The sequence below is a fragment of the Tachyglossus aculeatus genome, chromosome 23, assembly GCF_015852505.1.
Source record: "Tachyglossus aculeatus isolate mTacAcu1 chromosome 23, mTacAcu1.pri, whole genome shotgun sequence".
Lineage (NCBI taxonomy): Eukaryota > Metazoa > Chordata > Mammalia > Monotremata > Tachyglossidae > Tachyglossus > Tachyglossus aculeatus.
In genome coordinates this window covers 20109115-20181203 of record NC_052088.1, presented here as the reverse complement: position 1 = coordinate 20181203, position 72089 = coordinate 20109115, and positions in this window count along the sequence as shown.

Sequence of the window (72089 nt, the reverse complement as noted above, 5' to 3'; positions counted from 1 at the left end):
GGAGTCAGAGGTCATGGGTTCAAATCCCAGCTCTGTCAATTGTCAGCTGTGTGACTTTGGGCAAGTCACTTAACTTCTCTGGGCCTCAGTGACCTCATCTGTAAAAGGGGGATTAAGATTGTGAGCCCCCCATGGGACAACCTGATCACCTTGTAACCTCCACAGCGCTTAGAACAGTGTTTTACACATAGTAAGCACTTAAATGCCATTATGGTTATTATGATTATTATTTTGAATTTAATAAAATTCATTGAATCATATTTATTGAGCACTTACTGTGTGCAGAGCACTGTACTAAGCGCTTCGGAAGTACTAGTTGGCAACATATAGAAACGGTCCCTACCCAACAGCGGGCTCACAGTCTAGAAGGAAAAAAGTCCCTATAACTAGAAATCAGTGTTTCCAAGGCAGTCTGTTTTCCTCTTTTTTATGGCTTAAATTTCCATAATTAAAAAAGTGACAGAAAATTTAGTTATGAATACTGTACGGTTGTTTAATTTTGTTTTGCTTTGCCTGGGTGATTATTTGGGTTTCAAATTTTATTGTCGGAGTTATGGATAGTTGACCTGCAGAATGAATGTGCTTTCTCTTTTTTTTTATGATAGGACATAATCTCTGAGCTCTAACAGGCAGAACCAGTTGGCCTGCTGTGAGTTTTCAGTTACAGTGGCATATCATGTTTAATAAGTTTATTGAATTTAAAATGTTTATAGTTTTAGGGGTTGACATTTGCCTTACTTTATAATAAAGTAGAAAATCGGTTTCAGAGAGAGGATGTACATGAAGTTGATTTGAAACAATGAACTGGGGGAAAAGCAACATCTTTAACTGCTCCTCACTGCTGCAATACTCTAAAAGACAATGTCAATTAGGTGAAGAGTCTAGCATAATAGAGCCCTTCCCTTCTTCCTCTGGTCCCCATCATGGGTTTAGGAAGCCAATATATATTCCCAAACCTTTTCCATTTCCTTTCCTGACACAATTGCCGTGATAGCCATTACCAGAATAACAAGTAAACTGTCACTACTGGATCAGATCAATGCTCCGTCCAGTTAAATATTTTTGTCTCCAACAGTGGAAAGAACAATGTGATGGGTGGCCTTCCTTGACCTCATCCTCATGGCTAGGAAGTTAATATGGATGTTCTACATAATATCTCTAACTTTTTCTTCTACAATTCTAAGGTGATATCTGGTAATATATAATGCATGGGTTGTAAGCTTGTTATGGGCAGGGAATGTGCCGACCAACTCTGTTGCATTGTGCTCCCCCAACGCTTAGTGCAGTGCTCAGCACATAGTAAGCACTCAATAAATAAATTGATGACGATGTTCTATTAATCAAGGATTTAGTCTTAACCCCTCCTGAAACTACTGACACTTGTGTTCTGCATTATATCCCCTAATAACGAATTACATATGTCTAACACTCCCTTGATGAAAAATGTTTCCTTTGAATCTCTTGCTTTCAAATTTCAATAAGACCCCCCATTTTCTGGGATTGTGGGTTGGAGTGGGCACCATTTTGGGATTCAACTTTCAATCATTTCAGTCCTTTCCACTTCACCTTTCTAGGCCAGTGTCCTAATCTTTTTACTCTACCCTTTGTTTGTAACCTAGATTTCCTCACTTTGTAGCCTCCTTCAGATATTTTGTGCCCTTTCTGGGGGATTCATTCATTCATTCATTCAATCGTATTTATTGAGCACTTACTGTCTGCAGAGCACTGTACTAAGCACTTGGGAAGTACAAGTTGGAAACACAGAGACGGTCCCTACCCAACAGTGGGCTCACAGTCTAGAAGGAGGAGACAGAGAATAAAACAAAAGGGAAGGAGGTAAGGTGGGGGGATGGAGAGGAGGAGGAGGGGGAGAGGAAGGAGGGGGCTCAGTCTGGGAAGGCCTCCTGGAGGAGGTGAGCTCTCAGTAGGGCTTTGAAGGGAGGAAGAGAGCTAGCTTGGCGGATGGGTAGAGGGAGGGCATTCCAGGCCAGGGGAAGGTCGTGGGCTGGGGGTCGATGGCGGGACAGGCAAGAACGAGGCACGGTGAGGAGATTAGCAGCAGAGGAGTGGAGGGTGCAGGCTGGGCTGGAGAAGGAGAGACGGGAGGTGAGGTAGGAGGGGGCGAGGTGATGGACAGCCTTGAAGCCGAGGGTGAAGTGAAGTGTCTATCCACTCTGCTGTATTATACTCTCTCAAGTGCTTAGTACAGCATTTGGCTCACATAAGCGTTCAATAAATACTATTGATTGATTGACTTTTACCTGTATAATGCAAAATACACCCTAGGTATTACAGTATGCGTTCCCACAAATACTGCCTCCCTGCCCCCTTGCTCATTTGTTCAACCCATGATTCATAGAGTTTTAATACAGTTGTAAGGGCAACAATGAAGGACTACTATTTTGCTTGCTGTAATAACTAAACATTTGAGCATAACTTAGCCATATATGAGTAGGAGATTTTCATACTTGCAGCAGAAAATGACCCACAAAATATCCATTTGAATGGAACCTTCAGCTTTTTCACAGTGCAACACATGCAATAGTAGGAAACAAATCAATTCTCAAGTCAACCTTAAAGTCTCTTTTTATAGCCTAATTAACCCAACCGTAGCAATTTGTGTAGTGATTGATTACCTTAAGGGGATTTGTTACCATAGAAGACTCTTAGTCAAGATGGGTTTTGAGAATGATGTCTTCTGATTGTACAAATAATGTTACCCTCTTTGATAGAGGCGTCCAATCTATGCTCCACTAGATAGGGGATGTTCATTGTAGTCAAGCAAATTTAGCTATTTTATTTGAAGAATTGTATTGGGATTGGAAAATATTGCAACACACATCCGCTTAGGTGACAGTCGTTATAATAAGAATGATAATAATACAAACATATTTCAAACTCACTAGGGGGACATTATAATTACCATGTCAAAACAGTCCAATTATCCATTTTTGTGCATTCATTCCAACAAGTCATTGCCAGATATTTTATGGAAAGGTGAAAATCCTGTACAACATACTTCATTATGCAATATTGTCCTGGAGAGTAAAAGGTTTTCCTGACTTTAGTGAGTGATCAGAAACTCCAAAACCGGCCACCTCTGTAATGTTTTATCCTCCTATGACATACAAGATGATCTTTTTTGTTATATCCATGTCATAGATTTTAAAACTTGAATTTGCTTTGTAGGTGAAATGACTATCTTATGTTTGGGTTTGGGTTCTTTGGTGGTGTTTTGTTTTTCTCATGGTTTTGCTTTGTTTAGAACACCTGAAAATTATTTTAATTTTGAGCTAAAATATGTCTATGCATTGAAGGAACCTCAGCAGACGTGGCTAAGATCAGGAAGGATTTTTTTTTTTTTTTGCTGGGGATGGTGGTTTGCGTTTTGTTTTTTTTTGGTTGTAATGATGCACAGTACCCAAATTTCATACTTTTAACATCACTTTTTCCTTTTACTGATACAAAATTTTTTTGGACTCTGGTGATTTGATTGATAGGTGAAAGTCACCTATATTGTTTTTCAGTTCTTAGGGGGAATCAGAAATGATATTGATGGCATGGACTGTTATCTTTAGCATATTCTGTGGGTAGGTGCAATTGATTTGGGACTTCATTTTATGGAGAGAAAAGTGGGTGATCATTTAGACAAAGTGGTAAATTGAAAATGATCCACTGTGGGATAGGGCATTCTGTTATGCATCAACATATAAAACTAACTTCCAAATAGATCTGTATCACAATTTAATCATCTTGGCAAATGTTGTGTCCAATTACTTAGTGATATTTCCCCCTAACATCATCAGGAGTAACGGAAAATGAATTGGGGCCTTCAAGTAGAAAATCCAAAAATAATTCTATTTATCCTTTAATTAGCTTCCCATATTCATAGCTTGTTGAATTCCTGAATAGGTTGCATTTGACAATGGGATGCAAAAGAAACAAAGAGATATTCATAGGAAAAATGGAAACCTCTTGTCAATTTTCTTTGCAAAGAATATTGAACGACCGACTAGAGTGATATCCTTGCTTAATCTTGAGAGAATGGGAAAAAAGAGGGCTTTAATACCATTACAATTCAAACTGGGATCAACAATGCTTTGAATGTATTTTAAATTAAAAACAAAGTGTGAAAGCAATTCTAAACTGATTTGGTAAATTACAGTTGCTTCACCAAATGACTGTTAAAGTATGCAAGCATTCTCTGTTATTAATTTCACTTTTGAGAAACAGGTTGAATTGTGCTTCGAGTTATTTAAGTATATAATTTCCCTCCTGCAAATTATATGCAATAAATAGTATTTGAAATTGTGGACATTATAAAGGTTGTGGTTGTCCAGTTCCAACTTGCCAAGTTCTAATCAATCTTAGGATGAGAGGAGAGACCTGTGGATGATGACCAGATCTCCTTTAATGGAAAAAAGTGGAGAATTGGAACAATTTACTGGATAATTTAGGTAAAATTCTTGCTTTTGCCTTATTTGCCCTCATTTTCCATTCCTAAGATAACTGTTACAAATTTTTCTCTCCATTATGGTGATCTGATTAGTTTATAAGGTCCGGACCTGGGGGTCCAAGTCACTCATCTACAGGGGTCGAGTTTGACCCAGAAGGAAAGCCAATAGATCCATGGCATAGATCCACCTGTCCTCAAAGTGGCCCCAAGCTGGATTGGTTTGTCCAGGGATCCTTGATTTTTTTTTTTTTATGGTATTTGTTGTTAAGTGCGTACTATATCCCAGGCACTGTACTAAACACTGGGATGAATACAAGATTATCTGGGAGGATAGAGTCCCTGTCTCACATAGAGCTCACAACCTTAATCCCCATTTTAGAAATGAGGTAACAAAGGCACAGAGAAGTTAAATGACTTACCTTGGTTACACAGCAGTGAAGTGGCCGAGCCGGAATTAGAACCCAGGTCCTCTGGCTCCCAGCCCCTGGCTCTTAATAATGACGGCATTTATTAAGCGCTTACTATGTGCAAAGCAGTGTTCAAAGTGCTGGGGAGGTTACAAGGTGATCAGGTGGTCCCACATGGGGCTCACAGCTTTAATCCCCATTTTACAGATGAGGTAACTGAGGCACAGAGAAGCAAAGTGATTTGCCCAAAGTCACACAGCTGACAAGTAGCAGAGCCGGGATTTGAGCCCATGACCTTTGACTCCAAAGTCCTGGCTCTTGCCACTGAGCCACGCTGCTTCTCTTTCCACTTGTCCTTGCTGCATCCCTATTGCTTTTATGCAAAAGTTTCACTTTGTTCATTATTTTTTTAATAGTATTTGTGTAGTGCTTAGTATATGCAGGTACTTTACCTAGAGCTGGGGTAGATATAATATCAATTAATCCATCATTTTTATGGACTGCTTACTGTGTATAGAGCACTGTACTATGAGCTTGGAAGAATACAGTGTTACAGAGTTTGCAGAAACATTCCCTGCCCACAACAAGCTTACAGCCTAGAGGGGGAGATGGACAGTAATATAAATAAACTATGGTTATGTACATTAGAGTGGTGGGGCTGAGGGAGGGGTGAAGAAAGGGAGTAAATCCAAGTGCACATGTGATGCAGAAGGGAGTAGAAGAAGAAGAAATGAAGGACAGTCTCTTGGAGGAGACGTGCCTTCGATAAGGCTTTGAAGGTGGGGAGAGCAATTATCTGTCAGATATGAAGAGGGAGTGTGTTCCAGGCCAGTGAAAGGATTTGGGCCAGAGGTTGGTGGTGAGATAGATGAAATTCAGTGCTTTGAACAGTGCTTTGCACATAGTAAGCGTTTAACAAATACCATCATCATCAAGGTCCACTGTGTAAGGTTAGCGTTAGAGTAGTGAAGTGTTCAGACTGGGCTGGGTTGTAGTGGGATAATCAGGTTGGACACGACCATGTCCCATATGGGCCCTACAGCTTTATTCCCCGTTTCACAGAAGAGGTATCTGAGACACAGAGAAGTGAAGTGACACGCCCAAGGCTACACAGCAGACAAGCGGTGGGTTCAGGATTAGAACGCAGGTCCTCTGACTCCCAAGCCCAGGCTCTTTCCCCACACTGCTTCTCTATTTCACCCCGAATGCAAAGTTGTTTCTCTGTTGTCCTCTGGAAAATTTCACTGCTGCTAAGGAACTACTCTTCCACTCCAGTCATATTCCACTCCACTAGTAGATTAGGGACCGGGAAAGAGAGGGTAGTCTACTTTGACCATTTTGCCACTCTCATACACATCACTAGGAAGTTCTTTTCTAAATAAGCACCTGTCTTCATTTAAAACTGAAGAGTGATGCAATTTCATAGCAAAAAGATTGCAGATGAATCATTTTGCAGAACAGTCCTTGTTGTTGACAGTCTGTGATTTGCATGTAACAACCCTCCTCTGTGCTGAAAGGAGGGAGTCTCAAGATCTATTGCCTCAACACCGAAACGAATCTTGTTCAGCACTCACAGTTGTGATAGTAGAGCATTTTTCCTCAAGGACACATTTTGTCGGGAGTTTTGCAGCTAGCAAACCTTTACACCTTCTTCAAATAAGAACAGAGTCTGTAAACTTTCTTCCCGCAAGTCAGCAGTAAGCAATCAATCTCTCAGCCAATCAGTAGCCCAGGAAAATTTCCTGGGATACCAAATAATTTCTTCCAAACCTTTATCTCTGGCTCAGACATGTCAGAAATTCTCCAGCCTGAAAAATATTCAATCTCTCAATACCCCCTAGTGAGAACTCGCTGAGCATCTCACAGAGCTGGGGAGTATATAGCTGTCTGCATCTGTAGAACTGGTTAATTTTAAGTCCATCAAAGCTGACCTTTTAATTGTCAATGACCTTCTAAGTGCCTGACGTGGAAACTGTGGTCAACTCAATAAAATGTGTCTGTCTGATTAAGTCTCCTGCTCGGGAGGGAAATAGTTTCAGCGTAACTCTGAATTACTAACTCGTCCCTGAGGTTGGATTGATGATAGATGGAGAAAGCTGGATATCATCTCTGAGAATGCCAGTCTTACATAACTGTAGTTACCCAATCGAAGGATCATCTAGGAAATGGACCAAGAGTCAGGGATTTAGAAATGAAAAGCCAAAGACATCAAAGTAATTCCCTTCTACTTCTCCAGGCTGTTTGAGTGACACCTGATTTGTATTAAGACATCTGAATCATTTGAATGGGGCCTTACATTATATCTAGAGAGTTCCACACCTTCGATGAAAATCTGACCTCTTTTTGAACTGGGACACATCCTCAGTTATCCAGCTTTAGCTCAAATATTTATTTCCCTACACAAATTATATATCCACTTGAGTTACACAAGTAAGGGATGAAATGTCAGCCACTGTGGCCATTAAATATGAAAAGCATTACTTGAGTAAATAGGATGAGACTCTATTACCGATTGACTCCATGGTATACAGTCTGATTTCGTGTCGGATGGAGCAATCTTGTAGATGGAATTAAGGAATTGTATTCTTGTTCTGCTATACTTATGAAGAAAAAAAAAGGTAACAGCTCTTAAAAGAGTCAAGGCACTGCTATAATTCCATAATGCTTTCAAGCTGGAAATATCTATTCTCAAAAGGGTTAAGAGTTAACCTCCTTCTGAAGGAGAAATCTGTTTGGAGCGGTAAATGAGTTTAGAGTATTTTACACAGAGAACACACATAAAGCCCTGTATTTATTTTAAGAGAAAATCAAATGTCTAAATACATTTTAGATATTGATATACTACTTCAGCAAAACATTATGGCTGCATAATTGGTTTATAATTGATTCAGTCATCCCACCTTAATCCAACTAAATCCTCTAAAAAAAGACTAAAACATTGAAGAGAATCTTCATTAAGGAAGACCATTTCAATCTTCTAAGTAGTGATTTTAACCTACGCTAATGGCTATAAGAGAGGTCATGAAACACTGCACTCTAAATGGCCATTTCAATTAGTTACGTAGAATGATATGTATGAACTTCTATATTGTTTGGATTCTTATACTCTCCTGTTCCCCTGTCAGTAATCTATTTTAAGATCTGCTCTCCCTCTAGACTGTGAATTCCTTTTGGGCAGGGATCATGTCTACCAACTCTACTGTAATGTTCAGTCAATCAATTAATCAATGCAATTTATTGAGCACTTACTCTGTGCAGAGCCTTATACGTTATGCTTGGGACAGTACAATACAACTGTTTGTAGACATGTTCCCTGCTCACAGTGAGCTTACAGTCTAGAGGGGGGAAAAGATGTTAGTATAATTAAATAATTTTAAATATATAACCTATCTGTGTACGCAAGTGCTGTGGGGCTGAGAGTGTTCTCTCCCAATCACCCAGTAAATAACAATGATTGATTTTCAGTAATTATTTTTTTATTTGAGAAGCATAGATTTAAATTGATATGGCTGCATAGTTTATGTATTCAAAAGCTAACCTAATGTTTAGTTCTCATCTCCTAAGTAAGAGTATCCAGGGAATGGATATTAATTTATCTAAGACAGTTTTGCTTAGATTTGCATAACATTTGTCTCCCTTAACATCCATCAATCAATAGTATTTACTGTGCTCCCATTATGTGCAGAGCCCTCTATTAAGCACTTGGGAGAGTCCAATATGATTAGTAACCATAATCTCTTCCCTTAAGGAACTTTCAATCTAGTGGGGGAGGCTGACACTGATATAAGGAAAGTGAGTCAGTGCATAGGTAGTAGAATATGTAAAATGGGAGGTAAATAAAATGTGTTCATAATTGCTCTGGGTCACTGTGAGTACACAATTATTTAAAAAAAATGAAACAGCTAAACAGAGGATCAGTGTGGCCTTGTTAATTCATTCAGTCGTATTTATTGAACACTTACTGTGAGCAGAGCTCTGTGCTAAGTACTTGAGAGAGTACAACAATAATAATAATGGCATCTGTTAAGCACCTACTATGTGCAAAGCACTGTTCTAAGTGCTGGGGGGAAATACAAGGTGATCAGGTTGTCCCAGGGGGGCTCACAGTCTTAATCCCCATTTTACAGATGAGGTAACTGAGGCTCAGAGAAATTGTGACTTGCCCAAGGTCACACAGCAGATATGTGGCAGAGTCGGGATTAGAATCCATGACCTCTGACTCCCAAGCCCATGATCTTTCCACTTGAGCCACACTGCTTCCCAATATAACAGTAAACAGACATGTTGCCTGCCCACAACGAGCTAACTTGTTGAAAGAGTTTGGATGCAGGAAGGAGAAAACCTTGGTTTTAATCCCAAGCACTTAGTACAGTGCTCTGCACATAGTAAGCGCTCAATAAATACGATTGATGATGATGAATCCCGGATCCACCTCTGGCCTGTGGTGCAACCTCGAGCAAATCACTTAACTTCCTTGTGCCTCAGTTTCTTCAACTGCAAAATGGGGATTCAGTACCTGTTCTCCCTCCTATTTAGACTGTGAACCCCATTTGTGACTAATTATCTTTTATCTGCCCCAATGCTTAGTACAGTGCTTGGTACATAGTACGTGCTTCACACATACCACAGTTATTAAAACAAGCACAAGGTTAGATCTACAGTAGAATGAAGTGGACATTTGAGCTCTTTATTCACAATTTTCAATTCCAAAACTTTGGTGTTGCCCCTGATAACTCAGCTTTCTAAAGCAGCACAAATGCATTGGATAATTAATCAAAACAACTCATTTAGCTTGCATATATCTGATCTTAGTGTCTTCAGGTGAAAATATAATGGCCACCCCCTTAGGAAAATGGGTTGCCAGCATTTGGGTATTTGAAAGTTTTTTTAATTATTAACTATTCACTCTGCCACATAGTCATTACTCTCTTCCTTAAGTGGAGGTTCACTAGCCTTCGGGTGTTGATGTTCTCAACAGGCTCGGTGTGTCCACTGGAAAGCGTTTTTTTAGAGGTCCGTTTTTTCAAACTCCTCCTCCAAAACCTCCTGGGTGGCAGGTCAGTGTGAATAATCCCATTTGATCATGAAGCCTGGGGAGGTTAAATGATCTGCTGCGGTTCAAAGTGAAAATCCAAAGCCAAATCTGGATTAAAAATCTTAATCCTTCTGTTCCCTGCTCATTTCTGAATGCTCTAGGGCAGTATATGACTACAGCCACATTCGACGAGTGTCATATGCAGCATTCTAGGAAGAGTTTTTTTAATGTTATAGTGTGTGGAAAATAAACATGGGATTTTACAGTACCTAAAGAGAAGGAATTTTCCATTTTAAGAGCAATTGGCTTTCCCAAGCAGGGGCTATTAGGTGTAAATGTTCAACCATTTGATTTTAGGTCAGTAACGTTGGCCAGATAGTTTTCTGGATGCTGCTCTAAACCTCCCATTCACTGTGGCTTTCTCTGAAAAAAAAAGAGAGAAATGCTTCTATGGGAAAAGCGGGCTAGAGGATTATGAATTGCAGCTCGTTTTTGTAGCACTGATCCTCCCTTCTGCCTCCAGGAAGAACTGTCTTGGAAGTAAGAGGGGCTTGTCCCTTAGAACAAGAAAATTTGGACCTGAGGAGTTTCATAACAATAATAATAATAATGATGGCATTTATTAAGTGTTTACTATGTACAAAGCACTGTTCTAAGCACTGGGGAGGTTACAAGGTGATCAGGTTGTCCCTCGAGGGGCTCACAGTCTTAATCCCCATTTTACAGATGAGGTAACTGAGGCACAGAGAAGTTAACTGATTTGCCCAAAGCCACACAGCTGACAATTGGTGGATTTGGGATTTGAACCCGTGACTTCTGACTCCAAAGCCCGTGCTCTTTCCACTGAGCCATGCTGCTTCTCTTCTTCATCCCCTGGAACTCAAGCTCGGAGTTTGGCATGCAATCCTGCAGGATGGGGACACTCAGGACTCCGCTCAGAGTGAGGCCATCCTGTTCCCTTGGACCCCAGAATGGTTCTTCAACTTTTCTGCCACTACTTCTCAAAGTAATAATAATAATCATGATGGCATTTAAGCACTTACTGTGTGCAAATCACTGTTCTAAGCACTGGGGAGGATACAAGGTGATCAGGTTGTCCCACGTGGGGCTCACAGTCTTCATCCCCATTTTACAGATGAGGTAACTGAGGCCCAGAGAAGTTAAGTGACTTGCCCAAAGTCACACAGCTGACAAGCGGCAGAGCCGGGATTTGAACCCACAATCTCTGGCTCCCAAGCCCATGATCTTCTCATGTCATCACTGTCTCCACTGTGGCCCACGGGAGAAAGGCACTCAGTAGTCCTTCAACAGAGAAGCAGCATGGCTTAGCGGATAGAACACAGGGCTGGGAGTCAGAAGGTCATGGGTTCTAGTCCCACCCCTCCACTTGTCTGCTGTGTGACCTTGGGCAAGTCACTTAACCTCTCTGGGCCTCGATTTCCTCATCTGATTGTGGCTGTGAGACTTACGTTGGACAGGGACAGTGTCCAATTTGATTATGTTGTATCAACCCCAATGCTTAGAACAGTGTCTGCAACATAGTCAGCACTTAACAAATTCCATAATTAAATACCATAATTAGTAGTAGGAAAATATTCATTTATGTATTTATTTAGTTATATTAATGCCTGTCTCCCTCTCTGGACTGCAAGCTCATTGTGGGCAGGAATGTGCGTTTGTTGTTATATTGTGCTCTCTCAAGTGCTTAGTACAGTGCTTTGCACACGGTAAGTGCTCAATAAATGCAATTGAATGAATGAAAAGAGAAGAGGGTAAATGGATGATAACTGTTGTCACGTGTGCAGAAATTGCTAATCCCATGCTCGGGTAGGATTTGTATCATCTGCATTGACTCACCGGTAGTTTAGATGTGTAATGTGATTTCTAAAGGCTCATGCCAGAGCTTAGAACAGTGCTTGACACAAAGTACCTAACAAATACCGTCATTTTTATTGTTATTATACTACAAATGTTTTTGTGACCAATTTTACACTGCAGTGAGCACTCTCTTAAAACTAAAAGACCATGATCAACAACATTATTTGGCGGGGGGTGGGGGGGGCGGGAGAGAGAGAGAGAGCTCCTTGAGGCAGGCATAAGCTTTTCAACACTCCTCCTTCATATCATTACCTTGGGATTTGGGCAGATGTGTATGGGTTTCACACAGGAGCCATGGGGACATTTCCAAAGCTGCAATAAAAGGGGGAAAGTTTAAAGATGGCAGAGAGGACAGACTAGGGGAAGCAGGGGAGAGGAGGGGAGGGTAACCTGATCATCAGGCTAAAACACTGGGGTTAAGTTGACATGCCCATTTTATTTCCTTCTCAAGGGACCTATTTGGGCCCATGGGGAGAAATCTTACTTGCTGGTCTTGGAAGGGGAAGCATAAATTAGCAGTGTAAATTACAACTAGGAGAAATGTATATGTTTAAATTACATCAAATTATCCTAGTTTCCCATGTTTCTCATGTTATCTCCCATCAAGCCCAAACTCATTTTCTTTTTCTTTTTTTCCCCCTCATTTTGGCCATCTACCTTCAGCCTTTCTTTTAAAAAAACTAGCATGACTCGAGTGGGCGGGAGTCATTGGCAGAATTTATTAATGAAAAACATAATTAAGTGGAATAACCTTGCATAGAACTTGTTTAAATTTGTAAAATCCCTAAAATCCTGGAAAAAGGATTTACCAGAGTGATATGTAAACTGATGTTTCAACACTAGCCATTTACTTAAACTCCCTACCATTAAAGGCACAGACAACAGAAAAGATAATGAGAGCCAAGAACAAATGTTTGAACAGTAGAATAGGTAATTAACCTGACCCCAAATACATGAGGAGATTAAATCAGTCTTGAGTCTTAAAGGGACCTTGAAGAGCCATGTAACTCTCTCTTTCAGGTAGGATTACAAACAAGCTTCATTATGACACATTAAGTGCTCATTAAATACAATTAATTGATTATTGGGCAGGGATTGTGTCTGATCTGATTGTGTCTTATCTACTCTGACATTTAGTATGGTCCGTGGCATGGAGTAAGCACTTAAAAAATGCTATTATTATTGCAACAGATAAAAACCAAGCCTGCTTTCAGAGGCCTTCATCAAATGAGTCTGCCTAATCCCTTCTCTTTAGGTAGTGCTAATATTGAACTGCCCTCACTCTTGGGAAGGTCTCCAGTTCTCCATCTTATACTCACTCGCTTGGTGAACTCATTCGCTCCCACAGTTTCAACTATCATCTCTACGCAGATGATACCCAAATCTACATCTCCTCCCCTGTCATCTCTCCTTCCCTCCAGGCTCCCATCTTCTCCTGCCTTCAGGACATCTCCACCTGGATGTCCTCCTGCCACCTAAAACTCATGTCCAATACCGAGCTCAACCCCCCTCCCTGCCCCACAGTACCTGTGTATATATGTACATATCTATCATTCTATTTATTCTATTAATGATGTGTATATATCTATAATTCTATATATTTATATTGATGCTATTGATGTCTGTCTACTTGTTTTGTTGTCTGATTCCCCCACCACCACCTTCTAGTCTGTGAGCCCGTTGTTGGGTAGGGATTGTCTCTGTCGCCGAATTGAATATTTCAGTTGCTGAGTTCAGTGCTCTGCACACAGTAAGCACTCAATAAATACAACTGAATGAATGAAGAAGGAGAGTAGTAATGATAATGATGATGCTAATAATAATAATATCAATCAATCAATCGTATTTATTGAGCGCTTACTATGTGCAGAGCACTGTACTAAGCGCTTGGGAAGTACAAGTTGGCAACCTACAGAGACAGTCCCTACCCAACAGTGGGCTCACAGTCTAAAAGGGGGAGACAGAGAACAAAACCAAACATACTAACAAAATAAAATAAATAGAATAGATATGTACATACATCGAACAATAGTGTGGCTGCTGATTGCCCAACACTGCATTAAGCTCTGAGGTAGATATAGTATAAACTGCCCCTCATGGGACACACAGTATAAAGGTTAGGGAGAACATATTTCTCATTTCATTTTTACAAATGAGGAAAGTGAGATGCAGAGAAAATGAATGACTTGCCTGTGGTGGGGCAGAGATGAGGACCCAGGTCTCCTGATTCCCAGTTCGGCACCCTTGTTCCCTTTAAAACTACTCTAGACCCGTATTGCTGCAGTGTAATCCTATTTTCTCACATTTTGTCTTCAGTAGACATATAAGAAGCTAGTCACCATCCTCTGAGTGATAGCTCTTCACGGTTCATAAAGACACCCATTATACCCCTCCACAGTGGCATCTCCTAGTTCAGCAATGACTGCTTCTTTAAGGTTTCCTCTGAAATCTGGATTTCCATCCCTTAAATCATTATTCTGGAATCACCATTTTTCATTTTAAGGGCTTTTTTTCCTCATATAAAATACCTTATTTTTAATACTTTCAGATACTTTATTCCAGTACATCTTTTATCCCTTGAAATTCAACAGTGATGCCTTAAGCTATTTTTGTTCATAAATATAATAAATATAAATACATTTTAATGAATCTTCAAGGACATAATAGGATGAGTGCTCTCATTGGGTAAAAAAAAAATGACTCTTTTCTAAAGTAGCCAGGAAAAGAAGGCTAGTTCATTTTGGCTTTTTATTGCAAGAATTCTTTAAAAACAGAATCCTACAGTCGAGTAGCATTTTGTTCTTTAACTGTCTGTCTTAATTCCCTGTCAATTATGAACTATCCAAAATATGACTGGGATATTACTGAAGAAACAAGACATGGAGAAACTGATTTAAGAAGCAGCATGACCTAGCGGAAGAAGCAGTGTGGCCCGGTGGCTACAGCATGAGCCTGGAAGTCAGACTGACCTGAGTTCTAATCCTGACTCCACTACTTGTCTGCCTTGTGACCTTGGGCAAATCACTTCACTTCTCTGGGCCTCAGTTCCCTCACTTGAAAAAGGGGCACTCAATCAGCTCTCTCCTTCCTACCTACTGTCATTCCTCTCCCACTACAACTCAGAATATTTTTTTTGTAATGTTATTTTCTCAGTTCTTACTATGTGCCAAGCACTATTCTTCGTGCTGGGTTAGATACAAGTTAATCTGACTGGAGACAGTCCCTGTGCCACATGGGACTCGCAGTCTAATTTTTCTATTCTGACACCAAAATACCTATTTGCCTCAATCTCATTCAATCATACTTATTCAGTGCTTACTGTGTGCAGAGCACTAGATTAAGCGCTTGCATTGAACCCTTGTTCACCACCCCTTCAAGCCTAGAATCCCCTCCCACTTCTTGTCCGTCAGACCACCACTCCCTGCCATCTTCAAAGCCCTACGAAAATCACATTTCCTCCAAAAAACCTTTCCTGACTAAACTCTATTTTATCCACCCTCTTTGCCCTCCTTTCTGCACCATCTTTACCACTTAAGCATCTTGTCACCCTTATCTCCATCCTCACAACACGTACGTACATATCCTTTTACATTGCTGTTTCCCCTATCTGTAATTTATTTCAATGTCTGTCTCCCCTTCTAGACTGTAAACTCCTTGAAAGCAGTGATTGTGTATCTCAACTCTTTGACTCTCTCAAGAGTTTAGAAGAGTGCTCAGTGATTACCATTAATTGAATAAGTGCAGAGCCCTGTTTTGTGATCACTGCTTCAATTCTGGTGAGCTTAACTGAGTCATCTGTCCTGCCCAACCAATTCTATGCTATTACATTGGCAGATGCAACAAGAGGTTCTGCTCAGGGGCAGTTTATGGACACAGTTCATAATATTCAAGTAGAATATTAAACTAGATTCTCATAATCCAAGTTTCCATTATTTCCAGATTTTTCTTTAAATGGTTCCCCAGCAATAGGAAAGTGTTTCACTATTTACTTCTCTATAGGATATTTTTTCCTCATTTACTCTTTGACTTTTTTCCTGTGACTTCATAGGAAAAAGAATCCCCCTCTCATTTATCAAACACAATCCGAAATATGTACATATAGCATGTTCCCAAGGATCATTTCTTTTGCTGGAGAAGAAATGTTAAAAGGAAAATGTAGTGTGGAAAATAACAATGTTTAATGTAATATCTCTGGCATATTTGCCCATGTAAAAAATGAATCTGTACTTGTTGAATCATGGTTATCCCAGGAGAGAGAACAAATTCTACCACATTTTCTTTTGAGAAAATGAATGGTAGGATTTTTTTATGGTATTTGTTAAGTGCTTACAATGTGTCAAGCTGGGGTAGATAAAGACAGTCCCTATCCCACATGGGGTTCACAGTCCAACTTGGAGGGAGGAGGATTTACTTCTCATTTTACAGATGAGGCACCTAAGACACAGAGAAGTTAAGTGACTTGCCCAGAGTCTAAGAGCAAGCATTTGGCAGACTCATGATCAGAACCCAGGTTTTCTGACTCTCAGGCCTGTGCTCTTCCCACCAAGCCATGCTGCATCGCTATTTAAACTAATACATACACAAATTAGACCTGGCTTTCCAGGAACACAAATTTATAGCAAATGCAGTGGGTAGAAAGCGTGAAATTTGTCATCACCAAAGTCATGGAGATAGAAAATGCTAAATAATTGTCAGGAAGGGTGTAAAAAAAAATTGGTGGTTGGTTTGTAATGAGATATTAGTGGGAAAAACTAGGAGTGTTCAAAGGCAAATTATTGATTATGAGGATGGACATTAATAGTAATAGTAGCTACCTAGGCCCTACTGTGTGCAGAGCACTGCACTACAGTGGGCTATCTTCACACTGTTCCTTGGAGTATCCTTTAGGAGCACTGTTGAAGATGAAACCTTGAACTGGATAGACCCTTATTCTGACCAGTGAGGCGTTTAATTTTTTAGGCTCTTATTCTATGAAATAGCCAGGTACATTCATTGGGCTAATTGTGTCCTGCTATGGAAATTACCCTTTAATCATTCACATGTTCAGAGTGTGGGCTGGGACGCGCACTGAGCACTTTTTTAAAAATTGTATTTGTTAAGCACTTACTACGTGTCAAGCACTGTTCTAAGTGCTAAATAATAATGATGGCATTTGTTAAGTGCTTACTATGTGCCAAACACTGTTCTAAGTTGTGGGGTAGATGCAAGGTAATCAGGTTGTCCCACGTGGGCCTCACATGCTTAATTCCCATTTTACAGATGAGGTAACTGAGGCTCAGAGAAGTGAAGTGACTTGCTCAAAGTCACGCAGCTGACAAGTGGCAGAGCCGGGATTAGAACCCATGACTTCTGACTTCTAAGCCCAGGCTCTTTCCACTGAGCTATGCTGCTCAGTGCTTTAGGTAAGCCTAAAGCACTTGAGAGGGTACAGTAGAAGTTAAAATGTGGTCTCTGGTCTGGATGTATTTACAATCTGGGCCTGGTTAGGTATGGTTGGAGGGAAACCTCATGGCCTCATAGAGGAGAAGCATGGGGAGGGGAGTCAGAGGACCTGGGTTCTAATTCTATCTCTGATACAGGTGTCTGCTGTATGACCTGGAGTAAGTCACTTCACTTCTCTAAGCCTCAGTTACCTCTTCTGTAAAATGGATAGACCCTTATTCTGACCAGTGAGGTGTTTAATTTTTGAGGCTCTTATTCTATGAAATAGCTAGGTACATTCATGGGGCTAATTCCTGCTGTGGAAATTATGCTTTAATCATTCACTCGTTTTGAATGTAGGTTGGGAAGTGCCCTAAGCACTGTTTTTTTAAATGGTTAAAGCTGTGAGCCCCATTTGGGTGCACTGTGTCCAACCTCATTATGTTGTATCTACCCCAGCACTTAGTAAAGTGCCTGCCACTTTACTAAGGAGGCCTTCCCAGACTGAGCCCCCTCCTTCCTCTCCCCCTCCTCCCCATCCCCCCGCCTTACCTCCTTCCCCTCCCCACAGCACCTGTATATATGTTTGTATAGATTTATTACTCTATTTTACTTGTACATATTTACTATTCTATTTATTTTATTTTGTTAATATGTTTTGTTTTGTTGTCTGTCTCCCCCTTCTAGACTGTGAGCCCGCTGTTGGGTAGGGACCGTCTCTATATGTTGCCAACTTGTACTTCCCAAGTGCTTAGTACAGTGCTCTGCACACAGTAAGCGCCCAATAAATACAATTGAATGAATGAATGAATGAATGCCACATAGCAAGCGCTTAACAAATTCCTTTAATTAAAAAAAAAACACATGCCGGGAAATATACTGAAAATTAATTTCCAAACTATAACAGGATTGCAACTGAAAATTACAACTCTTCTTGCTAAACTTCTGACCGTTGATCAATCTCCTTGACAAACAAGTGTGCTGGAGGACAAGTACTTAAGAGGCCCAAAGTTAGGAGAATTGGTAAGTTTTTCTTTCAGTATACCTTCCTAGATACTATTTGGAGCCATCACAAGCAATGAGAGACTTTAGGGTTTGCAGCAGAGAGCCAGAGCGGGAGAATCATGGGTTCAGCACTATCAAATTCTTTAGAGACTCACTTGGTAAAAATATATTTCAAGGGTAACGGGTACATTAAATGCTTTATCATGCTATAAAATTACAAGAAGTCTAATTTTGACCTCTGCCATAGGAGGAAATGTATGTAATCGTCACTTGCTATTACTATATGACACTTGTATGTAGCTAACAATCAGTCCCCCACAGACTGTATTTCTAATATGGGACTTTAATAGGCATTACATGTGAGGATCAGAGCGCAAAATTGACCTCTGAAGGTTTACAGTAATTTCAAATGGAAAAGATGGGAAATCCTGAATGAATTTTCTTTGACTGGCTCTATCTCAAACCCATTCAGATGTCCTGGATGGTTTTGAACTCTGTCCAGTGAGTTCCTAAAATCCCAAATATATTTTAGAGCTCTATAGGATCTCTGGTAGAGAAGCCAAAAGACTGACATCAATTCAGAAGCCACTTGAAAAGTTTTTTTCAGCTCTGGGTCATAAGTAAGAGTGAAAATAATCCATTAGGGGCTTTTGTTCTGCCTGATTCTATGTCAGTGTGCCCATCAATTAATAGGGTAACAATGGTATTGTTGTCAGGTGGAGACAGTTCTGGGAGAAATGTTCTCAGTCAATAGCCCTCAGAGAATTAATGCCATCCTGTGAATTGTAGGGAAAAAACGTGGACTAGTTAGTGGATGAAAGCACAGGACTGGGTTCTTATCCCAACTCTGTCCCTTGTCTGCTGTTTGACTTTGGACAAGTCACCTAACTTGCCTTGTTGGGCAAATCACTTCTTTTCTTAGTGCCTCAGTTCTCTCAACTGTAAATTGGGGATTCAATACCTAGTCTCCCTCCTATTTGACTGTGAGCCCTATGTGGTCCTGGGACTGTGTCCCCTGATGATCTTGTACCTATCCCAGTGCTTAGAACAATGCTTTACACACAGTAAACCCTTAACAAATACCATGAAAAAAATACTGGAGATCATTCCATTGTCATCACTGACCTGAAAAAATGACTAGAGGATCGTCTCACTCTCTGCAGCCAATATCCAGCTGGGAGTAAATTTGGCCAATCGTGTGCTTGCCCTTCCTCTCTAAAGCAGGGGTAAGTATCAAGCTCACTGTCGGTTTTTGAAAATATATATATCATGGGCTTACTCCCCGTAGAGCCTAAGAGCCAAATAAATGTAAAACCATTTCAATTTAAAAGAATAATTCTTGAACCAACATGGGCCGCCAAGTGTTTAACCCCTCAGGACATTTCATAGCTGAATTATAAACCATGAAAATAGCCATTTTAAATGGAAACTATTAGGAACCTTAGCCTACAGTGGCACTAGTAAATCCTGTTTTTGTATTTAGCATCTTTCACTGGCCTGCCAGAGCACATTCATACAGTATCCTTCTTTGAACTTCTTAGCACATTAGATGAAAATTCTTTTATAGCACAACTCCCAAGACCTTAGAACAGAAAATCGGTTTCTCTCTAGGAGATGTACCATTTGATAATGTAAGATGTGTAGCATGAAGATTTTTTTTTATGTAGACTCTCTGAGCACAGACACTGAGCACAGTGCAGTCAACTGGGAAAGTTTTTGTCTTCCCCCACATGTATGTTTTGTGGTACAATAAACTTTTCAGACATATATTTGTTGTTACCATAGGATGAGAGCAAAATCCATTACCATTTTTGAATTATGTGTGTCTGAAAAATAGCCTAAAAGTCAAAAAGCCTTTTAGAACTATCACGGGAGAGGGAAGATAATGCTCAAAATGACTCACCATTTTGATCAATGACTTTAGCAAAACTCTGAAGCAAATATTTACTAGTTGGATCAGTTGATTTGTGGCTAGTTAGAAGGATCAATACTATCAGATCTTCCTTTCTTAAATTTAAATCCTTGAAAAAAGTGCAAAAACATCCGATTTTTAGCACTGACTGTGCTTCAGCTGCCAGTTAGTAAGGTGATCTGAGTAAGGCCCTTTAAGCTAAAGGAAAGTGAATGAGATTTAAGACGATCACCCAGCTATCTCCAAATAAAAATTTAAAAATCCTGTCTTGCAATTAAGAAAAAAAATCTTATTATCATACTGAATGATTCCAATATGGTATTTATATTTGTTAGCTACCCAGTTCAAGAATACTCAATTTACCCATCCATTTTTGTAAATAACATTATCTAAAAAAACTGATGCTGCATCTCCAGGAGACAAACAGGAAGTGAGGCCTACCCTGTTGGATCAATCCTTGCTGTTGTGAGTAAATGCTTTCCTTAAGACTCCTTGAGTGTTTTTATTCCTTGACGCTCACTTCATTTGAGGGTATCGGCCAACCAGGACAGAGATGGAGACATTGCTCTCGGAAGTCTCCTTTAGTTCCCTTGGAAGTATACATTTGTTGTAGAGGAGGGTGGACAATCATTTTAGTTGGAGAGTTACTTTGGGAGAACCTCCCATAGAGTTCTCTCAACCACAGTCAATCAGTCAGTAAACTCATTATGGGCGGTGAGCAGTGAGCATGTCCTCTAATTTTGTTGTATTGCACTCTCCCAAGTGCTTAGTACAGTGCTCTGCACATAGTAAGCACTCAGTAAATACCGTTAATGGATTTATTGAGCACCTAATGTATGCAGGGCACAGTACTAAGTGCTTGAGAGAAAAATCACCAGAAACAAATTACATGTACCCTCTCCTCAAGATTCTTTTAGTCTAAGGGAAGAGCTTAGACTCTTCAGTTTGTGCATGAAAACTCAAGTGGGGGAAGTGGGAGGGGTCAGCCGGGGCAGATCGGATTCTTCTGTATGCCAGCAGTGGGTACAGTTAGTTTGACACTGAGACCCAGTGCCTAAAACAGTGAATGGCACATAGTAAGTGCTTAACAAATACCATTATTATGATTATGTAGCATTGGTCAATGTCTATCTGCTCCCCAGTTGGACACAGTTGTCACGCCTAAAAGGCCATCTTTTTGCCCACTTTGATGAAGAAAGAAGAAAAAATGATGAGCTCCAAACTGAAGGATCTGTTAGAATAGGTCCCCTGATTTTGATTCACTTTTTTTCAGAAGTGGCAACTCCCTGGCTACCTTCCAACACTCAACTGTGGGGGTAAGGATCCTCTGGCATCCAAAATACAAACCCCATGAATATTCACATTACTTATTCTCATCTTCTGAGGAGATCTTCAACTAAACTCTTATGAAACTGTAAAGAGCAATTTGGTGTCAAATCTGCCCCTCATACGGCTTGCTGATTATACAAAACTTTCTTTTGCTGACCAAGCTGAGTAGCTGCCATTCATACAAGATTGAAATGAAAAGCTAGAATCCAAGAAAATAGATTATCCTGATGAATAATGTTCTAAATGTCAGTCTAAGAGTTATGAGTAATTATAATAGAAGATTTCTCTGGTGTGTGACAGCTTTTCAATGGATTATGAATGATTAAATTTGTTGGGTTGTCTGAGAGAGGAAGATCAACATGTTTTCAATCCTCGAAAAGAGCAGGACTATTTCTCAATAATATCTAGAAATGTATACTCAATTTCTGGGATGCAAGAAAAATAATAAATTGACAATGTGAGTTCAAAGTAATTAGCATGATTTAAGGGGGAATGGAAGCATGCTAACCAGGAAGGTTGAAACCCATCTTGGTTTTTCAGTAAGCCAGAAAAATAGATTCTACCCTCTTTCTTGGTAACTCATTCTAAGAAAGTTTATCATTGATGTGAATTCTTCCTATAGTTGCACTAAATTTAAATCCATACTCTCTTATTCTAACTTCAGAGAAGTTCAAGAACTGCTAATCTTCATCCTTAGAGAAGATATTTTCCAGAACTGAAAGGAAAGGCGACGCAGAAATAGCAAAGTTACAGAAGCAGCATAGTGTAGTAGATGAAGCATGGGCCCAGGAGTTAGAAGGTGGTGGGTTCTAATCCCTGCTCTGCCACTTGTCTGCAGTGTGATCTTGGGCAAGTCACTTCACTTCCCTGTGCCTCAGTTCTCTCATCTGTAAAATGGAAATTGAGACTGTTAGCTCCTTGTGGGACAGGGACTGTGCCCAACCCAATTGGCTTGTATCCAGCCCAATGCTTAGTACAGTGCCTGGCATACAGTAAGCACTTAACAAATACCACAATTATTCTAATTATTATGTTTCCAATCTGCAAGGACTCTCATAGAAAAGGCAAACATAAAAATAAATTTTCCTCACAACCAAGATTGAAATAATGTGGGTCCAATCGTCCATCTGTAAGTGCCATAGGTAGCAACCTCATTTCAAACTGTATTTTCCAAGCACTTAGTACAGTGCTCTGTGCACAGTAAGTGCTCAAAAAATATGATTGAATGAATGAATGAATGAATTTCTGGTTTTATATCTCTTTTATGTCATTGGGTCACCACCTTCTATCTAAAAAATATTGACTCAAGAGTTCAAAAATAAATCTTAGTTCTCTCAGCTTGCAGCAGTTATGTGGACTAGAATGTAATCAGGTGACTTCTTTGAAAATGTTACACTCTTTGAGCTGAGTCTCTTGGCAAATTCATTTAGGTTTTAAAGTAAATGAGGACTCAATCACATTTGTCTTCTATTATTCATTTATTCATTCATTCAGTTGTGTTTATTGAGCCCTCACTATGTTGAGAGCACTGCATTGCTCTGTACTAAGCATTTGGAAAGTACAGTTCATCAATAGAGACAATCCCTGCCCACAGTGGGCTTACAATCTAGAAGGGGGGAGACAGACCTTAAAACATGTAAACAGGCATCAATATAAATAATTATAGATATGTACATATATACGTAAGTGCTGTGGGGTGTTGGGGTAGAGCAAAGGGAGTGAGTTGAGGTGATGCGGAAGAGAGGGGGAGCTGAGGAAAAAGGAGGGCTTAGTCTGGGAACTTATTATTGGAACTTGCCTTCTATAATTGGTATTTGGAAATTGCTGTGACTCTAGTCACGGCCCCCTGAAGTTCTCATTTCTATTTTGTGTGTTTGTCCTTGTGTTTTAGGTTTTTTAGTGTTTTATTGTTTCATCACTTCTGATGTGATGAAACACTTGGCTTTAAAGCACTCAAAGCACTGTGGTTTTTTATTCTATTTTGTGTATTTGTCCTTGTGTTGTAGGTTTTTTTAGTGTTTTATTGTTTTATCACTTCTAATGTGATGAAACAATTGGTTTGAAAACCTTCAGTCACCTTGCCCCCTCCTACTCACCTCCCTACTCTCTTATAACAACCCATTCCTCACAATTCACTCCTCTAATGATAATCTTCTCCCTGTACCTCCATCTCCTCTACCTTGCTACTGAACTCTCGGCCACATCCTCCATCTGGCCTGGAATGCCCTCCCTCCTCAAATCTGACAGACAATTACTCTCCCCCATTTCAAAGGCTTATCTAAGGCACATCTCCTTTAAGAGACCTTCTCCCTTTTCTCTTCTCCCAATCCCTTCTGCATTGCCCTGAATTGCTCCCTTTATTCATCCCTCCTCCCAGCCCCACAGCACTTATGTCCATATCTGTAATTCATTTATTCATTCATTCAATCGTATTTATTGTGCGCTTACAGTGTGCAGAGCACTGTACTAAGCACTTGGGAAGTACAAGTCGGCATCATATAAAGACAGTCCCTACCCAACAATGGGCTCATAGTTTAGAAACTGTCTCCCCCATAAACTGTGAGCTCACTGTGATCAGGGAATGTGTCTGTTTATTGTTATATTATACACTCCAGACACTAACTGTAGTACTCAGCACACAATAAGTGCTCAATAAATACTACTGAAAGAATGAATTGAAGTATATGTCTCCAATCCCTTCTTTCTCACTTCTATTCTAAGATTGTAAAGTCTCTCAAGGGATAGGGACCATGTATACATCCCCACCTGGTTATTCTTTCCCAGTGCTCTGTACAGTACAGTGTTCTCCACACAGTAAGCACTTAAAAACTATTACTGCTACTGAAGTAGACTATTTAGGTGCATTAAGAGAACCATTAATGTTCTGAAGCTCTTGCTTTTAAGCATGCAGGTAATTTTTCCTTAGAAAAGAAAGTGAATTCCTAATTATTTGGGATATATGCCCCATATCAATATGCCTGCTTCATTTTCCTCTAAGAAATATCAAATTGGCACATCAGTTCCCAGTGCACCTCCATCCTGAATTCATGAGTGTTGCCATTTTACTTAATTGGTAGGAAATTATCTGTGATAAGCAGCAAACTATGAGGTTTATTTATATTACAATCTGCAGGGGACTCTTTGTAAAGGAAAGACAGGAATTGGGATGCCGTGTTTCCCTCTTGGACAAAAACTTTTTTTCCTATTTTAACTCTCTAATAAAGTTAGGTTCAGACTTCTGTAGTCAATTCTATTTGGGAAGTGTGGTTTTCTGTAGCAGATCAGTTTGGTATCCTAATTCTGCTCTCTTATGGAAACTTAAGTTGGAGTCCTTTTGGTAGGCGATCTTGTGCCATTCCCCAGCATACTGACTTTGACTCAGAAATGCCATGCAGCGCTTACCATTACTTCCACAGTCAATCAGTATTAGATCCAAGTGGAATTGACATCAGCAAAAGAGCCTCTGTGTGAGAGGAGATGCTCCTGTAGGGAGCAGACAAGCATGAAACCTGAAGATTTTTAACTTACTACCTACAGAGAGACGGTCCCTGACAATTGAAAAGTTTGTTTATTGTTAGATTTCAATCTTACCAGGATCTAATGCCTCAAATCCCAGTTGTCCCCATGAGAACTTAGTGTATAATGTTCATTTAGATCTGTTTTCCTTTGACTTTGATGTCCTAATGAATCTGGGCATTGCTGCATTGTTTTACCAGAGAGGACTGTTTTGGCGTCCAGATGAGTAGATCCCACATCATATTCTTGCCATGTTTTTTTTTTATACCATATCCCATAGTTGAAATGCTTGGTGACCATGGTTGGACTATGCTGCTGAAAGTGGCATTCCTATGTGCTAAGCTGTCCTATTTAGAAACTGTATGAAGTCCAGGGCTGGGTCAGCCTTGATTTCTGCACACTTTGTCAAAGCTCTGTAGTAGGATGCTCAATCAATCAGTGGGTTTTTATCGAGTGTGAAGATCACTGTGCTAAGCACTCAGGAAAGTACAATGCAATCGAGTAGGTAGATATGATCCCTGCCCATGAGGACCATAATGCTCTGTATTAAGTTGATACTAAGCGAATCTGATTTTCCTCTGAAAATTGGAGAATGTTCATCCTGAGCTTTTCTGGGAGTTAGCCTCAGTCCTCGTTCCCAAAGGAAAAAAGAGAATAATAATAATAATAATAATAATAATAATAATAGTAATAAGGTTGGTATTTGTTAAGTGCTTACTATGTGCCAAGCACATTCTAAGCACTGGGAAGGTTACAAGGTGATCTGGTTGTCCCAATTTTAATCCCCATTTTACAGATGAGGTAACTGAGGCCCAGAGAAGGTAAGTGACTTGCCCAAAGTCACACAGCTGACAGTTGGTGGAGCAGGGATTTGAACCCATGACCTCTGACTCCAACGTGCGTGCTCTTTCCACTGAGCCATGCTGCTTCTCTAAGATGTTTCATATATTCTATGCAAAGACAAACCTGAAACCTTCAACTGAGCTTCAATCATTGAGAAAAGGTAACCGACACCAGAGCCAAAAGTAGACCATCAATTATTGACAATTGCAGTCCTCATCATATCCACAGTATATTGCATTTTACTCTCGCAAGCACTTGGTACAGTGCACTGCACATAGTAAGTGCTCAATAAATATGATTGATTGAATGAATGAATGCCCCACACAGTAAATGCTCAATAAATACCTTTAATTTCCTCAGAGGAAGGGGAAGGTAAAGGATCTCTAACCATCTGCCCAGAAGCAGAATACGCAGTGATCTGACCTGCTGAGCCAGCTCTTTCCCAGTCCCATTGCATCTTCCACAAGTCTTAGTCATTTGTAAAGTGGCCAGATGAACCAGAATGCTGTCAACTATTGTTTTTTCCAATCAATCACTGTTATTTATTGAGCACGTATTATATTCAGAGCACTCTACTAAGTGCTTGGGAAAGTACAATATTACTATGCTGTAGACAGCTCATCATTAGGTGATGGCTTAATGACAATCTTCAGATATTTGACTTTTGAAAATGTTATATTGCCAAGATTCTCTAGAGTCTTACACAATATTAGTGTCTAATGAATGGGAAATATTCATGAGGATAATCATTAACAGGGCCCCGTGGCTGGTTCAGACCTCCAGATAGAAGGTAACTTTAGTTTTTGCTGGCTCTGAAACAGTTCTGACAAGAACAACAATTTTGGCTTCCTCTCCATTTCTGATCAGTACTATGGAGAATAGAAACTATTACATGATCCGAAATAGAAGAGCCTTCATCAGTTTGACCATTTAACCACTCATATTTACTGAGCACTTACTGGGTGTGGAGCACTATACTGAGCTCTTGGGAGAATACAGTATCACATGAGTTGGTAGTCATGTGTCCTGCCCAAAATGACTTTACAGTCCAGAGGGGGAGACAGATATTAAATAGATTACTGATATGTACATAAGTACAGAAGGCAGGGTGAAAAAAGGGTACAAATCCAGGTGCAAGAGTGATGTTGAAGGAAAAAGAGTAGGGAAAATGAGGGCTTAGTTGGAGAAGGCCTCCAGGAGAAGTTACAATCTTATTGATTTTAATGAATCCACTGATCTTTCTGACCATACTCCTATTTCTCATATTTAGTGTACCAGAGAGATACACTTGTCTTTAATATTAATGCCACCCCTTTGCATGGGGTATACCATAAGTTCTCTTAACAATAATTTTTTGTACCTAAAGCAAAGAACTCCACCGAGAAAAGGAGTAAGAAGGTAAAAAAGAGTTTATGACATACTGGATGATACTGATGAGAGCTCAGATTTCCTGCATCCTAATCTTCTGGAGGTTACTCGCCAGATCAGTCAATCAGAGGTATTTATTAAACTCAGACCCAACCCCTGTCCTCAAGGAGTTTACAACCTGGGGGTGAGTTGAGGTGGGGCAGGGGGAGACTGACCTAAAAATAAATGAAAAGAAAGACAAGCAGTAGAATATAATAGTATGTATATACACTGTCCTATTTTTGTCTCCATGCTAAACAGAAAGAAGTTCATATACTTTGCTGATTAATGCTAACTCCTTTCCCAACACATGATAATACCTCTTCCTTCTAATAGAGAGATAGTGATCAACTATGTTGGATTGAGATATTATATGTCCATAAATCAATTGATGGTACTTATTGAATACTTACCATGTGCAGAGCACTATAGTAAAGCACTTGGAAGAGTACAATGAAATAAGAGTTGGTAGAAATTATCAGTGCTTAACAAATACTATATGATCCCTGCTAACAAGTAGCTAAAATGTGTGGGCAGTTGGCACATAATCATCATTATTTTGATGGGGATTTCCCTTAGACTTTGAAAGAAATGATTTTTGAGGCTAAGCATTCACATGGGATAATAATAATAATATTAATAATGCATTAATTAAGTGCTTACTAGGTACAAAGCACTGTTCTAAGCACTGGGGAGGTTACAAGGTGATCAGGTTGTCCCACAGTGGGCTCACAGTCTTAATCCCCATTTTAAAGATGAGGTAACTGAGGCCCAGAGAAGTTAAGTGACTTGCCCAAAGTCACACAGCTGACAATTGGCAGAGCCGGGATTTGAACCCATGACCTCTGACTCCAAAGCTCGTGCTCTCTCCACTGAGCCACGAACTTGACATTTTGTATTTACTGTAAGCCCATCATGGGCAGGGAATGTGTCTGCTAATTCTGTTGTCTCTACTCTTCCAAGTGCTTAGCACAGTGCTCTGCACATAGTAAATGCTCAATAAATGTGACTGATTTCATTCAATCATTGTTCTGCCATGTTATTTTAAGATGAAGTAATCTGAAAGTGTTTTTCCCTAGTTTAGTACTTTAATTTGGTTGAGTGCACCTAATGCAATTCTTGACCTCTTTCCTGTAACAGGGGTCCCATCATTTATTTTTAATGATTTTTTTAAGTAAATAGGTCAGGCACTGTGATAAGCGCTGGGATAAATACAAGATACTCAGGTTGGACACAGTTCATATCCCACATGGGGCTCACAGTCTTAATCCCTGATTTACAGATGAGGTAACTCAGGCACAGAGAAGTTAAGAGACTTGCCCAAGGTCACACAGACAAAAGGCGGAGTGATTAGAACATGGGTCCTTCTGACTCCCAGGCATGTATCCACTAGGCCATACTGCTGGGAGCAGAGGGTTAAAACAACACTTGCAGGGCTATAGTAAAATTTACAGTAAACAACCTTATAGTATTCATAATAATAATAACAATGGCATTTATTAAGCGCTTGCTATGTACAAAGCACTGTTCTAAGCACTGGGGAGGTAACAAGGTGATCAGCTTGTCCCATGGGGGGCTCACAGTTTTAATCTCCATTTTACAGCTGAGGTAACTGAGGCCCAGAGAAGTTAAGTGACTTGTCCAAAGTCACACAGCTGACAGTTGGCAGAGTCGGGATTTGAACCCATGACCTCTGATTCCAAAGCACATGCCCTTTTCTCTGAGCCACGCTGCTGCTCAAAAATGTATCTGAAAGAAAGACCAATGAATAATCTAATCTCATCCTCACCAAGTAGAGGAGCATTACATTGGTCTATCTAGGAGAAAGAAGCTGAGTACCACCTGATGCTTTGAAGTCCCACAGGTTAAGAATTGCTTTCATTCATTCAATCGTATTTATTGAGCGCTTACTGTGTGCAGAGAGTGGTTTAATGTAGCTCCTCAAAATATAAAAACCCTTTCAAGGATGGCAAATGAAGCCTTTGCACACAGCTTCATCATTGGGGTAAAGTAATACCAAGTGGTAGTTGTAGTCGTTTTAATAGCGTGGCTCAGTGGAAAGTGTATGGTCTTTGGAGTCAGAGGTCATGAGTTCAAATCCCGGCTCTGCCACCTGTCAGCTGTGTAACTTTGGGTAACTTCTCTGTGCCTCAGTTACCTCATCTGTAAAATGGGGATTAAGATGGTGAGCCCCCCGTGGGACAACCTGATCACCTTGTAGCCTCCCAGAACTTAAAACAGTGCTTCGCACATAGTAAGTGCTTAATAAATGCCATTATTATTATTTGATGATGATGGTGATGATGATGGTACTTGGTAAGTACTTACTGTGTGCCAGGCACTGTACTAAGTACTGGGGTAGATACAAGGCAGTCGGGTTGGACACAGTCCTTGTCCCACATGGGGCTCACAGTCTTAACCCCCATTTTACAGATGAGGTAACTGAGGCACAGAGAAGTTAAGTGACTTGCCCAAGATCACACAGCAGACAAGTGGCAGAGCTGGGATTAGAAACCAAGTCCTTCTAACTCCCAAGCCCACCTTACTCTATCCACTAGACCATGCTTCTTCTCTATTTATTATTAATAATGTATTCATTTATTGTTAATTTATTAATCAATTGTATTGGTTGTTTACCATATGCAGAGCATTGTACTAAGTTCTTGGGAGAGTACAATTTAACGGAGTTGGTTAACACATTCGCTGCCCACAACAAGCTTACCGTCTAGTAAGTGCTTGCTAAGTACTGGGACAGAATACGCAGGAATACGCAGGTGACAATTCAACATTGTCCAGCTCCTTCAAAGGGCTCACAATATTCAGTGTATAGATAGGAAGAAGGGAAGAGGCAGACACATTAGGAATGCCTGGATTATACTGAGCTTCTTGAAAAATTCATTTCATAGAAAAAAAAATACTGGAAGATGGGAAAGGACAGCCAACCTCCTGCCCCTTCCCCCAGCCCTAGGTAAATCAGCTGCAAACTAGCCACATAAAGTTGTTCCTCTTTCTTTGCTGGACGTATCCAAGAGTAACACCACCACACTTTGTGTGTCGAAGGCAAACCAAAAAATAAACACAAGTAAACACCTTAACGTGTTGTTTTGCTCCTCTTCAGTTTCAGAAGTTTTAGATTAATCCCCAGAATCTCATTCCAAAGGCAATCTCAATCTTTCCGAGGTTCGCACGCCTCAAACTGCTAATGAAACCTCAACACTGATGTGGCTTTGGATTTGAATGCTGTTGAAAGCAATAAGCTCAAATTGTTTGAAGGTATTTTTAATGGTGAAGTTCTTTCCATTTCTCAGTATTGTGTGGGAGGAAATTATATGGCATTTAAATAGCTCTGTCAGCCTTACTTTTGGTTTAGTGAATTCATCTCTACCGTCCTCAGAACTGTACATATTCATTACATTTTTGGAACTTGGTTTCTTCTGAGTAAAGCTATGTGTCTGTCCTCTCACTGGATATGTATTCTGTCTGCTTCTCTGCCCGGTCCAAACAATTCTTCTGCAGTTTCTTTCGGGTCAACATCGACACTAACTACTTGAATCGGAATTAGCCTTATTTACAGCTCTTCACTGAACAAAGACCATGAGTGTCAGTGGTTTGGAATGAAGGTTTCCTACAGGCATCTGCAGTGCCCGGCTGATTATTATTAACAGAAGGGTTTTTATATTTGCTTTCTAGTCTAGTGATCTCTCTGCACTTCAGCTTTCTAATTTTTAACTTTCCCAAGAGCCCTTCATGTTGTAGTGTTTCACTGATGTACTAGGAAACCAGCTAGATTTAATTTATTTTAGCACTAGTTCAATTTTCAATTAGTTACATACACTAATTAGACATGACACTTGATTTACTTCTGGAGCTTGGGCTCTCTCCTGTTTTACTCTTCCTTTCCATCTTCATGCCACCGAAAGCCTAGCAACATCATCAACCTGTTTTATTTCCGTCTCTTGGTTAAGTTCTCTTGATTAAGTAATAGGATGAAAATTTGCTGTAACTAATGCCTCTACCTTTCTAGTTAGACACTCTGCTATTAGTCTTTCAAGATAGAAAAATCAACTTTTAAATGAAATCGGGTCCAGCTTTCAAACAGGCGGGTCTCAGATTTCCAATAGCCAAACTCACACCATCCTCTTTTCAGTCACATTCTGGTTTGTTCCACATGCCTACAGAGCAAATGCAAAGTTGAACAGATTTCGAGGAGAGCTTTTTTTCTTCTTCTTCAACTTCTTCTTAAAGTTGATTTGGAGAAGCGCCATGGCTCCGTGGAAAGGGCCCGGGCTTTGGAGTCAGAGGTCGTGGGTTCAAATCTCGGCTCCATCACTTGTCAGCTGTGTGACTTTGAGCAAGTCACTTCACTTCTCTGGGCCTCAGTTACCTCATCTGTGAAATGGGGATGAAGACTGTGAGCCCCATGTGGGACAACCTGATCACCTTATAACCCCCAGCACTTAGAACAGTGCTTTGCACATAGTAAGTGCTTAATAAATGCCATCATTATTATTATTATTCTTAAATCCCGGCTCCGCCAATTGTCAGTTGTGTGACTTTGGGCAAGTCACTTCACTTCTCTGTGCCTCAGTTACCTCATCTGCAAAATGGGGATTAAGATTGTGAGGCCCAAGTGGGACAACCTGATCACCTTGTATTCCCCTAATGCTTAGAATAGTGCTTGGCATATAGTAAGCGCTTAAAAAATACCATCATTATGATTATTTGGAAAAATAGAATAAATATATATTTGAAGAGTATTTTGGAGAGACACCAAGTGAGCTAGATTGATGCAGGCCAGGTTATACACACAAGCTCTATCCTGAGTTTATGCAGCTGGTATATTCTAGCTTTAGTTTAGGCTGCTTGGAAAATATCGTTAGCCAGTACCTTATGGACAGTGCGGAAGTGTAGGGAAAGGAAACTATTGTATTTATCCCAGTGCTTATCACAGTGCCTGACATATTTACTTAAAAAATATCATTAAAAATAAATAATGGGACCCTTGTCAGCTGCATCACTGATCTCCAGGAGGAGTCAAATGCAGCACTTAGAACAGTAGTTTGCACATAGTAAGCGCTTAATAAATGCCATTTAAAAAATGCAGCTTCCTGTAATCTGTAACACCCTCTCCAGGCCGTGATTTGCCTTGAATCACCCGTTCCATCTTCACCTAATGATCTATTTTCTTGTTGCAGACATTTTCACTCTTTTCTAGACTCATATGCCATTTCCCTCCAAGGAACTCAAGGTACCAGATCTAGAACAATGGAACAGTGAATTACTTTCAATAAAAGCAAAACATCAAATGGGAGTTTAGGAGCAGCAGGAGTTGGGCAAAATAGGACTGCAAATGAAAAAGGGGCAGGGGAGGAAAGAATGAGAGCAGGAGGAATTTGAAATGGTATGCATTAAAGGTTCAGGGATTTTGCACTACTCACTACTAGTAGTAGTGGTATTTATTGTGTACCTGCTGAATGTATTGCTCTGAATTAAGGAATCTGGTGAGAGGAACGTAAGGGGTGCCCTTCCTTACCTGCTTGAGAGAGCTTTGTACTTCCATTTTACCCGACCTAACTTGTAAGTCCCTGAATCACACTTTTACATCAGACCTCTACTATGCAGATCTCTACTCCCAGCTACAGTGATTTTTATTTCATTTTAACCCAGTGGGGATCATATTTAGCACTCCAAATCTTTAGGAAAATATTAATAATGACATTAAAAAATGTAAAACAAATGCAAGCTTCCCACATTTAATAATGATGGCATGTATTTAAATGCTTACTACTTGGCCAGGGCTATTTCAAGCATTAGGGTTAATACAAGACAGTCAGATCAGACACGGTCCCTGTCCCACACAGGGCTCACAGTCTACGAGGGTGGGTTGAGAGGTGTTTTATCCCCATTTACAGTTGAAGAAACTGAGGCCCAGAGATGTCAATTAACTTGCCCAAGGTCATACAGCAGTCAAATGGCAGAGCTGGGATTAGAACTGCTCATTCCCCTAGACTGTAAACTCACTGTGGGCAGGGAATGTGTCTGTTGTTATACTGTACTCTCCCAAGTGCTTAGTACAGTACTCTGCACCCAGTAAACACTCAATAAATATGATTGAATGAAATATAAGTGAATGAACCAAGGTCTCCTGTCCCCACCCATTGTGTTCTTTTCATCACTGCCTCCCACATTTTGCAGCCAATTTGTAAGCAACAGCATGTTTTGTTTTCCCAGTATAGTTTAATCATCAACTTCCCACAGTGGCATATAGGGAGATTTACCTGTTTCTGTTTGACATAGATATGACACTGAAATTACAGAGCCATTCACATCTATAATGTATTAACTTTTCACCCAATACAGGGTATTGCTACTCTTCCATAACCACAGCTATTGTCGAACAGATGCAATAAACAAATGATGAGAGGCTAAGTGAGCAAACCTGACAACTCTTGTGACATACTGGGCCATTTCAAATAAGCAATGAGGCACAGCTGTGGTCTTGCAGAGAAAGAATCAGTGTTGAATTCATCATCATACTTATTTTCCTGAGACAGACATTATATTCATGTGATATTCATTTCAGGACTAGATCATTTCAATATTCCCTTGCTTCTCTCCACCCCCCCTCCCCATACACACACACACTCTAACTCATACAAACACACTTGGACTATGAGACTATGAAAGGCAGTGTGAGCTCATGGAAAGATCAAGGAACTGGGAGTTAGGAGACTGGGTTTTAGTTGCAGTTGTGCTACTGGGGTGCTATGTGAACCACAATCAAACTTTACCTCCCTGAGTCTCAGATTCCTCACTATAAAATGGAGATAATAATTATCCTTCTCCCTACCAAATCCTGCCTTTCCTTATTCTGCCAGGATGTTATGAAGATAAAATGAGATTATTGATGTGCAAATGCTATTGGGGAGGAGAAAAGTACTCCGCAAGTACATGGGATTATTGTCATTTACTTATTTCTTGCATAAAAGTGAAAAATCTCAGTTGTGAATCACTAACAACACATACCTAAGAAAAGTAGTGTGATTTAGTTGAAAGAGTACAGTATTGGCAGTCAGGAAGAACTGGTTTCTAATCCTGACTCTGACACTTGCCTGCTGTGTGATGTAGAGCAAGTAATTTAACTTCTCTGTGACTCAGTTACCTTAGCTATAAAATAGGTTTGAGACTGTGATCCCCACAGGATCAGGGGTAGGTGCATGGGTGTGGATGAATGCATTTCTGGGTGCATGTGACTGCAAAGCTTGTTGAAACAAGATTGGAAGGTAATATGACCCAGGAAGAAGTTTTCATTGTAAATATTTCAAGTGAATTTTGAATGTTTTCTTACTCAATACAAATTACTCTATCTTAGAGTGATGAAAAACGTGTCCCCAAACAATTTATCCAATGATTTAGTCCCTACATCATTCTATAGTCCAGAATTTGTCACAATACTTATTGACCTCCTCATTCATCTGAAACATACAGTGAACTCTTGCCATCTACTACATGTAGAACATTATATTAAAACCTTGCAAGAGTACAAGAGTCAGGGGACCTAGGTCCTAATTCAAGCTCTGTCACTTGCCTGCTGTGTGACCTTAGGCTAGTCACCCAACTTCTATGTGCCTCAGTTTTCTCACCTGTAAAACAGGGATTCAATACCTGTTCTCCCTCCTTACTTAATGTGTGAGTCCATGTGGGAGGAACTGTGTCTGACTTGATGATCTTGTCTCTGCTCTAGTATTTAGCACATAGTTTGGCACATAGTAAGCATTTAACAAATGCCATTATTATTATTATTATCATTATTGGTATTGTCTTGACAGGAATGAAGAGTGAGATCTAAGAGGTAGTGGAAGAAGAGAGTGGAATAATTTGGAAGGAAAGAGCTAAGCGGATGCCTTAAGTCAGTGGTCAGGCTTGATGCAGAGAGGACTGGGCAAACAGAGGATTTTTGGGATTGGGGAGATGTGTGAAGAGTGAGAATTTAGAAACATGAGTGAAGTTTGGATTAGAGAGGGGAAAATTAGAGGCAGGAAGATCAGTGATGCAGTAATAAAACCAGGATACGGCAAGTACCTGGACAAGCGTGGTGACCATTTAGATGGAGGAGAAGGGGCAAAAACGGAGGGAGGAGTCATGGATGAAGCTGTCATTGTGGGCTTGAGAAACGGGGAATATGGCGGTTTTGTCAACTGAGATAAAGTTGGGTGGATGAGAACATTTTGGAGGGGAAGATACGGAGTTCTCTTTTGGACATTCTGAACTTCATGATATTTGTGGGACTTCCATGTGAATATGTCCTGTAAGCAGGAAGAAATGCAAGATTGCCGAGAGGAGAGAGGTCAGGGCTGGAAGAGGTCGATTTGGTCATCATCTGCATAGAGGTTGAAGTTGAAGCCATGGGAGGAGGTGAGCTTCCTGAGGGAATGAGTGTCAAGTTAGAAAAGAAAAGGGCACTGAACAAGAATTGAGAGTCATGGGCAGTTAGGGGACCCTGAGGTTTTCAGGAGGGAGTTAAAATTCTGGAATATTGGTGAGGACAAAGGTCGTGGGAGTCTCTGAGGTAGGAAAAAGAGTGTGGAAGAGAGGACAAAGTTTCGGGAAGTGCGGACAATTTTGAAGGGTCCAAAGTCAGGCTGTTGCCTGGATTTCTGTACACAGCACTCCTGAGCATGAGTTCAGGAAATGAGGAAACTCACTCTGGATAAAAATTCATTTTCCAAAAACTGACCAAGATTTCAGCAAGTTATATGGAAAGGTAAATGATTTTTGTCTGAACTGGGAATTTTCTTCTTTACAGGAGCAGTGGGGAGAGAGTCTCTGCTGAAGTCCCACCTCTTCAGAAGGATGTTCAAAATTTCTATATTCAAAGTTTGCCAGAGAGATGAAAACAGTTCCTGTACCTTGCTCCTGGGATTCCATAATTTATCATCCATGCACATGTGAGTTGCTCCCATTAGAGTTCTAATTAATTATTAATTAGGCAAGAATTCATATAGCAGACCAACGCAGGCAGGTAAATAATTAATCTCCATTCACCTTGAGAGATAGTACAATAATAACCTAGAGCACATCACTGGTTTTCTGGCTTCTGTATTGGGTTCTTGCATTAGCAGCAAAGAAATGATTATTTTGTGCAGTTTGTACAGCTAAAGGTACTATCCAACTCTTGGATTTTCCATGCTAGTAGACCTAGACTGTGTGGACAGAGAGCCCAAGAAAGGCAGGCAGTCAAAGACATTCTTAATCAATTAATCAATCAAAAATATTTACTGTGTGCAAAGCACTGTCCTAAGTGCTTTCGATAATTCAGTAGAGCTTGTAGACTATCCCTGCCCTCAGGAAGCTTACAGTACACATCAATCAATCAATCATATTTATTGAGCGCTTACTGTGTGCAGAGCTTACTGTACTAAGCGCTTGGGAAGTACAAGTTGGCAACATCTAGAGACAGTCCCTACCCAACAGTGGGCTCACAGTCTAAAAGGGGGAGACAGAGAACAAAACCAAACATACCAACAAAATAAAATAAATAGAATAGATATGTACAATTAAAATAAATAGAGTAATAAATATGTACAAACATATATACATATATGCAGGTGCTGTGGGGAAGGGAAGGAGGTAAGGTGGGGGGGATGGAGGGGGGACGAGGGGGAGAGGAAGGAAGGGGCTCAGTCTGGGAAGGCCTCCTGGAGGAGGTGAGCTCTCAGTAGGGCCTTGAAGGGAGGAAGAGAGCTAGCTTGGCGGATGGGCAGAGGGAGGGCATTCCAGGCCCGGGGAATGACGTGGGCCAGGAGTCGATGGCGGGACAGGCGAGAACGAGGTACGGTGAGGAGATTAGTGGCGGAGGAGCGGAGGGTGTGGGGTGGGCTGTAGAAGGAGAGAAGGGAGGTGAGGGAGGAGGGGGCGAGGTGATGGAGAGCCTTGAAGCCCAGGGTGAGGAGTTTCTGCCTGATGCGCAGATTGATTGGTAGCCACTGGAGATTTTTGAGGAGGGGAGTAACATGCCCAGAGCGTTTCTGGACAATGACAATCCGAGCAGCAGCATGAAGTATGGATTGAAGTGGGGAGAGACACGAGGATGGGAGATCAGAGAGAAGGCTGATGCAGTAGTTCAGACGGGATAGGATGAGAGCTTGAATGAGCAGGGTAGCGGTATGGATGGAAAGGAAAGGGTGGATCTTGGCAATGTTGCAGAGCTTAGACCGGCAGGTTTTGGTGACAGCTTGGATGTGAAGGGTGAATGAGAGAGCGGAGTCGAGGATGACACCAAGGTTGTGGGCTTGTGAGACGGGAAAGATGGTAGTGCCGTCAACAGAGAACATCAGAGGACATCCTTGTTGCAGAATATCTGTTGATTTTCAGACAGTGTCTTCCCTTTCAGGAAGACGCGATCTGACACTGACATAGCCTCTCATTCACTCAACAGTATGGAATTTCCAGAAACAAATCAAAACCAACCCAGTTTTCAGGATTTTGTGTGTTTCCTAAGAGTGATAAACCTAATGATACTTTGGTCTCGACATCTGTGTTTGCTAGAGACCCCTAACAGGGAAAACATGTGTCATTTTCTAGCACCACGAACAGGAGACCTGTACAGGTGAATTTCACCACTAGTGAGTTTCCTTTTCATTTGGAAGTCAGGCAAACACGTATACACAAACCTAGAGAGAAAACATTAATCATAAGGTTAAGCTGGTTTGAAACACAGATTAGGGTACCACTACTTTACTCTTTCCACGTGCTCTCTTATTCCACTTAACCTCTCATTTGGGACAATCCTGCCATGTCTCATCAAGTGCACAAAGCCGGAAAGTTACCCAAGTTCCAAAGGAACAGGTGAAGAGGGCAATTGAATCATGAGGTGAGAAGCAGGAACCAGAAAGAGAAAAAGAGGTACTGTAGAACCTACCCACAAAGAACAAAGTGTGGTGTTTGGCATTATTCAGGAAACAATCATTCCATCAGGCCAACAACTGTTAATATTTATATGCATGCATATTCAAGACATGAACAGAAAGGAAACACAGATGTTTGAGAATCAATCGTATTTATTGAGCGCTTACTATGTGCAAAGCACTGTACTAAGCACTTGGGAAGTACAAGTTGGCAACATATAGAGACAGACCCTACCCAACAGTGGGCTCACAGTCTAAAGAGAGAAGAGAAGAGAAGAGCCTACACTTATGGCATTGATTTTTCTTGCCTTTTTGTCATGTTTTATTGTGAAACAGTGCTTCCTGTAAAGAAAAATAGTTGCATTATGTAAAAGATATTATAGAGAAAACATATTTTTGAGTCTTTGTTCTCTTGATTACAAGTTATTGGCTCAATCAAAACACAAACTTTGGCACATGTAACTAGGGTACTCAGGGGCCGAGGGGGTTGGTAGAAGGGAAGAGAGAATTAAGGGACTGTACGCTGAAGGGATTCTTGGCCATCTGGAGGAGATTTGACCTTGACAGGCTCAGAGCCATTAGTTGTGGGATGGGCAGCGCGTCGGGTGCTTTCTCTTCAACTATTAGCTCAGACAAGGCTGGGTCTAGGGCTAAGCCGAAGGGCGCTTCCTGACACAGCTGTGGAGATCCCTTCAGCCAGGAGCTCTACTGTAAGGCAGCTCAGCTGAAGGGTATTCCACTCTTCATCTCAGGGTGAAGCCCCTGTGATAGCAGCTGGCTGAAATAACAGTTGCATTTCATTCCCAGCAAGGATTCTTCATTAGTCACCCTTCTCAACCTCCAGCCCGTAGCCTAAAGACATGGAAATGTGGTGGAAACAGAAAGCTGGAAGTAAGAACTTTTCCATTTAAAATTGGTACTGTACACTTGGACAATTTGTTGAGCCCACTTAATGCATTTTCAAAATATTACCCCGGTTAAAAAACACACAGATGTGTTTGAGAAGAACCTACAATTTATGGCATTGATTATTTTTTTTGCCTTTTCCCTGGTTTTTCAATGAAATATATGGGTTTTTCAATAAGGAAGTCATTATTTACAGTGTTGGTGTTGTAAATTTGAACAATTAGCTGAACGGATTTGCCAAAAGATTCATGAATTCTCAAAATATTAGTAAGAAGACACACAGTTGTGTTTGAGAAGAACCTACATTTCTGGCATTGATTTTTCTTGTCTTTTTGTCTTGTTTTAGTATGAAAGATATGGGCTTCCTGTAAAGAAAAATAGTTGTATTATGTTTGTACAAATTTATTACTCTATTTTACTTGTACATATTTACTATTCTATTTATTTTATTTTGTTAATATGTTTTGTTGTCTGTCTCCCCCTTCTAGAATGTGAGCCCGTTGTTGGGTAGGGGCTGTCTCTATATGTTGCCAACTTGTATTTCCCAAGCTCTTAGTACAGTGCTCTGCACACAGTAAGCGCTCAATAAATAGGATTGAATGAATGAATGTAAAAGATATTGTAGAGAACACATTTTTGTGTGTTCTCTTGATTACAAGATATTGGCTCAATCAAAACATGAATTTTGTCACACATAAGTAGGGTACTCAGGAAGCAGCATGGCCTAGTGGAAAGAACACAGGCCTGGGAGTTAGAGGAGCTGGGTTCTAAATCTGACTTTTCCAGTTAATAATAATAATGATGATGGCATTTATTAAGCGCTTACTATGTGCAAAGCACTGTTCTAAGTGCTGCAGAGGTTACAAGGTGATCAGGTTGTCCCACGGGGGGCACACAGTCTTAATCCCCATTTTACAGATGAGATAACTGAGGCACAGGGAAGTTAAGTGACTTGCCCAAAGTCACCCAGCTGAAAATTGGGGGAACTGGGATTTGAACCCATGATCTCTGACTCCAAAACCCGGGCTTTTTTCACTGAGCCACGCTGCTTCTGGAAGACCTTGGGCAAGTCACTTAACTTCTCTGTACTTCAGTTTTCTCAGCTGTAAAATGGAGATATAATACCTGTTCTCCCTTTCCCATGTGGATCAGGTTCTATGTCCAACTTGATTAAGTTTTATCTACCCCAGGCCTAAATGCAGTGCTTGGTGCATAGTAAGTCTTTAGCAAATAGGAGTTTAGTAGTCATAAACGCTTCTTATTTTTAAGGTAATTCCCTAGTTTCCTCTTTCCCAAGGTCAACTAGCACAGCCTCCCTCCATTTATTTCCTTTTCACCTTAGCTGAGGCAAACTTTCTGCAAAACCTAGATTACAGCCTGAACTGTATCACTACAGAGGAAAAGAGGATTGCACCTACCAACTCTATTGTGTTGTCCTCTCCCAAGCCCTTACTACAGTGCTTTGCAGACAGTAAGCACTCAGTACTGATTGATTGATTTGATAAAACCAAAGATATTTAAATCTAAGATATTGAACCAGTGATAATCTTTCCCATTCACTTATTTGCAAAACTATTAAGAGCCTATTACCACAGAAGTCAACCAATTAGCTGAAAATTGCCATTCAATCATCTTTATTACCTGCAGAATAGAAAAGGGACATTTGTTACCCTGCAAAACCGTGGGAAATTGTAGCAGAAACTGATTGCATTAATATTTGTTTATGATCAGAAACGCCTCCCTAGATAATCCCTATTTAGAGATAACACATTTTATATTCCTTTTTGGGTTTAGGGCACTGAGGGAGAAATAGAAGTTCTGATCAATTCGATGATAGGAGGCAACCACTCAGGAAAGAAAAAGGAATCTTTTCATTTTGTTTTGTTTTCCTTTACAGGCAAAGACCACTGCCACCTCTTTCCTACTCTCTTCTTTCCGATCTCCAGTTCAGACCCCATGATTGGCCAAACAGCGCTGGAAACAGAGGTATGTTTGTCTATAACTTGTTTGCTTTGTTAACTCTTGGATTTTCTTGAACTGTAAGGTAACTGAAGGTTTTTTTTGCTTGTCATCTGCTAAAGGCTTGTAAAGTTGCAGTTTGCTTTGTATTGTACATGCTCTTGATGTGTACGTCAAGCATTCCCTGTATTACACCCTGGCTGGAATCTGTGTTTTGCAGGAATTTCAGGTGGGTATCTTAACCTGATTTCTGCCTCTATCACACCTCATCTTTCTAAATGAAAGCTAATAGAAATCCCCTCTCCAGGTCTGTGGTCTAGACTAAGTGAAATAGGTTTGGGACAAACCCTCAATGCACAGTCTGCTGTGACCTGGTGAGACTCAGTGATGATAGTTTTTGCTGGAGTTAAGCTCAGACAAAGAGGATGCCTTACACTCTTTCCAACAGTTATAAGACATATAACAGTGTCTTATGTAAACACAGAGACACTCCTACACTGAGGCTTTAGTTAATGTCATCAAATCATAGACCTCTGGGGTAACAAATCATTTTCTTCATTTCATGTCAGGAGGGTTTTCCATCAAAATGGAACAGTTTCTGCATGAAGTGTTACGTTTGACCATTTTAGTGTGTTTTTTTCCTTTTTTCACTTGTTCATGATCATCCTGTCTTAAGTCGTGGAGTCTCTTGCCTAAATGCAGTTAGCCTTTATTGAAATGTCTACTTTAGTTACAGTTTGCTTCAGACTGATAATTCTACCAAACTCACTTCTGTCTCTTATAGAATTCAGCACATTCCAGTATACTCTATGGCCATTACACTTGGGTTTTGTGTGGATGTGAAAACACCAAGATCCACACTCAATCCCCAAGACTGGTTCCCAGATGACAAACAATGAGGTGTATATACTGGTGGTGTAGGTGGGTGAAAGTACATAGGTTGGTTGATGGGAAAGAAGTAGGATTAGGGGGAGAGGGGGCTCAGAAGTGGGAAGAAAAACAGGGTTGGAAGGGCTCAGAGGAGATGGAAGCAGCATAAGGGAGGAGTGGGAAGAGAGCTTTTGAGATCATGGAGGTAAGAAGGGAGTGAAGAGCTATGGAGCTAGGGAAAGTATCAGGGAATTTTATGTCTGGCTCTGCTGTTCTCAAAAGCTACTTTAGAAGCAGCATGGCCTAGTGGATAGAGAACGGGCCCAAGAGTCAGAAGGACCCGGGTTCTAATCCTGGATCTGCCACTTGTCTGCTGTGTGACCTTGGACAAGTCACTTAACTTATCTGTGCCTGTTTCCTCATCTGTAAAATGGAGATTGACTGTGAGCCCCACATGGGACATGTCCAAGTGTGGTAACTTGTATCTGCGACAATTCCTAATACAGTGCCTGGCACACAGTAAGTGCTTAACAAGCACTACCATTATTATTATTAGGAAGATGTGGCTAAAGTTACCACAACACATCGAGAGAGAGAGAGAGAGATTGAAAGATTGTTTTAACCTGTACTCTGTTACAGCTTCTGATGTAGGAGGAAAGCTGCAAAACTTTGGGCCATTTTCCCACCTCACCTTCCCAGCTGCATCTTTATTGGGTAGGGATTGTCTCTGTCTGTTGCTGAATTGTACTTTTCAAGTGCTTGGTACAGTGATCTGTACACAGTAAGCGCTGTATAAATACAAATGAATGAATGAACTTGATCTTCAGTCTCTGCTATCTCCAAGATGGCCTGCCCCAGAAAACTCTTGATTAGGTGATACTGTGACAGAGCTTTTACATAGAGATGTTCTGCGTAGCATTTGATTAGCCTGACTCTTCCACCTATGAACTGTTGCTCCTGTTATACCCTCCTTCTTCCACCCCAAACCACATTTGTCCCTTCAAGATTTTTCTATAAAAGTAATTATTCCAGAATAATCACTTTACTCACTAGTGCCTACTATATCCCCTTTAGAGTTTTTGATAAGTGGAATGGACATGCTCCATGCCCTCTAGGAACCCCTTTTACATTCACACCAGCTCCCCAAAACTTCAGTGTCTATTGCATAGCTTGTCGATGATGTAGTTTGATAATATTGTTCAAGGGCATTTCTGGTGCTCAATAAAAAAAAATTAAGTAATATCTGTAATAATCACTGACCTGAATGTGCTAAGAAATGAGCTTCCCTAAAATAAGCCTTCTTAGATTCCATTTATCCTCCTACGCAGGACTATTTAGCCGTTAGGAATGATTTTTTTTTTTAATTGACTCATAATAACCTTAAATCTAAGCCATCATCCCTGAGGGAAATTGAAGCACTAAAACTTCTGATTTTCATGCTGGCTTTTTGTTAAGCTTTTTCCATAAATCAAACGATTCGGTGAAGTCTACACAGAGACCAAAAATAAGAGTTGTTTTAGGTTTTCTCTGTTCCCTAGCACAACACAAATGAGCCATGTTCCTTCCCTACTAGGGGTGAAGCATAAGAGAAGGCAACTTCACAGACTTTTAAATTCTGTTTAAATTCTTAGGGAGTGAAGCAAACAAGTGAATGTTGCATCCCTCCTTGGAGCTACAGGTAGGACAGCGGTGAACTTTAGTCCAAGGATTCAGTAATGCAAAATATTTTCCGAATGGATCTGAAGCTAGTGAACTTGCTAGGGCGTGAATATGACAGCAGGGCAGAGGTGGCATATTCTGATCCATATCCATGGGGTTTGGTCCACCACTGAATTTTGGTTTGTGCTCAGACACAATGTGGGGAAAGGAAACCTTTGCTCGTGGAGAGTAGTTGTCTCCTAGTTGCTGCCTGTGAAGCTTCTCCCATTAATTTCCCAGCAACTGAGCCATATCACTCCTGCAGCCCACTCTAGCAATGATGAAATCATTTACACCCTTGTTGGTGCATATTAAAAATGTTAAATAACACATATTAAAATATTTTTTGCTGACTCTATTTTGACCACTCAACTTGTAAATATTTTTATGCTTGTCTTCTCTTTTAGAATATAAGGTCCTCATGGATAGGGAAAATGTCACTCTGTTATTTTCTATTGATGATGATAATAATAATATTTGTTAAGCACTTACTATGTGCCAAACAATTCCTCAATGTCACGCAGCAGACATTTTAGACTGTGAGCCCACTGTTTGGTAGGGACTGTCTCTATATGTTGCCAATTTGTACTTCCCAAGCGCTTAGTACAGTGCTCTGCACATAGTAAGCGCTCAATAAATACGATTGATGATGATGATGTGGCAGAGCAGGGTTTAGAACCCAGGTCCTTTGGACTCCCAGCTGCATGCTCTATCCACTAAGCCACACTGCTTCTCATACTTTCCAAGAGTATAGCACCAAGTATGTACTAAATAGAGAAGCAGCGTGGCTAAGTGGAAAGAGCCTGGGCTTTGGAGTCTGAGGTCATGGATTCAAATCCCAGCTCTGCCACTTGTCAGCTGTGTGACTTTGGGCGAGTCACTTAACTTCTCTAGGCCTCAGTTACCTCATCTGTAAAATGGGGATGAAGACTGTGAGCCCCCCCGTGGTACAACCTGATCACCTTGTAACCTCCCCAGTGCTTATAACAGTGCTTTGCATACAGTAAGCGCTTAATAAATGCCATCATTATTATTATTATTATTAATAAATGCTACTATTGCTTCTAAAGCATTTGTATATTTTTATTGGAATAGTCAATTGCCTATCCATCCCCTCCTCCTATTATAATTATTTCTTCCTCCTTTACCAATGAGTTATAAGTAACTTTTGTCTATCTCCCTTGTTAGAGTGGAAATTCCTTGATGTGTTCTAACCATCAAATATACTCATCATGGAAAACAAACAAAATACATCTAGACAGCTATATACAGACCCAAAATTACGATCCCCAATTCAGCCCATATTTTACCTTAATTTGTGTTCTTCAGTGTCACATTGAAAAGCCTACTAGTTGCAACTTCCTCTTTCCTGAGATTGAACTCAGGATGCGGTTCTCCATGTGGTTTAGAAGCAGGTCTGAACCACGTGTGTTTTCACACGAATGTTAGTCTTGCTGTAGGCATGCCCAATGTGTGTCTTTTCGTTGCTGATGTTAATTTATGTCTGACTAATGAAAGTGAGTAGAAGCTTAAGAGAAGAAATATGAAACAAACACCAAGGGAATCAAATTTACAGAGATAAAGGAGTTTTAAAATGTCAGGAAATGAGTAAATTCATGATTTATGTATCTTCTACCTTGAGGTGCTCTCATTCATTTATCTTTGCTGGACAGTTAAAGTGGAACAGAGGTGCCTTTGCATTCAAAGATGAGTCTAGTGATAGTGAAATTTCAAATGTGGTGTTGGAGCAGATGAGGAAAGCCTAAAGCCCTTCTATTTGGTTGTCTAGTAAATATTAGACTTAGCTGTGGTGATGTTTTTCCTTATTCTAAAATGTCTCCTGTTTTCCCTGTATTGCTGAAGTCTCCGCTGAAGAATAGCAATTATGCTAGATTCAATGTTGCCTGTTGGAAAGAGCGTGGACTTGGGATTCAGAGAAGCAGCATGGCTCCGTGGAAAGAGCCCTGGCTTTGGAGTCAGAGGTCATGGGTTCAAATTCTGGCTCTGCCAACTGTCAGCTGTGTGACTTTGGGCAAATCACTTAACTTCTCTGTGCCTCAGTTACCTCCTCTGTAAAATGGGGATTAAGACTGTGAGCCCCCCGTTGGACAACCTGATCATCTTGTAACCTTCCCAGCGCTTAGAACAGTGCTTTGCACGTTGTAAGCGCTTAGCAGATACCATCATTATTATTATGGGAGTCAGAGGACCTGGGTTCTAACCCCAGCTCTGCCACTTAACTGCTGCTTGACCTTGAGCCAGTCACTTCACTTATTTGTGTTTGTTTCCTCATCTGTAAAATGGGCAGTCAATACCTGTTCTTTCTGTTACTTGGAGTGTGAGCTCCCTGTGGAAAAGGGACTGTCTGAGCTGATGAACCTCCAATTCTTGACTGTCCAGGCTTTCTGGGGTGGGGAAAATGGTGTTCAGTCAGCCACCGAAAAAGAAGAGCTACAGCTAATGGTGACCACAGAGATCCTAGACAGGGAAGGCTTGGGGCAGGGGTGAAGCCAGGAGGATGCTGGTTAAAGCACTCGGTGACTAGGCAAAATGACCAACAAAATCCACTAATGCCAATGGACTACTGTGCTCAAAATAGTGTTGGTGGACAAATTCAAAATTAGACATTTCCCCTAAACATAAACAGTGTGGGAAATATAGTTGTTTATGATATGGGATTAAAGGTCACTATGTCTCTCATAAAAATGGAGGCTCTTTAAATATAAAATATGAATAAAATTTATAAGGCCCAGCCTCACACGATTTTCATTTCCCATTCAATCAGAGAGCACATTGGAAAAACAATATAGCTAACTCAAGTCGAAATAAACCTTTACTGACTTCCAAATTTCATAAAATGTTTGTAAGAAGTGAAAATAGTACAGTCACATTGCAGCTACAGTGTTAAAATATTCATATGTTTACAAATCCTCGGAAAATAATTTCACCCGCCTTACCCCGACAGCATGTGTTGCCTAAATTCAACATTATTTAGCAAAGATTAACCAACTGGGGAACTCCATCTATTTAAGTTTTCCGAAAAAGAATGATAGGTTTCATAGATTATTACAATAGAAAAAACATGAAAATAAGTGTGTGATTTTCATAAGCCTTTTTTTGCAACATATTAAAAATCTTCCATCTAGCTATCATGTGATTAATAAGAGGTGGATGATTTTCCATTAGTGGATTTAATCCAAAGGCTATTTGAAATGATTAATAGGAATTATGCTTTTAAAGAGAATGCAAGCTGTGCTGGTATAAAATGCACATCTAAACAGTCAGTTTTCATGATCCACAGAAATAAAACATGACTTGAATTTCCTTTTGCTAATTCAATGGTGTGACTTTAGTGTGAACCAGCTTTATTCATCATTCCTTTAACAGAGTATGGTCGATGAGGACACAATAGCGTGTCAAGTTCATGTGGTTAAATAGTCCTGCAGGGCCCACCGATGGTATGTACTACAGCAGGAGAAAGGTCAATTTGAGATCAGATACAAAGGGAGTGATGTGACCATTCATACTGCAGTGGACAGTATATCCCTGCTGCCTAAAGGGAGGGGAGAAGAACCCCCTTTTCAGTTTTGGCAGTGAGAATTCAGGGGAGCCACAGATATGGAGAAGCCTAAAAGGAGCAGGAGATGAAAGTACGGCTTAAGGGATAGAGCACAGGCCTGGGGATCAGAGCTCTACAAGTCACATCACTTCTCTTTGCCTCAGTTACCTCATCTGTAAAATAGGGATTAAAACTGAGCCCCGTGTGGATCAGGAACCGTGTCCAAACTGATTAGCTTGGCTCTACCCCAGGGCCAAGCACATAATAAGTACTGAACAAATACCCCCCGAAAACAAACCCACAAAACAAAAAAAAAATCCAAAAGTAAATTCTAGCAGCAGGTGACCAAGTTGTGGAGTGTATGCACAGGCAGTTAGATGATTTGAATGTACTGAAGTGACAATAGGGTGGAAATAGGGTGGGGAAAGGAGAGATTAATCAGGGAAGGCCTCCTGGAGGAGATATTTCAGAGTCAGAGTGGTCAAGTGGAAAGGGCATGGACCTGGATTCTAATCCCGGCTCTACCGCTTGTCCTTGGGACCTTGGGAAAATCACTTAACTTCTCTGTGCCTCAACTCCATCATCTGCAAATTGAAGATTCAATAGCTGTTCTTCCTCCTACTTAGATTGGATCCCATGTGGAACTTGATTATCTTGGGTCTCCCCCAGCACTTAATACGGTGCTTGGCACAGAGCAAGCTCTTACCAAACATTATTATTATTATTATTCAGAAGTTATTTGAAGATGGGGAGAGCAGTGGTCTGCCATATGAGAAGAGAATGGAAGTACCAGGCAAGAAGGATTTGAACAACTGGTCAGTGGCAAGAGAGCTGAGAATGATGCATAGTTTGGCTTGAGAGGAGCAAAGTGTGTAAGCCGGGAAGAGGAATGAGGAGAAATAGTAAGGAGAGAGTTGATTGAGAACCTTAAACCTGATTGAGATCCTTGATAAACACTTAGTACAGTGCTCTGCGGACAGTAAGTGCTCAATAAATACAGTGGAATGAATGTGGAGGAGAATGGTCAACTATTTGAGGAGTGTGAGACATACAAAAAGTGATCTGGGCAGCAAAGCAAAGTCTATCGATTGGAAAGGGTAGAGACTGGAGTTGAGGGAGGGTCCTTGAGGAAGCTGATGCAGTAGTTGAGTTGGGATGTGACAGATGCTTAGACCAGCATGGTGGCACTTTGGAAATGTAGCAGAGGTTTCTGGACATGTGAAGAAAAACCTGGCAGAATTTAATGATTGACTCAATGTGGGGATTAAAGGAGTGAGGAGAGTCAAGGATTATGCCAAGGATTCATTCCATGGCATAATAATGATGAGAGATGGGGAAGATGGCAGTGGTGTCAGCAGCGATAGAAAAATGAGGACGAGGAAAGGGTTTTGAAGGGAATAGGAGGAGGTACATTTTATTAATAATAATAATAATAATAATGTTGGTATCTGTTAAGCGCTTACTATGTGCCAAGCACTGTTCTAAGTGCTGGGGGGATACAAGGTGATCAGGTTGTCCCACGTGGGGCTCACATTCTTAATCCCCATTTTACAGATGAGGTAACTGAGACACAGAGAAGTGAAGTGACTTGCCCAAGGTCACACAGCAGACAAGTGGCAGAGTTGCAATTAGAACCCATGACCTCTGACTCCCAAGCCCGGACTCTTTCTGCTGAGCCACGCTGCTTCTTGAGCCATGCTGTGGTATGTTGAGTTTGAGGAGTTGGCAGGACATCCACAAAAAGATTTTCTGGAGGCAGTAGGAAATGTGATATTGTGAAGAAGGAGAGCAGTCAGGGCTAGTGAGGTAGATTTGGGAGTCATTCATGTGGCGATGATAGTTGAAACCATCAGAGTAGATTAGCTCCCCTTGGGAGTGGGTGTAGATGGAAAGAAGAAAGAAACCCAGAAGGGAGCCTTGATGGATACTCACAGTTGGGAGTGGGAGGTAGAGGAAGAGCAAAAAAAAGATTGAGTGGAGAATCCAGAGAGACAGGAGTAGAAGAAATAGTACGAGAAGAAGTAGTACGTGTGGCTCAGTGGAAAGAGCCCGGGCTTTGGATTCAGAGGTCATGGGTTCAAATCCCGGCTCCTCCAACTGTCAGCTGTGTGACTTTGGGCAAGTCACTTCACTTCTCTAGGCCTCAGTTACCTCATCTGTCAAATGGGGATGAAGACTGTGAGCGCCCCGTGGGACAACCTGATCACCTTGTAAACTCCCCAGCGCTTAGAACAGTGCTTTGCACATAGTAAGCACTTAATAAATGCCATCATTATCTTTTAGACTGTGAGCCCACTCGTGAGTAGGGACTGTTTCTATATGTTGCCAACTTGTACTTCCCAAGCGCTTAGTACAGTGCTCTGCACACAGTAAGCTCTCAATAAATATGATTGATGATGATGAGAAGCACCGTGACTCAGTGGAAAGAGCCCGGGCTTTGGAATCAGAGGTCATGGGTTCAAATCCCGGCTCCGCCAATTGTCAGCTGTGTGACTTTGGGCAAGTAACTTAACTTCTCTAGGCCTCAGTTACCTCATCTGTAAAATGGGGATTAAGACTCTGAGCCCCACTGTGGGACAACCTGATCACCCTGTAACCTCCGCAGTGCTTAGAATAGTGCTTTGCACATAGTAAGCGCTTAATAAATGTTATATAAAAAACTTGAAGATGATGTCAAGGAAACAAAGGTCGGATAGTGTTTTGAGGAGAAGGTCGTGGTCCGCTGTTTCAAAGGCAGTCAAGGAATAAAGGAGAATTAAGATAGACTAGAATCATGTTCATCAAGCTAGTGCTTCATCTTTACCCGTTTCAGCAAATAGGTTAGTCATCATTCCCAAAATATCAGGAGTTTCATTTGAGTTCATCATTACTCATGCCACATCATTTAGGGAAGCACTGCAACTGTTCAGTGGTTTACACAGTTCTACTGATTGTATAGAAGCATTTGATTCTGTCATTAGGCACAGTCACCTTCGCATCCTAGAGCTAGAAAATGTTTAAATTCTTCCCTATTAACCTTACAAGATCTTTTTGAACCATTTGCATTAAAAACCTAGAAGCACTTTACGGACTGAGAGCGTGACAGGAAGATAAAAATATATACCTCGGAGGATGGGTTTTTTGGTTTCTCTCTGAAATCCACTAAGGAATAAAAAATGTAACTAAAAGAATTGTTGCTCCTCTGTCAGGGAGTCTTTTTTTGTGGCTTATTTCACTTCCCACGCAAGTCACTTCTCTCCTCTGGGTTGAGGAGAGCTTGAGGCTTCCACACCTCTATTCCCAGAAGGGTGACTCCCAACTCAGCCTATCCCCATTCCAGATTTCATTCCCATTCCAGGAGTCTTTTCCCTGTGGCCTTCCCTTGAAGGGAGAGGAAACGTTCACACGACCTTAGCGGAACAGGCTGCTCCTGTGACAGAGTCCAGGCTACACACTCTGAAGTTCTGCCTCCCCTGCAGAGAAGCATAGTTTTTAATGAGGGCCAAAGGGAAAGGAAACAGCATCAATTCCTTCTCTTTCCAATAGTTTCTCCTCCCAGATCTACATCCCTTGATGGGGGCCTAGCCTACCTCTCAGCTTGGATTTACTCATGCTTCTCAGCTGCTGGGTGGAAGTGGACATTGCCATTGACTATTACAGATCACAGACACAATCTTTTCAGAGTCTCGGGAGTGGTCCTGGAGCATACATCTACCAACTCTATTGTATTGTGCTTTCCCAAATGCTTGGTACAGTGCTCTGCACACAACACGTTCTCAACAGGTATCGTTGATTGACTGACTGATCCACTATGCACCCCCTACTTACCTCCTGTTCACTCTCCCCATTCCCTGCTCATGGCCCCACCATTCAAAACTGCCTTCAAATATAGACACAATACCCTTTGGTGATGATAATGGTACTGAAGAGACTTGCTGAAATTTATATGGTCAACTTCATCTTGTAGAATTGGTTTTAAGGGGAGCCTGGAATGAACCCAGAAAAATGAAAGACTGAAGCAAATAAGAAAAGTGATTTGGCCTGAATGGCTACTGAAAAGAAGCATTTCCACCTTTAAAAGAGTGAATTTTAAATTGTGTATTCCAGGGGAGAATTTACCCCTGGGAAAGTCAGTGATGTGAATTAAAACGGCCACAGAGCTGATTTTGAAAAGACACACTTTACTGAATCCCGAAATAGTTGGCCACTACGAATTTTAAATAAGCCTCCTTTGCTTGTTTAAATTACTTCTACTAACAAGACTATCTTAGAAAATGGTGATAAAATAAAAGAATTTCAAGTCATCAGTATTCCAGAGGTAGAACATTTATGGAGCAGTTTGTTGAATCTCTGAATTTAGATTGTGGGAAGGATATTGTCTGTGCCAGAATCATTTGATGATGCTGCCTTTGACAATAAGAAGACTTCCAAATGAAGATCTTTAGCACAAAGACAAGTACTTCAGTGATAAGACTACGCTTTAAGATCAAAAGGAGACACCTGGCAAAATTATTTTTTTTCCAGATCTCTCAATAACACACAGGAGAAATGTGAGGGGTACAATTAGTAGTTTGACTTTAGACTCCAAAAAGAATCTAGTTCTTAAAACTGTAAGAATCAATACAATTTTCTCTTATTGGCATGGAAATATGTGGCAAATTATTCATCAGCAGAAGTAAAAATATTAAGTAACAGTGCAAAATGTATGTAAACAAAATGAGTTTCAGTACTATAGACATGCAAATTTGAAAATGATAGACATAATATGATACTAATTTATCAGAGGTGAATATTTATATTCAAAATCTGCTGCCTTGTTATAGAATCATACAACTGGAACATATCTTGGGAAAGCAACTAGTTCACCATTGCAGAGCCTCATTCAGACCCCCAAGGGCATAAGGACTATGTCCTAGTCTGAACGATTTCCAAAGAAGGCTCTTAAACCCCGTTCTGATGTCTATCAAACCCTCACTATTTTAGTAATGATAATGGTATGTGCTAAGCACTCAGCATGAACCACGGCCTGTACTAAGCACTGAGAATGATAAGGTAATCAGATCAGATACAGTCTCTGTCCTAGATGAGACTTATAGTATGAGAATAGCAATGTGGCCTAGTAGAAAGAGCATAGGCCTGGGATATATGGAACCTGGATTTTAATCCCAGATCTGCCAATTGTCTGTTGTGTGACTTTGGGAAAGTCACTTCACTTCTCTAGTTTCTCTTATTTTTCTCATTTGTGAAATGGGTATTCAATCCCAGTTCTCTCTGCTACTTAGAATATGAACCCCATGAGGACAGGGACTGTGTCCAACCTGATTTTCATGTATATACCCTTGTGCTTAAAACAGTATTGGATACATAGTGAGTAACAATTACCATTTTTTATCATTACTGCAATATAATATGAAATAATATTATCATAGTAATAATGAGGAAGCACAGATATTTTATTCCCATTTTACAGCTGAGGAAATTGAAGCACAGAAAAATTGTGACTTGCCCAAGCTCACACAGGAGGCAGGTGATGGAGCCTGGGTTTCTTGTGCTATTTCCTCTTGGGCCTCGCTGCCGTGGTGTTATTTAGAGAGAGCTTAAGTCACTCAGGTTTCTGCCAAGTCCATAGCAAAGATGAAGATGAGTGATCGTGCTCTGCTTTATAACTAGAAATTTGAAGGTAATTCATCCTTCAATTCTCTTGTTCAAATTCCCCCTGGCCTTGACCACACCCTACTTTCAGAATCAAAGGGGTCTTGATTTTACTACCAGCTACAATTAGCAGTAAGTTGAATGTGCTTCAGATCCTGCTTGAAAGGCCTATTTGGACCAAGGAAATATTTGGTTTTGTGTCAGGTTTTATCCCATCCAGGGTCATGTGCTGATAGGTAACAGTGGCTTGGCACATCCCTGAATTCCTGCCTGGACCAGAGGCAGCAGCAGGAGCCAGGCACCTCCTCAGCCCCTGTTCTGGCCTGGACATCAGGTTTGTTTCTGGTTACTGTTCTGGCCCTCCTCAGACAGAATCACAGGTGCCAACACCACGTCCTTGTGAGCTAGACACTCAAGTCTCTTATGAGACTTGTGAACTGGGGCCAGAAAAACCCAAAATGGTGGCTTTCTGGCCTATTCTTTGAAGCCTGCTGACTCCTACTCTTCACTCAACCCAAAATCCAGGTGACATTTCACCCCTGCCCTCAAGTTAGAATGTTGGCAACTGTGCCCACAAAGCGGCATAACCCAATCTCTTGAGCAATCTCCAAAACTGACTCATGAACAAGGGCTAGACTTGAGAATTGTCCATTCATTCAATTAGTTGTATTTATTGAGTGTTTATTGTGTGCAGAGCACTGTACTAACTGCTTGAGGTCTTCTAGGGCCCTTCCAAGGGGGTTTCTTCAATCAGTCCATCAATCGTATTTTTTGAGCACTTACTGTGTGCAGAACAATGTACTAAACAATATAACAGAGTTGGTAGGCATGTTACTGCCCACAATGGGTTTACAGTCTAGAGTGGGAGATAGACATTAATATAAATAAACAAATTATGGATATGAACAGGGAGCAGACACTTCCTAGGGTAGTCTGTGCTGAACCAGTGTCATCCCAAATCTAAGGGGATCAGATGAAGCTAGAGTGGCTGCAAATTCCCATGAGGATTTCCTTGTCTGCTAACCTTACTGTATCCCCTCCCTCTCACCATCCCAAGGGCTTACTATTTTGCTCAGCACAGAGTGGACACATTCCCTACCCTCAAGAATTACATTCTAAATGGCGAGGGAGATAGAAAAACCTATTTGTCAATAGTGGGAGTAGGAAGAAAACCTAGGATAGAGTGGGAATTAGCACATATAGTCTAATAATTTAATATCCCCAAACTATATACCTATGTTCCGAAGGTCGGAATCAAATACAAGGGATGGTCAACTAGAGTGATATGACTTGAGAAGCAGCACAGCATAGTGGATAGAGCACGGGTCTGCCACTCAGAAAGACCTGAGTTCTAATGTCATTCTGCCACTTGTCTGCTAAGCAATTTACTTACACAACTTCCCTGTCCCTCAGTAACCTCATCTGGAAAATGAGGATTAAGATTTTGAGCTCCTGGTGGGACATGGATTGTGTCCAACCTGATTACCTTGTAACTACCCCAGCACTTAGTACACTGCCTGTCACATAGTAAGTGTTTATCAGATACTGCAATTATCATTATTATTATTAATCAGGGAAAGATTCATGGAGGAGGGTGCTTCGAAGTTGTCACTCAACATGAGACATTAATTGTAATGGCATCACACTCGCAACACAAAATAAGACAAGGAGAAAAGTTTGTTTAGATAGGTTCAAGCTAGTTTCTACCAGTTTAACCTACTGCATATTGCTGCCGAGTGTTTATGAACTGCATTCTATTGAAAATCGTAGAATGGAACCTCTTTATTTTGGGTGACCTGGGACTTCTGTATGTCTGATTGCCCCAAGTCACCGTTACCGATTTAAAAAATGCACTTGAAGTTATCGACTGAATGGTCCGATAAAAGATGATGCCGTGCTTAGCAATACCGAAAGGATCACTCCCACCTTGCTATTTAGAACAATCCCGAATGGTTCGCTATTATTCACTTCTCTTCCTTTATTAGTTCCCAGAAGATCGTATAAAACTCCCACATAGTTTGAAAGAAATAGTATGTAAGTAAAATTGGCAAATGTTTAAAGGAACAGAGAATGAAATCAAGGACCAACAACTAAGAGAAAAACATTGAGAATTTTTTTTGAGTCCCCAATACAATTTTCACTTTTAAATGTTCCAAAAAGCTCCACAAGGCCAACAAGCACTTGTCAGAGATGAGTGACAAGAAAATTCACAACATCAAAGGAAAGTGTGGTTCCTTGTTACCCAAAAAAGAATTGCAGAATACTTCCAGGTATTACATTCAACATTTTCCAATATAAAAACCTAGGAGAAATGGAGACTTTCCAATCGATCTATCTATCAGTCAATTGTATTTGAGTGTTTACTGTGTGTAGAGCATAACACCATATTTTGTCAAACTTATTTCTGTCCAATAAATTGCAATCCTATTTCCTGCTTCCAGGCCCAATTCTTGATGTGAGGAAAGAGCCCAATATCTGGTGGCAGTGTAAGAACAGGGGGGAGCACCTTCAGAATGGAAAGGGCTGCAACAAGAATTAAATTACTTTTGCCTCTTCTGATTCCAATCACAAATATGGTCACCCATTTTTACAATCACCAGCCCAAGCAATTAGGTTCAACAACAACAGTCAATAGATATATCAATCTAGGATTATTATGGTATTAAATACTTACTATGTGCCAAGCACTGTTGAGAAGCAGCATGGCTCTGTGGAAAGAGCACGGGCTTGGGCATCAGAGGTCATGGGTTCTAATCCTGGCTCCCCCACATGTTTGTTGTGTGACCTTGGGCAAGTCACTTAACTTCTCTGAGCCCCAGTTACCTCATCTGTAAAATGGGGATTAAGACTGTGAGCCCCACGTGGGACAACGGGATCACCTTGTATCCCCCCAGAGCTTAGAATAGTGCTTTGCACATAGTAAGCACTTAACAAATGCCACCATTATTATTAGTAGTAGTAGTAGCCGGGGAAGATGCAAGTTAATCCGGCTGGATACAGTCCATTTCCCACATGGGTCTCACAGTCTAAGTAGGAGGGAGAACAGGCACTGAATCTCTATTTTACAGAGGAGGAAGTTGCCACACAAGTTCAGTGATGATGATGATGGTATGTAAGTGCTTACTATGTGCCAAGCTCTGTTCTAAGCACTGGGGTAGATACAAGGTAATCAGGTTGTCCCAAATGGGGCTCACAGTCTTAATCCTCATTTCATGGATGAGGTAACTGAGGCACAGAGAAGTTAAGTGGCTTGACCATGGTCACATGGCAGACAAGTGGCAGAGCCGGATTAGAACTCACATCCGCTGACTCCCAAGCCCGGGCTTTTTCCATTAAGCCACGCTGCTGACTTCCTCAAGGTCACACAGACATCAGGCAGAGCCATAATTAGAATCCAGGCCCTTGGACTCCCAGGCCTTATATTCTTTCCACTTAGTCTATGCTGCTCCTCCATAAAGTGGAATGCAGCCTGAGAAAATAGCAGGAGGAATAATAATGATAATTGTGGTATTTATTAAGCGCTTACCATGTGCCAGGCACTGTACTAAGCTCTGTGGTGGATGCAAGCAAATTGGGTTAGACACAGTCCCTATCCCACAGGGGGCTCCCAGTCTTGATCCCCATTTTGCAGTTGAGATAACTGAGGCACAGAGAAGTGAAGTGACTTGCCCTGGGTCACTTAGCAGACAAGTGGTGGAACCAGGATTAGAACCCATGACCTTCTGACTCTCAGGCCAGTGCTCTAGCCACTAGGACATGGAGGAAGAAGATCCCTTTAGTGTGGTGAAGTGGAAAAAGCACAAGAGTTGAAATGGGTACCCAAATCCTAATCCTGACTTTGCTACTTGCCTAGTGTGTATCTATGTGCAAATTGTGTAATTTTGCTACCTTTCAGTTATTCCATCTGCAAAATTGGGATAAAAACTACCTCTTCCTACTTTAGAGGGGTGTTGTATGGACAAAACCTAGATAATATAAAAGTTACTTGTAAAGAAATACACAAGGTAAGGTCAACATGAGAAGCAACATGGCTCAGTGGAAAGAGCCCAGGCTTTGGAGTCAATGATCATGGGTTCAAATTCTGGCTCCGCCAATTGTTAGCTGTGTGACTTAACTTCACTGTGCCTCAGTTACCTCATCTGTAAAATGGGGATTAAGACTGTGATCCCCCCGTGGGACAACCTGATCACCTTGTAACCGCCCCAGCACTTAGAACAGTGCTTTGCACATAGTACGCACTGAATAAATGCCACCATTATTATTAACATATCACAGGGATGTGACTACATGAGAGATGAATTCTTTTTAGCCAGTATTGTAATTGTTTGAGACTCCATTTGATTTTCTTCTTTCCCCTAGAAATCTTCTCCAATCTGGTTATCTCTCTCAGCAACTCACAAATTCACTAAATCCTGTCAGTCCTACCTTCACAACATCTCTAGAATCCTCCCTTTCCTCTCCATCCAAACAGCTACCACACTGATCCAAGCACTTAACCTGCCTTTCCAACTGCATCTGCCTCCTTGCTGACCTCTCTGTCTCCTGTCTGTCCCTCCTCCAGTCTTTACTTCACTCTGCTGCCCAGAACATTTTTCTAAAAACAACTTCAGTCCAATTCTCTCCACTCAAGAACCTTCAGTGGGTGTCCATACACCTCAGCATCGAACAGAAATTCCTGCTTTAAAGCACTCAAGCGGCTTTCTTCCTCCTACCCTTACTTTGCTGATTTCCCACTACAATTCAGCCTTCGTTCCTCTAGTGCCAGCCTACTCACTACCTCAGTCTAATCGGTCTCATCCTCCTTCTGGTATGATCTGGAGCTCTCTTCCCATACCCTGCTTCTATGGCTGACAGACCACTACTGTCCCCACCTTCATAGCCTTACTAAAATCATATCTCCCCTAAAAGGCCTTCCCTCACTAAGCCCTCATTTCCCCAACTCCCTTTCCCTTCCGTGTCTTCGGTGCACTTATTAAGTCCCTTTTAGAGACTTAATACACACACTTATATACAAATCCATAATCCATCCCTCTAGACTGTGTGCTCCTTGTGGGCAGAGAACATGTCTACCGGCTCTGTTTGTATTCTCTGAAGCATTTAGTACAGTGCTCTGCACACATTTAGCACTTAATAAGTACCAATGATTGGTTTAGTAGTAGAAATAACATTGACTAAGAGCCTAGCCGGTGAAATGTGCTCCACTTAGGAAATACAATACAAAGAAATCGCATGTTCCTGGCTCACAAATAGTTTAGACTCTTGACTGGGAGATAGACATAAAAACATTTACAGAGTAATGAAAATAATTGAATGTACAACTGAATAAACCTCCATTAGGTAAGACTGTAAGTGCTGGAGATGGCTAGTGAGTTCTTTCAGCGTGGAGTGCTGTGAATATTATTTGGAAAGGGTTTTGGAGGAGATGGGTTTCAGTCTATCAGATTTGGGGAGGGAAGGAGGGAATTCCTATCTGGGGAAATTTAGACTATCAGCTGCTTGTGGGCAGGGAACATATTTACTAACTCTTATATAGTACTCTCCCAAGCACTTAGTACAGTGCTCTGCACACAGTAAGCATTCAGGCAATATAATTGATTGATTGGGAAATAGCATGAACAAGGGATCTAAAGGAGGAGCATCAAGACTAGCATCAAACTTCTAACACCTGATTTCAGTCTCCCACTTCCAGAATTCAGAAAGTTTAAGGCATTAATTTCAAAAATAAGCATAGATTGTCACTTATCTATATGTTACTAAATTATCCCTGCTAACTCTTAAAAACTTTATTATCTCTTTCTTGGAGGGTATATTATTTATGAATGTACCTTATGTACTTTGTTTTATTCATCCTTACCTCTTGTGCAGTTTTATTTTCACTCATGCCTGTTTCTCTAGAAACCATTGTAGAAATAAAAAAAGGGAAAAAATATTCTTGGTGCAGTGCAAAAAGTCATTTTTTTTTCTTACTTTCAGTTGTGGCATGGAGGCTTAAGTGGGAAAAAGCTTTCATATTCATTCAGTCTTATTCAAGTGCTTAGTACAATGCTCTGCACACAGTAAGCACTCAATAAATACAAGTGAATGAATTTATTGAGTGCTTATTGTGTGCAGAGCACTGTACTAAGTTCTTGATAATAGCTTTCATAATAGCTCTGCCCACAGAACCCATGGTTTTCTTTGATCTTAAACCACAGATAATGGAATATTTTGAGGAAGAAGAATGTCTGATCCATCATGGTTCAACTAACTGGTACTATTGAAGCATTCAATGGTGTTAATTAATAATAATAATGGCATTTATTAAGCACTTACTATGAGCAAAGCACTGTTCTAAGTGCTGGGGAGGTTACAAGATCATCACGTTATCCCTTGGGAGGCTCTTAATTGTACAGTAATTGAGCACAGTAATTGAGCACTTACTGTGAGCAGAGCACTGTACCAAGCACTCAGAAAAGTACAATATAGCAAGGTTGGTAGGTCTGCCCCTTGCTCATTAAGAGCTTGCTGTGAGCAGAGCACTGTACCAAGCACTCAGAAAAGTACAATATAGCAAGGTTGGTAGGTCTGCCCCTTGCTCATTAAGAGCTTATGATCTGTCAAAGAACTTATGCTTTAAATGAAAGAAAAATAGGAATGTATTTTGTGTTCTCATTTTTAGAACTTACCCGTGTTCAGAAAGTATATAAGGCTCAAATGGAGTGGAGCAATGCTATTTCTACAGCTTAATAAAGCCAATCCCAAGACTAGTGTATTAGCTTTTGGGGGCACCACTATTCCATTGTAGATCATTAGTTATGGTATACCAGACACTGTGGTAAACACTGCAGTAGGCTTGAGATAACAGTCCCTGCCTCAAGTGGATTTCCTAATCGAAGCATGGGGAGGATGGACATATGGAAAAGATGTGACAGACAAGGGAAGTGTTTACAGATACAACATAAAGGGCAGAAGAGGTAAAAGAGGGAGTAGTATTGATGCTCCTGAGTCTTTGCATCCAAACTGCTTTTCTAATTACAGAGGAAGGTCAGCGGTTTGTGAAACCCGGTTCCTGCTGCCGGGAGTACGGACAAGGTCATGCTCCTGTGATGCCGGAAGAGGAGGAGGAGAGGAGTACCAACTAGGAACTGTGGGACACAGGGCAGTTTTCCTCCTCTGTCTCCTCCATAGAGATGCTGTTTATCCCTACGTTTGGTGAAGGTGACTTCTGCAGTGTCATTACCAGGGCTGAGGGCCACCAGCCCTGGAATTTCTGGCTAGAAGGGAGACTGTGGCTGCAATAGAAGCAGTGTGGCTTAGTGGAAAAAGCACAGCCCTGGGAGTCAGAGGACCTGGGTTCTAATCCCAACTCTGCCACGTGTCTTCTCTGTGCCTCAGTTATATGTAAAATGGGGATTGGAGCCTACTCCCTCCTACTTAGACGCTGAGTCCCTTGTGGGACGGGGACTTTGTCCAACCTGATTGATGCATGCCTGCCCCAGTGCTTAGAACAGGGCTTGGCACATGATAACTGCTTAATGGGTACCATAAAGAATTCATGAAAAGCAGGGCAAAACAAAAAAAGCAGATGAGCTGGCCAGTTCCAGAGGTGCTTGTCTCTGAGACTCTGAGGAGGTAAAGATGGACTGATTAACCAGAAGGTGAAATCATCAGTCATCTCTATCAAGCAATCAATTGTATTTATTGAGCACTTACTCTGTTCAGAGCACTGTACTAAGTGCTTGGGAAAACGTACTATAATGGAGGTGATAGATATAATCCCTGCCCACAAGAAGCTTACAGTCTATGATGGGGAGAAAGATGTCAAAATAAATGATTTTCTCAGATGGAGAAGACTGATTGTTATCCAAGCAATCTTGGCTCTCCGTTGCAAACAGACTGAGAATATCATTTTCTATAGTCTTCTTTCTGCAACACAATATGGCACTGTTTTCATTGCTGAATCTCATTCTTCTCCAAAAAGAAGATTGCACAAAGGAGACCTCCTGCAGAAGAAAATAGGGGTAAAATGCTTATGAGTATGCACCAAAGAGAAAATTACACGTGAACACAAAACTGTTTTGCATAAGCAAATGCATAGTTGGTAAGCATGATCATCCATCTGTGTAGCTTAGTTTGGAGGCCAATTTAGGTGGAGATGACCTAAATCTGGCCCATTATCCTCTCCGTTTCTTAAGAATTAAAAGGTTTATTGAATCAGAAAAAGGGTTTTAAGAAAATGCTCAGTGTTTCTGACTCTAAATTTGGGAACAACATCTCTAGAACCCTATAATAATATACTATGGAATGATATATTATTCTATCCTATAATAATATACTATGGAATTATTCCTGCTGTAATGGATTTATTTACTATTCTGTTCACACCTACTCCTACAATTGTGGAAGATTTATGCCTACATCCTTTCTCTCCTTTGGTTTGTTTCGTTGCTGTCATTTTGAGGAAACAATTGAATTCCTTTGAGGAGATCTGTCCCTTATTAAATTGAGATGAAACTTCAATATATTAAGCCCTCCTTGAAATTCCTGGTTATATTAATGAGCAAGATGAAATGTGATTAAATTCCTCATGTGGAAACTATTTGTTTTATGAGGAATAAACAAAACAGTGACATTTATTTCTAAAATGTCTTAAAATGTACTAAATTCTAAAATTAATATTATAAATAAATGAAACTTTGCCAAAACACTATTCTTGGTGGTTTGGACTGCAAATTTACAACCCACTGAATTCTGAATGCTTTTGAATGCTCTTCTTGTCACGGCCCTCTATTCATCCTCTCATCCTTCCCAATCCCAGTGCAATCCTGATTTCCTACCTTGGAAAGTGACCTTGGGGAACATGAATGTTTCATAGTTCCCTGATCCTAGCACAGTGCTATGCACAAAGTGGGAGCATAGCAAATATTTGTGATTGCAGCAAAAAAAACGATGATGATGACCCTGACTTTGAAAGTAAAAACCTGGGCTTTTTAAGGCTTAATTTATCTTTGAATTGGGATTTATTACTTCCTAAGGCCTCTTACACCCTGTAGTATTTAGAGCAGAAAACATTTGAGCCTGGACTGCTACTGTTCACTATGAGTTAGGAATTATTGAGATCTAATTCTAGCTCTTCAGGGCCAGATTTTAGTGCAGGGCCTATCAGGGTTATTATAGCCCAGGATTCTTGGTCTTAGACACTCACCCAAATCAAAGTGCATCTTAACCTTTCCAACACGGCCCCTGCTTGGAGCATTATGAAGATCGAGCCTTGACTCGATCTTCCCCAAATGGCCTCTGTAAGTCAGCCCATGCTGGCTTACCTGGTTCTAAAAGGGGACACTGACTTAAAGTTGTGGTGAATGGGCATAATGAGGTACTGCATTCCCACAGTTCATCCCAAGAAGTCCTGGACTTGTAAATTGTTGCTTAAAATGTTTCCAAGCCCTTCACCTCATCCTCCTCCTCAGCTCACTGGTGGTGATGGGTGTAGGGAGGAGAAACATAATTATCACAAGTAGGTGTTGATCAATACTCCCATTCCTAGGATTAATCTCAATACTTCAGGGAGAAATGGTGTTGTTTTTTTGTTTGGGGAAGGTCATTAAGCAGACAGTGAATAGAGAGAAAAGTGAGTTTGGTGTTGAGATGGTTGGACATTAGGTGAGCTGGAACCCCACTAGAGCAGAAGTGATAGTGCATTCACACCTGTGGGTGTGTGAGTTGCTGCTCTGAAGGGTCTTGGTTTGAAGTCTCACAAGCCTGTAACCTTGGCATCATCCTTGACTCCTCCATCTCATTCAACCCACATATTCAATCCACCATCAAATCCTGTCAGTCCCACCTTCACAACATTGCTAAAATCTGCTTATTTCTCTCCATCCATACTGCTACTATGCTAATACAGTCACTCATCTTATCCCACCTGGATTACTGCATCAGCCTACTTGTTGATCTCCCAGCCTCCTGTCTCTCCCCACTCCAGTCCATACTTCACTCTGCTGCCCAAATCATTTTTCTGCAAAAATGTTCTGGACATTTCACCCCACTCCTTAAAAAACTCCAGTGGTTGCCCTTCACCTCCATATCAGACATAAACTCCTGTCCTTGGGATATAAAGTGCAAGCCTTCTCACTGTGCCTCAATCTCACCTGACTCGCCACCGACCCCCACCCCACATCCTGTCTCTGGCCTGGAATGCCCTCCCTCCTCTAATCCAACAAACAACCACTCTCCCCTGCTTCAAAACCTTATTGAAGGCACATCTCCTCCAAGCGGTCTTCCCAGACTAAGCCCAGATATTCTTCATCTCCCACTCCCTTCTGCATCACCCTGACTTGCTCTCTTTGCTCTTCTCCATCCCATCCCCAATGCACTTATATTCATATCTGTAATTATATTTATCCTCTTGCTCTTTCCCCCTCCCAACCCCAAAGCATTCGTGCACATATCTGTAATTGTATGTATGAGGTAACTGAGGCCCAGAGAAGTGAAGCGACTTGCCCAAGGTCACACAGCAATCAATCAATCAATCAATCGTATTTATTGAGCGCTTACTATGTGCAGAGCACTGTACTAAGCGCTTGGGAAGTACAAATTGGCAACACATAGAGACAGTCCCTACCCAACAGTGGTCTCACAGTCTAAAAGGGGGAGACAGAGAACAGAACCAGACATACCAACAAAATAAAATAAATAGGATAGAAATGTACAAGTAAAATAAATAAATAAATAAATAAATAGAGTAATAAATATGTACAACCATATATACATATATGCAGGTGCTGTGGGGAAGGGAAGGAGGTAAGACGGGGGGATGGAGAGGGGGACGAGGGGGAGAGGAAGGAAGGGGCTCAGTCTGGGAAGGCCTTCTGGAGGAGGTGGGCTCTCAGCAGGGCCTTGAAGGGAGGAAGAGAGCTAGCTTGGCGGAGGGGCAGAGGGAGGGCATTCCAGGCCCGGGGGATGACGTGGGCCGGGGGTCGACCGCGGGACAGGCGAGAATGAGGTACAGTGAGGAGATTAGCGGTGGAGGAGCGGAGGTTGCGGGCTGGGCAGTAGAAGGAGAGAAGGGAGGTGAGGTAGGAGGGGGCGAGGTGATGGAGAGCCTTGAAGCCCAGGGTGAGGAGTTTCTGCCTGATGCGCAGATTGATTGGTAGCCACTGGAGATTTTTGAGGAGGGGAGTAATATGCCCAGAGCGTTTCTGGACAAAGATAATCCGGGCAGCAGCATGAAGTATGGATTGAAGTGGAGAGAGACACGAGGATGGGAGATCAGAGAGAAGGCTGGTGCAGTAGTCCAGACGGGATAGGATGAGAGCTTGAATGAGCAGGGTAGCGGTTTGGATGGAGAGGAAAGGGCGGATCTTGGCAATGTTGCGGAGCTTAGACCGGCAGGTTTTGGTGACGGCTTGGATGTGAGGGGTGAATGAGAGAGCGGAGTTGAGGATGACACCAAGGTTGTGGGCTTGTGAGACGGGAAGGATGGTAGTGCCGTCAACTGAGATGGGAAAGTCAGGGAGAGGACAAGGTTTGGGAGGGAAGACAAGGAGCTCAGTCTTCGACATGTTGAGCTTTAGGTGGTGGGCGGACATCCAGATGGAGATGTCCTGAAGGCAGGAGGAGATGCGAGCCTGGAGGGAGGGGGAGAGAGCAGGGGCAGAGATGTAGATCTGGGTGTCATCAGCGTAGAGATGATAGTTGAAGCCGTGGGAGCGAATGAGGTCACCAAGGGAGTGAGTGTAGATTGAGAACAGAAGGGGACCAAGCACTGAACCTTGGGGAACCCCTACAGTAAGAGGATGGGAGGGGGAGGAGGAGCCTGCAAAAGAGACTGAGAAAGAACGATGATAACTAGAAGGTGAGGTGGGGTCAAGAGAGGGTTTTTTTTAGGATGGGAGAGACATGGGCATGTTTGAAGGCAGAGGGGAAGGAACCAGTGGAGAGTGAGCGGTTGAAGATGGAAGTTAAGGAGGGGAGAAGGGATGGAGCGAGAGATTTCATAAGATGAGAGGGAATGGGGTCAGAAGCACAGGTGGCCGGAGTAGCACTTGAGAGGAGGGAGGAGAGTTCCTCCGAGGATACCGCTGGGAAGGATGGGAGAGTAGCAGAGAGTGTTGAGAGCCGGGGGGATGGAGAAAGGGGGGAAGAGACTTTGGGGAGGTCGGACCTGATGGATTTAATTTTGTTAATGAAGTAGGAGGCCAGATCGTTGAGGGTGAGGGAAGGAGGAGGGGGAGGAACCGGGGGCCTGAGAAGGGAGTTGAATGTACGGAAGAGCTGGCAGGGGTGATGGGCATGGGTGTCAACAGCAGACAAGTGGCGGAGCCGAGATTAGAACCCATGACCTTCTGACTCCCAGGCCCGGGCTCTCTTCATTCATTCATCCATTCAATCATATTTATTGAGAGCTTACTGTGTGCAGAGCACTGTACTAAGTGCTTCGGAAGTACAAGTTGGTAACATATAGAGACGGTCCCTACCCAGTAGTGGGCTCACAGTCTAGAAGGGGGAGACAGACAACAAAACAACACACATTAACAAAATAAAATAAATAGAATAGTAAATATGTACAAGTAAAATAGAGTAATAAATCTGTACAAACTTATATACAGGTGCTGTGGGGAAGGGAAGGGGGAGGAGGGGACTGTGACCCTCTAGACTGTGAGCCCATTGTTGGGCAGGGACTGTCTCCATATGTTGCCAACCTGTACTTCCCAAGCACTTAGCACAGTGCCCTGCACACAGTAAGTGCTCAAACCATGTTGCTTCTCCTAGTTTAGGGGAGCAGGGTCAAAAACAGGTAGGAGAAACTCCTGCCACAGCTGGTCCACCGAGCTAGGGAGAGCTTATGTTCATATCTTGCTCTTTCCCCCTCCCAACCCCAAAGCCTTCATGTACCTATCTGTAATTTTACAGATGAGGTAACTGAGGCCTGGGTGGAGCAGCTGGGGAGAGCTGGGCCTGGGCATCCTTTGGTCTGGCAGCAATCTGTGAGCCCCATGTGGGGCAGGGACTGTGTCCAACCAGATTTGCTTATATCCACCCCAGTGCTTAGTTTCTCAAGCACATTATACAGTGCACTGCACTCAGTAGGCACTCAAAAAGGTAACATCACTACTCTCTAAAACATAAAGCAAGACTTGCACTGTCAAAACTGTCTGGACTGGGTATTATGGTTGTACATATTTATTACTCTATTTATTTATTTATTTATTTTACTTGTACATTTCTATCCTACTTATTTTATTTTGTTGGTATGTTTGGTTCTGTTCTCTGTCTCCCCCTTTTAGACTGTGAGCCCACTGTTGGGTAGGGACTGTCTCTATGTGATGCCAATTTGTACTTCCCAAGCGCTTAGTACAGTGCTCTGCACATAGTAAGCGCTCAATAAATACGATTGATTGATTGATTGATTATTAGGGGCAGATCGTGGCAAATAGGCCACAAGCCCTCCTTCCTTCCAGCCACTTTTATTTCTCTTCTCCACCTCCCTTCCACCTTTCTCCTTTTCCTTTTCCCCACTTCTACTTTCCTCCTCCACCCCTCCCCATCTGTCTTGCCTTATTGCTTGCTCTTTTTTCTCTCTCCCTTCTTTGCTACTCATTCTTTTTCTCCTCCTGAGCCTGCATAAGATGACCAAGTTCCCAGTCATCTTATGCCCACCCTGCTGTCCTTGCCCTCTGCTATCAACCTACCCCTTCAACCTCTTTTTCTGTCTTCATTAAACATCCCCTGCTATGCTCCACCTCTACATTTCCATATTTCTATATTTCCTGCCTTTCCATCTCCACCTCTTGGCCTCGCCCCAATTCATTCATTCATTCAATCACATTTATTGAGCGCTTACTGTGTGCGGAGCACTGTACTAAGCGCTTGGGAAGTACGTCGGCAACATGTGGAGACGGTCCCTACCCAATAACAGGCTCACAGTCTGGAAGGGGGAGACAGACAACAAAACATGTAGACAGGTGTCAAAATCGTCAGAACAAATAGAATTACAATCTCACTTTGAGCACCCCAAAATCTTTCCAAGTGAAAGGGTTATTAAGATTTGGGGTGGGCTTACAGTTTTTCCAAAGCAGCATAATTTCATAATAGCATATGAGTTTCTATGCCCATCAGACCAGAAATTGTTTCCTGTAGCGATTGTATTTTTTTTTTTTTCAAAAGCTTTGAGGCTGAATTGCTTTTACATTCCTAAGGCTCCCTGGACTCCTCTTAATGTATCTTGTTCTTCGTTAGCATCTGTTGTGAAATGGCACTTTTCCTCCTTTTTACATTTCTAAATTTTCATTACTTCCTTATAAACAATTAAATCACAAAGTAAGCAAAGCCAATTCAATGGTGAATGAACAACCACTGCTACAAAACAGTATTAAAAATGGAAACGGGACGCAGTTTAGCTTTACCAGCTAATTTAGTTAGGTATCACCCTAAGGCATCAACACCATTTATCACTATCACTGCATCCTGGCACATCGGCACCACAACCAGCAGCTTGTACAAAACAAATTAAGAACTTTTAAGGTTCTCTTAGTTATGGTTGGGGAAAAAGAAATATTTAACATTCCAAAGACCTAAGATTTTTCTGTGGTCAACCGCAGGGTCACCATTCAATGGGAAATTTACAGGTATGAAGTTTATTGCAAGAAGATATGCTGGGTGGTGTAATTATGGTTGACTATCTGATTACAAGAGCATCTTACACTAATGATTCAGAGCAATGATGAGGCCTCAAGAGCCACTGAATTAACTGTATTATATTCCTAAGAAAACAAGCGATGGTAAAGCCAGTGCCTTCCATATATGCTAATGACATTGACCCACAAATGACCTTCGTATGACAGTCACCTCTTTTGAATTTTTTTTATGCTGAAAACAATTTTCCCAACTAAAAAAAGTCTCTTCCAACCTTCTGCTATAATATGGCCCATGTTCATTTTTACTACAGTGCTATTCAACACAACCTTAGGGTTATGGTTTCTTCACAGCTCAAGAAAAAATTAAAACATTTATGAATATTACAGTAAACTTAATTGGAAGAGTCTCCCACAGACTAGGTATACAGGGAGCATGTGTTCTTATATCATGGTATTTTATGAGTTCAAAAGATTTTTCCCCTCAAAATATCTACCTAGCGTTCAAGGGGACAATGCATAAGCCAAATCACTGGACTTTTCTGTACCTGTTTCCTCAGCTGTAAAATGGAGATTCAATACCTGTTTTCCATCTTATTTGAACTGTGAGCACCTTGTTGGATGGGGACTGTGTACAACTTGATCGACTAATGTCTACCCCAGTGCTTAGAGTAGTGGTTGGCACATAGTGCTTTAAAAAAATCATCATAATAATAATATTGACCAGAAGTTTCAAAAATAGAATTAAAGATAAAGATGATGGGTATCAGGCCTGGTCTTTGTGATAAGGAAACGGGGGCACCCTGTTCTAGGAAGGAGATCATAGCTGGGGAAGGTACACAGAATGGGTACCTGTTGCATTGTACTCCCCCAAGCACTTATAGTGTTCTGCACACAGTAATTGCTCAATAAATGCAACTGATTGATTAATTGATTGGAAACCAAGAGGACTGAAGTACCTTCGACATGAGGATAGGCAGAAAAATGTGAAGCCCTTCAGATTAGTAGTGCCAGTGCAGTGAGCAGGTATGATTGAAATCTAAAAAATGGTGAAGGATGTGAGCAGAATAAACACAGAATGAAAGGATACTTATTCAAACTTCAAAGGCAGTAAGTTCCTGACTGTTTTTCTTCTATCCTGACTCAAATACTGCCCCCACACCCTTCCTCTCTACACAGCAACTATCTCTCCCTCTATACTGTAAGATGATTGCATTCTCCCCCTCTCCAGATGTAAGCTTGTTGTGGGCAAGAAATGTGTTTACTGTTGTATTTTACTCTCCCAAGTGCTTAGTACAATATTCTGCACACAATAAGCACTCAATAAATGATTGAATGAATGAACTATCCCCCTGGTTTGAGCTCTAATCACATCACTGCTAGGCTCTTGAATCTTCTTCTAGCCTATGAGCCCGTTGTTGGGTAGGGACCGTCTCTATATGTTGCCAACTTGTACTTCCCAAGTGCTCTGCACACAGTAAATGCTCAATAAATATGATTGAATGAATGAATGAATGAATCACCCTCCTTTCTGGTTTCCCTGTCTTCAGCCTCTTCCCCCTTCGATCTGTACTGCAAGTTGCTCCAAGGATTATCATCTTTGAGCATCTCTCCATTCCTCAAAGCCCTCCAGAGGCTTCCCATGTTCTCTACCTCAAGCTCCTCACATTAGGCTTCGGGGCTTTCAACCAAATCATTCCATCTTCTAGATCTGCTACTCCCCAGGTAGCTCTCTTTGCACTTCTCAAGATACCTTCTCACTGCATATCCCTCTCTTGTCTTCCACCTTTGTCCTGTTGCCCTCACATTACCTATTCTTGACTAAGATCTTGAAACAAAAGAAAAAATCCATGCTCTTAGTTGCAATTTAATGGACTGTCTTAACGGTTCCCATGTTAAGGCTATCCTACCCAGTCCTTAATGTATTGGCTCACTTCCTATCAAATATGGATTTCCTGTTGTATAACTGGAATGATTACAACTCCACAGGCTCACTTCCTAGCAACAAAATTCCAACATTCTGGAAATAGCCTGCTTGCCTTAATCTGAAAAGATCTGGCTTCACCACTTGCTAAGAGTTCTACTACAGAGGTGGGAATATGAGTTGGTTTGCAGATCAGTTTCACCATATGTAAGCTTGTTGTGGGAAAGGAATGTGTCTACCAACGTTGTGAAATTGTAATCTCCCAAGTGCTTAGTATGGTGCTTTCCACACATTAGGCACGCTCAATAAATACCATTGATGACGATAATGATGAAGGCTCATTCCGATACTGTGTATCCGACAGTGGTCACTCAGTACTTAAGAGAAATCCAAATCCTCCTGACAGCCTTCCAACTCCTCAGCATGGGATATTTGAGTTTCTTGAAGGGCTGGTTTCTTGGAACTCACTGACCAAGAAAAGGGACAGTTTTTGAAACTCACCCTTTGATCATCGCCAAGAAACTTTAGCAGATTTATTAGGAAAAAACAATGACAAACTTTATAGGCAATGTAGATTTTTCTCCTGTTGAGCCAACCTACTAGCTTTCCATTGCTTTAGCAGCTTGCCAACATAAGAAAGCTTGGATGTTTCATATGGTAAGGTTAAGTAGCTCATGAAGTCATATGGATCATACATGCCTATCCTTGTTCAATTACTTTCTTTTTTTTAATGGTATTTAAGTGCTTACTATGTTCCAGGAGCTGCACTAAGCTCTGGAGTTAGGTACAAGATAATCAGGTTGGACAAAGTCCATGTCTCACAAGGGATTCACAGTCAAGCCCCATTTTACGGATGGGATAACTAAGGCCCAGAGAAGTGACTTGCCCAAAGTCACAGAGAAGACAAGTGGGTGAGCCAGAATTAGAACTCAGGGCTTTCTGACTCCCAGGACTGTGCTCTATCCAGTAGGCCATGATGCTTCTGCAGCAAGTTAGCACATTTCAGTCTCTCTGTCCTCATTTCTTTATGAAATCTTGTTGAACGTTTTTCAACATACTATGAATCACATGCCACACCGCAGAATAATGGCTCTAAATCATGTGGTTTGGGGGATTTTCTAATTTTTTTTTTATTTTTTCAGAAAGAAATGGCATAGAAAATATTCAGTCTCTCTTGACATTCTCAAACTACACTGAAGTTCTAATTCAGTAGAGAGAGAGAACATTCCTGATTCTCTTTTTCAAGCCACAACAGCAGACCATGGGACATAGAAAGCCACCTGGAACAGGCTCATCGTGAGTCAGTCTCTCCCTGATAGTGCAGAACTGCTAGCTCAAACCCCAGTGGCCCGAAGATACACCAATGAAGCACATTTCCTATGGTTTGAGAATATGTGCCCTAGTCTCAGGTCCAAGTCAGCCAGTTAAATGAATGCTCCAAGCTGGAAGAAATGTGCCTATAAAGTGCATTCAACATTTCTGATTAAATCCACCAAAAGAAACTCCCCAGTTCTAGAAGGAATTTGAAGAATAATAAGAGCAGTGTTTATGAGAAACAGCATGGCGTAGTGACGCATGGGCCTGCGAGTCAGAAGGTCATGGGTTCTAATCCCTGCTCTGCCACTTGTCTGCTGTGTGACCTTGGGTAAGTCACTTTACTTCTCTGTGCTTCAGTTACCTCAACTGTAAAATGGAGAATGGGACTGTGAGCCCAACGTGGGACAAGGACTGTGTCCAACCTGATTTGCTTTTATCCACCCCGTCGCTTAGTACAGTGCCTGGCACAAAGTAAGCACTTAACAAATACCACAATTATTATTATTATTATTGTTATTATGGGTTGTTTCGCTTAAAAAATACATAGCACTCTGCCCAGAAGGCCAGAGGCAGATTGGGACTGAAACCCATCTCTGATTCCCTGTTCCGATTACTGCTAACTAGGCTATGCCACCTCCCAGATCATTTCTTCCAAGACTTCAAAGTATCACCTAATCAAGCCAATTCTCCACTTTAGGAAGATTCCCAGCTAAACCTGCCGGAGACTCAGACACTTTTGAGAACTCCAGTTGTCCCTTCCAGGCCTTAACCAAGCCTCTTATGCTATTCTGGACAGGCAATATTGAGTGATGAGCAGAACAGCATCCGTGAACCTGCACATAGCAAGGGAGCTGGGTGAGCTGTCTTCCCCACCTCCACTCCAGTTTATAAGCAGGCTTGAGAACTATTTAGCATCCTTAGTCACCCAGGGGTCATAGAACTCATTATTTACCGTACAATTATCTTAAGTCTCAGCGTTTCTTCTTCTCCTTTTGTCTCCTATGCGTATTACTGACATTTTAACCTCTGGCTATATGAAAATCAATAGAGAAAGCCTAGAATTTATAAATTTATCGCTGGAGTTGTGGCTGGTGATTTTGTTTCCAAGTTATAGCCTCTGTGCCATTTCCCAGCCATCAGGTGACAATGATTGATTTCCATCAGGAGACCATATGCAACATTAAATATTAGTGTTTAAAAATATCTTCTCACAGGAAAAAAATTCTAACCACCACACTTTTTATCATTTTTTTTTAATCTCTTTCACTGATGATGTCCTGAAATGAAACAGATTTGGAAGAAAATTTTAGTTTGATTTACTACTGGCCTTAAAATGGGCAGTTTTATTCTCACTCATTCAGTAGTAATGTCATTTAGTCACAGACTGGGGGTATCCGTTAGCGGGTAGGGCAGAAGAAATGACTTAAAGACTAAGTGAATTACAGTCGCAAGCCACGTGATCTCTGCCAGAGGCAGACCAGCCTGGCAGCAAGT